Source organism: Martes martes (assembly GCF_963455335.1).
Source record: "Martes martes genome assembly, chromosome: 11".
NCBI lineage: Eukaryota > Metazoa > Chordata > Mammalia > Carnivora > Mustelidae > Martes > Martes martes.
Window position 1 is genome coordinate 42896613 of NC_137899.1, and position 60948 is coordinate 42957560.

General features: G+C 36.5%; 1 protein-coding gene across 4 annotated transcripts; it reads left to right on the forward strand.

The window, feature by feature from the left end:
• Positions 1 to 5831: 5831 nt before the first annotated feature.
• Positions 5832 to 42303, forward strand: C1GALT1 (core 1 synthase, glycoprotein-N-acetylgalactosamine 3-beta-galactosyltransferase 1). 4 transcript variants are annotated; one of them, XM_080818889.1, is made up of 4 exons: positions 5832 to 6026; positions 27246 to 27482; positions 31078 to 31745; positions 38365 to 42303. In XM_080818889.1, the coding sequence occupies exons 1-4, from the start codon at positions 6020 to 6022 to the stop codon at positions 38554 to 38556; spliced, it is 1104 nt and encodes a 367-aa protein (XP_080675015.1). In that variant the 5' UTR covers positions 5832 to 6019; the 3' UTR covers positions 38557 to 42303. The 4 variants fall into 4 exon arrangements, with proteins under 4 accessions (XP_080675015.1, XP_080675018.1, XP_080675017.1 ...); XM_080818892.1 differs by having other exon boundaries at positions 5868 to 6026; positions 38478 to 38565; XM_080818891.1 differs by lacking the exon at positions 38365 to 42303 and adding an exon at positions 37061 to 37185 and having other exon boundaries at positions 5897 to 6026.
• Positions 42304 to 60948: the final 18645 nt, after the last annotated feature.

The window sequence follows — 60948 nt, forward strand, 5'->3', positions numbered from 1 at the left end:
TGGAGGAAAAGTGATGAAGAGGGTGCTTCTCAATGGATTATGGCCAGAAACCCAAACAAGTATCTACCACAATCCATTTTTAGATATGCATACATTTAAATACAACTTAAAAGGAGTGAGAAAAAAAAGATGTCACAATATGCAGCTTAGATTTGTAAGTCAGTTAGTTCTGTAGAACAAAAGAAGTAGCATACACATTTATAATTTACTGCTTAGGGATTTTAAACTAAACCTAGCTTCACCTATTCTATTTAAAACAAACGCTTTCTCCTCTTGTTGAGCCATGAGGGAAAACAATTAAGGAATATTTTGATTCATATTCCAGGAAACTAGAGAAACTCGGGGTAAGTAATCCCAGAGAGCCCAATCTCGTAAGTTGAGAATCTTTCTCTAGATGACACAAGGTCCTCAGTGCAACCATGTCAGTCTCTGCTTTCAAGCTAATATGTTGTGAGTCATGCTGAGTCCTCTTCCCTTGAGGTTAAAAGTATTTCCTAAACTTTCTTTTTTTTTTTTTCCTTATCTTCTCCTTTCCTCTCTTCCCTACCTTTATCCCCTTTACATGTCAGTCAACTTAGAAAAATAACATTAGCATTTACAACTGTCTCATAATCTGGGTAGATTTTGTGAAGATGCAGCTGCAAGGAATAAAAACTCTTTGGAAACGCCCTTTTAGTTTCTGTAGGATGAAAAAACTTTATCTTGGCAGGTATTTTCAATACGGAATGAGAAGCCCTGCTGAAAAGCACATCATCACCAGAAAAGAATGCTCTTTTTTTCTCTAGAGTTTTTCTTCTTCCTATTCAAGTAAGTAAAGATGGTAGGAAGTAGGGGTCATCTACAATGACAAATACCTGATGTTTAGTTAAGTCAGTAGTTTCAACTGATGTGGAGTCATACTGGATACCAGAAAGCAAGAAAGAACAATACAATAAAACCAGGGAATTTGGATAATTCATCCACTACATAATCAGGGTTTGAATCCTACACCAAGGCTCTATCTTGCTCATCCTCACCTATTTACCTCTGAGGTCATCCATACCACCAAACTGTGCATTGTCAATAATTGCATAATCTCTGGTATTCCACTATATAAAGACTTCCCTGTGTGCCCAAGTCTTCCTCTCTGAAAGAGAAAGACATATATTCTATCACGTATTTTCTTGCTGTTGAGTGCAATTTTGCTTTAGGATAAACTCTTAGGCTCAGACCAAATTATTGGTTAAATGTATGTTTATTACTAAGTATGCTTAACTACCACTGTTACCACAAAGAGGGGCACACACCCAACTGCAATTACAAATTAATTCATGGAAAGGAAAAGGAGGCAGTCATAATTATGTATTCTTTTTAAAGTGCAATAAATTTTCAACAGGCTAATAAAATAAGATCTGACATATCATAACCTACTATCCTGCCATACTCTTAAATCTTAACTGCTCACTGTGAATGATGCTAATATTTTACGAAGGTACACAGTAAAATCAGTAATAAGTTATCATCTCTTGAAAGAAAACGCTTCATGGTGTACACTCTTAAAATATTTAACACTTAATTTCTTAAAAATAAAATAGATCTCATGAGCCTAATGTAATTAAAAGAATGTTCATGCTTTTCAATTACACTATCACATATAATCTGATTAACCACCTTTTGAGGCAGGTTGGAATTATTTTCCTCAATTTACAGATAGGGAAATTGAGATTTAGAAGGTTTAGATAACTTGCCATGGGCCACTCAGCTCATCAGTGACAAAACAGGGAGCACTATCCAGGTCTCAAGGGTTCCACTGCTGTATTCATTATATGTTTCCTCCAGGATTGTCAGTGTTCAGATCTCAGTAAGAGTCACAATTGATTTCTCTATGATCACATTAGAAAACCCTTATATAATACAGGGGTCAGGGAGCAAAGATAATTCCAGCACTTTATGCTACCCTTTAAAGTGAAAAAATATATATTCTACTTCACTTACTTATTTGTTCATTCAAACAAGAAATCATTAAACACCTACATATGTACCAGCCATTGTGCTAAGCTCTATTATACCCAGCTGTGTTAGTTATCTTTGCTGCATGACAAATTATCCCAAAATTTAAACATAAAACTGCAAACATGTATTCTCTTACAGTTTCTGTGGGCCAGGAATTTGGGAGTAGCTTAATGGGATGGTTCTGGCTCAAGATCTCTCCTAAAGTCAATAAGGATGTTGATGAGGGAGGTAGTCATCTGAAGGCTTGACTAGGACTGGAGCATCTGCTTCCAAGTTCACTCACATGGCTGTCAAGAATCCTTGGTTCCTTACTGGCTGTCGGTGGCAAGTCTTAATTACTCATAATGTGGCCTCTCTATAAAGTTGTCTGAGAGCCCTTATGACTTGAAAACCATCTTTTCCCAGCAAGCAGTCCCAGAGAGAGAAGAAGAAAAAAACTAGCATAGGTTTTCTTTTTTCTTTTTTGGCATATGTTTTATAATCTCCTCTAAGAAGTCACACAAGTCATTTATACATCCTATTCATGAGAACAAGTCACTAAACACAGCCCAAACTCAAGGAGAGAGGAATTAAGCCCCATTGCCACTGACTAAAGGAAAAACCATCAAAGAACTTGTGGACATATTTTAAAATCATTATATCAGTGAATATAATTTAATTTACAGAATTTAATCTAATTATATAAAATGATTTGTTAATATCATTGTAACATTTGGGTATTTAAAGGGAAACTAAGTGTATTAGAGAGGTTTTTTTTGTGGTTGTTGCTTATTTGTTTCCATTTTGTGTCCCCATTTTTATTTCACCCTATTAAAAAATTCTATATACAATGCTGAATAAATGCTGACTTGTCCTATCCTGTTGTATCATTAGGAATTGCATTCACTGCTTATAACAGAAAACCAAATAACAAAACCTTAAATAGGAGGGATTTATTTTCCCTTACATAACAACAAACCCAGAAATGGGTGGTCTAAAGCTAATAAGCTGGCCCTCTAAAGCAATCACAAAGCCTGGCACCTTTGGCTTCCTGCACTGTTAATACATTGTTAATACTTCCTACACTGTTATTATGGCTGAAATATGGCTGCTCCACCTCCAGCATTGTGTCACTGTTCCAGGTGAGGGAAAAAAAAATGGATATAGGCCCAGTGGCTAAAAGGACATTTCTTCCATAAAGCTTTGAGCCTCTCCTAGCAATATCCATTTTCATTTTATTGATTGGTCACACAGCCAGTCATGGCTTACAGAAATCTGGAGAAGCAAATATTTTTAATTAGACACACTGTCATCCTGAAAAAAAATCAGAGTTCTGCTGGTAAGGAAGAAAGGATTTTGGCTTAAACAACTAACAGTGTTGGCCACCCTGCTCCAAGGAGCTTCAACACTGCTCCAACAAGCTTTGACACACGTTACTGAAACACCACACCAGACAGACAAAAGTACTGTTCAAGATTTATCTGTTTCAAATGGGAGAATCTAGTCATTCTGCGTCCCATATATGAAGGATATTTTTCAAAGTAACCACAACTTTCTTTTTTCTAGTTGATAAATTGAAGAATTGGCTGACATTAATGTCACTTCTAAGAATCTGTCCAAGTAGATAATTATACAGTTGTGCAAAGGTATGTGCATAGGGCACTTCATCATAGAGTTGTTTATTATATTAAAAATTTGGGAAAAAACCAAACAGCAAAAGAATACTGGTTAGATAAATGATGGTACATTCATTTATCTTTTAAAAATGATGTCAATCATGATATATTGTTCAGTGAGAAAAGAACTATATACATAATAAAATCCAGTTTATGAAATATTGTATTTATGCCTTTATGTGTTTTTTTATTCTTTATATCTGGAAGAATGTAACACACACTTTAAAAAATGATTACCTGTGGATTATGGGATTTGGGTATTTTTTAAAATTTGTTTGAATAACTATGTACTGTTTTCATGAATATAAAAGTGATTTTCAGGGGCACCTGGGTGGCTCAGTGGGTTAAGCCTCTGCCTTCGGCTCAGGTCATAATCCCAGGGTCCTGGGATCGAGCCCCGCATCGGGCTCTCTGCTCAGCAGGGAGCCTGCTTCTCCCTTCCTATCTGCCTGCCTCTCTGCCTACTTGTGATTTCTCTCTCTGTCAAATAAAAAAATAAATAATCTTTAAAAAAAAAAAAGTGATTTTCAAATACCCAAAATGATGGAAGGGACTTACTTGATCTGGTTTTGTTCATATCAATAGTGTTTCCTGCCAGTAATTACCTGAGAACCTCTATGGCTGAACTTATAATTGGAAGGGTTTCTTATCTTTGCTCAATGGAAAAAGCAAAGTTATTCCTTATTCATTAAAAATTTCAATAAAATTAAAATGAGGTAAGGAATCTTGCATTTTTGTTTGTTTTGTTCTATTTGGAACACTGTGATCTCTGGAAGGGTCTCCTTTTGCTGTTTTGCAGTGGTTGTGGAAAGGAAGGGGATGAGGCTGGGCAATTAACTATACACAAATTGGAGAAGAAAGAAGAGGATACAGGTAAGTATGTAAGGGAGAGAAGTCTGGAGGCATCCGCCAGGAAAAGAGCACTAACCTGAACATCAGGATACTTGCACTTCTAGCTTGGGCCCATCAGCTTATTTTTCTAACCTCAGTTTTCTCATCTGAAAAAATAAAAGGTTTAAGTAAGAATCACTAGATGTGCTTAAATTCTTTTGGAAGATTGTCTTGGATCTATTAACGGCATATCATGGCAAACTATTAGAGCTGAAGCTAAACAAAGGAAAAAGAACAACAATAACATACACACATTGTTCATCATCTCACCCAGGCATGTTAAGTTACTTGCCAACGTTGGACAGGAAATAGGTGGAGGAACCAAGAGGCCAGAGCCCATGCTCCTAAAGGTTATGCTGAAGGGCACTACAGAACTGACAGAGACGGGCTTTAAAAAAAAAAAAAAAAAGGATAGTTTTCTCACCTTCAAGCTAAGGCCTTGTAGATGATTTTAAAGCTAAGAACTTATCCCCACCTCTTGGCTCTGTGGGGTTGCCTCAATGGCTCACAAGCTCCTCCCTCTATCCAAAAACACTTTCTGATTCAAAGTCCTTTAGCCGACTAAAAGGAAGATGAGTTTTGGAAAGCCCTAAGGAAGCTCTTCCTGTTATTGCCTGACAGAAGCGAAGTAATGACAAACGAAACCACGTGTGATACAGAAGGCTTTGTGGTATCACTGTTTCCAACCCTTTCAGGTTCACGTATATGGTTACCCAGCACCCGTCTGCATACCTCATCTTGCTGTATTTCCTTTCATTAAGGCCAGAGAGATACTGACTACAGAGAGTACGGGATGGGGAGGAGAGTGGGGGACAGGAGAAAAAAGAACAGGAAGCAGGGTAGAGGCCAAAAGACTTCTGCAGGCTTAGAGCCTATCCCTCACACAGAGGTCCTCAGGTACCTCTAGCCTCAGTCTCTGTAGTTTCACTGCTTTAGCTTCTCTCAAGGTCCGGAAGCTAATACAAAACCCTACAACAGAATCAGGAAGGTGAAGGCCGACAGCGAGAAGCCGCAAGGGAGCTGCTACTACTGCTGATAGAAGACCCGACTTCCCAGACCCCTTCGCAGAAGGGCGGGGCGTGAGCTTGGTGGCCAATCCCCACGTCCGCACGTCGCCATAGCCCCGCCCCACCCGGCTCCCTCTCGCTCCGCCCTTCCCTGGGGCTGGTGCGGCGGCGGCGACGTCAGCGCTAGGAGACCCCTGGGTGGCGGCTGCGCCGTCGGCGGGCCGCGGCCTGGACACGCTGCGGGGAGGAGCGGAGCGAGCGAGCGAGCGAACGGCGGGCGGGGGGTGGGGGGGAGGGAGCGAGAGCTGGGACCGCCTCAGCCGCCGCCGCCGCCTGGGAATGATCTGGGCGGCAGCGGGCGGCCCCAGCTAGCGGCCGCGAGCCACTTCTGCGGGTACCGGGAGGAGCTAAGGTTGCCGGTCTCGAGTCGTCCCCTCTCCGCCCCCCAGGAGGGGCGAGAGGGAGCCACGGCTGATGTCAGGTACGGCCGGCGGAGGCGCCCTCAGGCTGCGGGTCCAGGGTCTGCGCTCCCCTCGTCCTCACTGCTCGGTGTGTGTGTTGGGGGAGCCTAGAGGGTGGACCCAAACCCGGGCGCCGCCAAACAGGTGTCTCGGGGTCGCTGCCGGGGCTGGGGACTTGCGGGCTCCTGAGGGAGGTGTGGGGGCACTCCTGCTCCCGGCGCCTCTGTGAACTGCCATTGGGGCCGTCTGCCCGTCGGGCCGCTATTTGTTGACGAGTAGCCTCTTCGTGCTGGGTTCTTCCTTTCTGCCCGCGGGTGCTCCTCTCCTCTTCGCTCTCTGCCCGCCGTCGGGCGGCGGTAGTGAGCCGCGGGCTGTGCAGGGTCGTGGCCCGACTGCCCAGAGGTGCAGCCCGCCCGGCCTCCCCTCCCCCCGCGCCGTGTGACCTGTGGGTCAAGCGAGATCCAGGGTTCAGGTGTGGGCACCTTCCGCGAGAAACGCCTGGCTGCGGGGGAACCGAAGTGCCGGGCGAGTGGGCGTCTTTCACAAGTGCCGGGGGACTTCCTTGGGGCTTTCTTGGATCATCAGGTTTGTCTGTGGCTGATTTATTTTTTTTTAAATTTCACTGCCTCTGGCAGAGTAAGCGAGCTAGGTGTATTTGACTCACTTGCTGCGTGGAGGAGGAAAAGAGTTTTTTCTCCTCTCCCAACCCCCTGCCCTCCCACCGCGAGTGTGATGTGAGTAGTAAGTACTGATAAGTTGGCCACAGAGCTTTGAATTTGGAGAAATTGTATACTCTTAAAAGAAGAACGCAGTTCGGGAATGGGGATTTATTCTTCCCTAGCTCTTATTCTCTTACTTTTTAAAATAATAAACAAGGAAGCACCACATGCTCTGGAAAAGTTGATTGGCTTTATAATCTAGTTCCCTAAATTTGTTATAGATATTGTAGTATATCTTTTTAACGCTTTTCAGATTGGAAACGATTATGCTAACCATGAATTGACATCATTATGAATTAAAAAGTTGTAAAGGCAGAACTTTAACGCATTAAAGTGAATAACTAGGCCAATGTGATTGGGACAGAAATATGTTCATTTAGTAAAAGTTAGGCACAAAATATATATATAGCTCGGCCTGGGTGCCAGGAAGAAGCGTTGTGCATGATTTCAACTTGCTTGATTTTGGTGTAGGTTTAGACAGTGGAAACCTGAATTTTTAGGAGATACTTAGACAGCTTTCCATACCCTTAGCAGATAAGTGTCAAGTGAACCTTATGCACATGATGCTTTGTGTTCTAAGTATTTTATATAGTAAACTATACTATTATTTTCCACTAGCCTTAGTATATATTGATGTGCACTTTAAGTGAATATAAAGTTTCAAGTTACCAAACAGTTAACTCTTGTCACCATATGTTAAGTAAAACAGTGATTTAGTAAGGAAAGTATGACTCATTTAAAATTCTTCATAGGAAAAGAGTATGGTTTTTCAGTACTCATGGAGAACTATTAAATATCTCTCAAATTTGCCTGTGATTTGTGTTTTTCTCTATCTTTTTATTTAGGCTTCAGCATTTTAAAAATATTTTGTGGTTACTACTCATTGAAGGATAGATACGGTTTTTCTTAAATATGCTTTTTCTGGCTTAGGTTACACGAGTCTGTATTTCTGAGGAAATGTAATATCCAGAAATTCTTAGAATTTTGCCACAAATTTATTTAGTAGTACATACAATGGAATAATTTTCACCCAGTCATAGAAATAAAAACTGTGTCATTTAGACATATGCAGTTTACTATTTGTATATTGATTTGTGCCAAGATAAAAATTACATCTTACAGCTTATAAACCTTGTAAACCATGGTAATTTAAAATAGGGTGTCTGATGAAATTATTGATTGGAGTTCTTGTGACATTGCAGCTGTAAGCAAACCAAATGGAAAAGGGAGAACTTGATGAAATTAATTTCAGATTCATTTAAAATTTTAAGCTTCCCAATACAACCATGTTACTTTTAGAAGATTTGTTGAAATTTATAAAGACACTACTGTACAAACTGTAACAAGATGGAAAGAAAAGTACAAAAATTTTTTTACCCAAATTTTTTAGGATTAAGGTAATTACTTTAAAAGAAGGAAGAAAGAGAAAGAATTGTTCTCTAAAAGAGAAGATAGCATTTTATCTTAAATCTAAATGTATATCTAATGTGTACTTAAATTTTCACTTTGCAACTAATTCAAATAGCCAAGGGGAAAATATATACAAAAATGTATATAATGTGTGAAAATGAGAAGTATCCCTTGAAGAAAAAAAATAATAAATTGATATTTGTGAAATAGGGAAGCATGTAAGAAGATAGGAGAAACAAACAAAAAAAACCCCACAAAAATACTGAATAAACTATCTAAAACCTATAGTATGAGCTGCCTTGCACATTGAAGGCAGAGAAAGGCAAATTAAGTTGGGAGCTTCTGAAATGGGAAACCTGATTAGTTTACAACTAAAGCTGTATGTTAAAACATTTAAACTGGTGGAAATTAGATAATAGGCAGAATTTGAAATTATGTGTGGCTTGGTGTAGTCATTTGCATTCTTGGTCCTTCTATTGGTTTCCTAGGGCTGCCATAACAAAGTGTAGCAAACTGGGTAATTTAAAACAACAGAACTTTATCATCTCAGTTCTGGAGGCTGGAATTCTGAAATCAAGGTGTTGGCAGGGCTGTGGTCTCTAAGTTCTAGGGGAGAATCTGTTCATGTCTCTTAGCTTCTTGTGTCACTGGCAGTCCTTGATATTCCTTGACTTGGAGCTTTATCATTCCAGTCTGCTTCTTTCTGTGTCTCCTCCTATGGCATTCTCCCTTTTTTATAAGGATGCCAGTCATATTGGATTAGGGTCCACCCTGATGACTTCATCTTAACTTGATTACATCTGCAAAGACTCTATTTCCAAATAAGATCCCATTTCTAGGTACTGGGGTTAGGACTTCAACCTCAGCCTTTTGGCGAGGGATACAACTTAACCCATCACAACCATATAGTTTTTAGCACATATGGCAGGCCAAATCAGGGTGTGTGGTAGGAACAAAGAAGGGGTCATCTAAATTTATTTGTCATTTACTTACCTCAGTGCTTAGAACCAGGTTGCAGAGAGAAAACAAATAGGCAGACAAAAATCTCTGTCCTAGAGGAGCTTATGTTCTAAAGCACTGGTTCTCAAAATGTTGTCCCTGGATATGTAGCATCAGCATCATCTGGGAACTTGTTAGCAATCCAAGCCTCTTGATTCAGAAACTATTTTAACAAAACTTTTTTTTTTTATTTTAACAAAACTTTTAAGTGATTCTGATGCAGACTCGGGTTTAAGAACCAATGAACAAGATGGAGAAGAGAGACAATAAACAAGATGAAGAAGTAAAATAGGTAATATATTAGATGTTAATAGGTAGTAAGAATAGGGTGGGTAAGAATAGGGTGACCAGAGAAGACCCCCTGAGAAATAAAGGCCTAAAGAAGTTGGGGAGTAAGTCATGTGAGTATGTAGGTGAGTTGTGTTCCCAACAGAGAACAGCAGATGCACAGACCCTCATGTTTGAGGAACAGCAAGGAATCCAGAAGACACAGCAAGGGAAACAGTAATAGGTTCAGTTTATGAAATTTCTGTTTGTTCCTTTTTGACCTATAAAAACCAAATACTAGGAGAAGAGATCAGAAAAAGAAGAGATAGGATTGCAGACCATTGAGGTTCATCTTAAGGTTTTTGCTTTGTTTCTGAGGTTGGGAAGACATTGGAAGATTTTGAGCATATGAGTGATACAGTCTTTTTTAAAAGATCACTGGTGAAATGGGTAAAAATGGTTTGAAGAAAGAAGGATGCAAAGGGAAAAGTTGATTAGGAGTCAGTTAAAGTAGTTGAGGGAGGGAGAGGAGAAGGGAGAAAAGGAGGTGACTTGGACTAGGATGGTAGCAATGGAGAGGTTAGAAGAGAGGAATGAGATCAAAAGCATATGAGATGATAGTGAAAAATAAGGTTACCCCATTGCCTGCCTCAAAGAGGTTTACAATTAATCTTTATATATTCTTCCTGAGATATTTTATGTATATATGATAAACCCGGTTTTAACAGTTTAGTAGAGCACTTCTTAACTGGAGCTGATTTTGACCCTTAGGGGACATTTGGCAATGTCTCGAGACATTTTTGGTTGTCACAGTTGGTGGTGGGGGTGGGGGGTGGATACTGTTGGCATCTAGTGAGTAGAGGCCACAAATGCTACTAAGCATCTTATGGTGAACAGGACAGCCAATCACAAGAGAGAATCATCCAGCTCAAGAGGTCATTGGCTTAATGGGAATTACAGAGGTTGAGGCATAGATGGTGGAGAAAAGATAGTGTTATATAGACAGAGAACACAGGAATAGAAGAGCCTCAGCAGTGGGATGTTTAGTGAACAGATTAAATATTGCAGTTGCTTAGGTGAGAGATGGTCTAAAATAGTAGAAATGGAGAGGGGGGGATGGATTAAAAAAAATTTAGAAAATAAAATTGGCCAGATTTAGTGATTGGATATGGGGTGAGGATAAGGGGAGTGGGGAATGTTAAAAAATTAGAGACACTCTGATTTCTAGTTTAGGTAAACAGATGGCTTCTAGTAAAATAGGAAGCCATTGGTGAGTAATTTAGGTGATTGCCAGTAATTTTAGTTAAGATGAGCAGGTAGGAAGGGAATTAAGGAAGGTAAGGAGTCACTTTTGGGCGTGTTGAATTTAAGATGCCTATGGTCAAGATAGAACTGTTTAATGTGTATGTGAGTCAAACTTGGAGAAGTCTGAAAAGGATCAAGAGATCCTCTTGTGTAAGAAGTGTGGGGATTTTAGTGCAGTTTGGTTTTTTTTAGATTATCTCTATAGATGAAGTAGCCTACCTTTATTTAATTTTTGTCAAAAAAAAGTAATAGATGTTACTTGATAAAAGCATTAAAACATTAAAAGTTTATAAAATGAAAAAAAAAGCCCTTCTTGCTCATGCCAACTAGTCTTAGTTCTCAGAAGTAGATAACAAATTTATTAAATAACAAAATTTATTTTGTTATAATAAATTTATATTTATTATATAAATTTAAATAATAATTAACAAAATTTACTTTGTTAAATATCTTTGTTTTTTTATCTTTGTTAAATTTACTTTGTTAAATATCTTTGTTTTTTTATCTTTGTTAAATTTACTTTGTTAAATATCATATCTAATATGATAGGTTAAAAATAGTATTTCTGCATTTGAATTACTTTAATGTGAAATTTGAACATCCTTGACCATTGTATTTTCTTCTTCTGCAAATCCTTTATTTTCTTTATATGTTTTTATGTTAGATTGATCTTTTATCTTTTTCATTATGATACTTTTTGGCATTTTTTGCTGTACAGATTTTTTTTAACGTTTTATACAGAAACATCTCCAAACCAGCAATTTTACTGCCAGAAGTTTAACCAATGAGTAATTTCATACAATTTTCCTATAGTCGTGCCATCTGAGTTTTGAAAAGATATCAATTCATGTTATGAAAATGTAAAAAGATATTTTCTTCTAGTTTTGTTATAATTTCATTTTTTTGAATATTGAAATCTTAGAAACATTAGGAATTTGAAAGAGAAAGGTAGGAATCCAGCTGGCTGATTTTTATCTTTTTCCCAAAAGATTATTTCATTATCATTACTTGAATAAACCATATTTTTCTTGATTTGAAATGCTGTGTATATTATGTATTAAATTTCTGTATGTACTTGTTTTTTTCTAATAGACTCTTTATTTCAGTCTGGTAAGACCACCAGGGATATATATCTTTAAGCTGACAAAGGTTAATTAACTTGCTGCTGTGAGGGGACCACACACCAGACCAAACTGCCTGCATTTTACTAAATAAAGAAAGGACAGCGTTATTATAGGATTTTGAAGAAGGGTGGAGTTTAGACAAAATTTAAATGAAGCAATATTTAATAGGTTTGAAGTATAGCAAGGCTGTGTGTCAAGGGGTTAATTAACATCAGGCCTGGGCTGAGAAGCAAACTCAAAAGTCCTCTTACCTTAAAGACTACACAGTTAAGGTAAATGTGGAATGTTGTGTCTGGGAAACCCTATCTGAAACTCTGATTTGGAAATTAAGACTGCTGTTATTTGATGAATGATCCATCATCCATGTAAGAATGGGATGTTCCAGTCTCACTGATATACTTTCAGATCGCTTAGTTCTGATGGCACGGTTGTAGAGAAAAAAAAGTTTCTCAGCATTATGTCTGTAGTATTAATTAAAAGCATTAAAAAAAATTTTTTTTTACTGATTCATAGATAAATTGATATGTCTGTTTGGCCTGAACGTTGAATTGTTCTACCTATATACCACTGTTCATTGTAAGTAATATATTTTAATCTCTAGTAGCCTTAATCTGCCCTCCAACCTGCAGTGCTCCTTTAAGGAATTTCCAGTTATACTCATAATTATTTTCTAAACAACATTGTGAATAACTTTTTACTACATTACTTGATTTTTAAAAATCTTATATTTTAAGTGGATCCATTAGGCTTAGTCTACCCCGACACGCCTTTCCAGAATTTCCCAGGTATACTCACATACTTCTCTTTTACAAATCTTTTGAATGCTTTTACTGAGTTATTTAACTTTTAAAAATTTTCTTGTATTTAAAAATCAATAAAAAATAAAATCTTGGGGGCACCTGAGTGGCTCAGTGGGTTAAAGCCTCTGCCTTCAGCTCAGGTCGTGATCCCAGGGTTCTGGGATCGATCCCCCGCATTGGGCTCTCTGCTTAGCGGGGAGTCTGTTTCCTCCTCTCTCTCTCTCTGCCCTTGTGATCTCTGTCGGTCAAATAAATAAATAAAATCTTTAAAAAAAATAAAATAAAATAAAATCTTGTATTTTAGTTTGGATAATGTTACATACATAGATTATTTTGGAGAAAATCAACATTGTTATTCTTTTTTTCCAATTTTTTATTGTAAAATGCACATAAGATTTACCATTTTAATCATTTTAAGTGTACATTTCAGTGATATTAAATACATTTATATTGTTGTGCAACTATTACCACCATCTATCTCCAGAACTCTTCATCTTGCAAAACTGAAACTCTATACACATTAAACAGTAATTTCCCATACCTCTCTGGCAACCACCATTCTCTGTCACTATGATTTTAACTGGGTGTCTCCTATCTCAGGCAACCACTGGTGTCTGGCAACCACCATTCTACTTTCTGTTTCTATGGTTTTAACTGAGTATCTCTTGTAAGTGGAATTATATAGTATTTGTCTTTTTGTGACTGACTTATTTCATTTAGCATGATGTCAGAGTTCATCCATGTTACAGCACACATCAAAATGTCCTTTCTTGGGGCGCCTAGGTGGCTCAGTGGGTTAAGCCTCTGCCTTTGGCTCGGGTCATGATCCCAGGGTCCTGGGATCGAGCCCTGCATCGGGCTCTCTGCTCAGCAGGGAGCCTGCTTCCTCCCTCTCTCTCTGCCTGCCTCTCTGCCTACTTGTGATCTCTGTCTGTCAAATAAATAAATAAATAAATCTTTTAAAAAAAATGTCCTTTCTTTAAAGGCTGAGTAATATTCCATTGTATGCACGTAACACATTTTGCTTATCCATTCATCCATTGATGGACACTTGGATTAATTCTGCATTTTAGCTATCATGAATAATGCTGCTATAAACATGGGTATACAGATACCTCTTTGAGACCCTGCTTCCAATTCTTTTGGTCATATACCCAGAAGTGGAAGTACTGGATCCTGTGGTAACTCTAAATTTTTTATTTTTTGTGAACTACCATACTACTTTCCACAGTGGCTTTACATTTTACATTTCTATACATTTTACATTATAGTGCACAAGTGTTTGCTTCTCCACATCCTTGCCAACACTTACTATTCTGATAGTGGCCATCCTAATAGATGTGATGTGGTACCTCATTATAGATTTGATTAGCATTTCCCTGAGTATCATTGATGTTGAGCATCTTTTCATCATCAACATGCTCATAACTTATCAACAGTTGTATATCTTGTTTGGAAGAATGTCTTTTCAAGTCCTTCACCCATTTTATTGATTTTGTTGTTAAGTTTTGGGGGTTCTCTCTATATTCTGGACATTAATCCCCTATCAGATAGATGACTTGCAAATATTTCTTCCATTATGTAGGTAGCCTTTTTAATTTGTTGATAGTATCTTTTGATATATAAAATTTTAAAATTTTCATGAAGTCCAGTTTAACTAATTTTTCTTTTGTTGCTTGTGTCTTTGATGTCCTATCAAAGAAGTCATTCCCAGTTCCAGTATCAGGAAGTTTTTGTCTCTTGTTTTCTTCTAAGAGTTTTATAGTTTTATATTTAGGTCTTATATTTAGGTCTTTGATCTATTCTGAGTTGATTTCTGTATATGATGTTAGATAAGGGCCCAGTTTCATTCTTTAGTGTGTGGATATCGTATTTTCCCAGCATTTTTGTCAAAAGATTGTCCTCTGCTTATTGAATGCATGTGGCCTATTTGTTGAAAATATTTTGACCATAAATGCATGGGTTTATTTCTGAGCTCTCTATTCTGTTCCATTGGCCTATATGTCTATCTTTATCCCAGTGCCACTGTTTTGATTACTGTAGCCTTTGTAGTAAGTTTTAAAATTAGGAACGGTGAGTCCTTTGGTTTTATTCCCTTGACATTCCATATGAATTTTATGATGGATATTTCTATTTCTTCAGAAAACATCACTAGATTTTGATAGCAATTGGGTTAAGTTTATAGATAACTTTGGGCAGTATTGATCTCTTAATAATATTCTTCCAATCCATGAACATGGGATGTCTTTCCATTTATTTATGTCTTCTTTAATTTCTGTTGAGGGTGCAAAAAATATTTATGTTCTCATGGAATAGTAACAAGGTATTTTCACTTTTGATTTTCTGAAGCTGAAATTGTGCAAATATTTTTCAAACTATTTTATCATCTTTATAAATTAGAAATAGAAAATGCTTTTAGTGTGTCTCAATTAATATGTATTTGTATTATAGTTCATATGAGTTGAATACACACCAAAAGAAATAATATATATATATATAGTTCATATCTATTTTATGTTTTGGGGTTAAAGAAGTGTAAAAGCTTCAAATGATGGAACCATATATGATTTTTTATTTAATATATTAGGTGGTATAAATATAGATCTCTGCTTGCAAAACTCATTTCAACTGTGTTCCCCCCTTTAGTAAACAAACACACAAACATTTGAATGCATTTTATAAGCCAGGCAGTGTGTTAGGTGCTAGAGAGGTAGAGATAAGAGCCATAGCCACTTTTCCTGAGGAACTCATAGTCTAGTGGGAAAGAGATGCACTTACTATATTTCACAGTATGATATATACGTAGTAGGAGGTGGGAATAAAGGAACAAGGAAACATTCAAGGGAGAGTAGTTAATTTGATAAGGCAGTAGGGAAGAGTGGTCATGGAAAATACTGAAACTGAAGCAACCTTGAAAGAATTATGTATCTATATAGTAGACAAAATAGAGGAAGGCACATCAAGCAGAAAAGACTAGAATGGCCAAAGTCATCCAAATGAAAGGTCATGGCAAACTTGGAGAATGGCTGAATGTTCTTTGCAGATAAGGGAGTATGAGAAGTAAGAAAGCAGGAAGGTAAACTAGAGCCAGTCTTGTGTACCAAATAAGCAGTATGTTCTTGATCCTTGGATAGTTCACCTTTGTCCAAAATTCTAGGGTGGAAATAATTTTTCCTCCGAATTTTGAAGGATTTTATCTATTACCTCTAGCTTTTAGTGTTGCTGTTTAAAAGTCTAAAACTATTTAATTCCTGGGGCACCTAGGTGACTTAGTCGGGTCATGATCTCAAGGTCCTGGGATCAAGGCCAGTGTTGGGCTTCCTGCTCGGCAGGGAGTCTGCTTCTTCCTCTTCCTCTGCCCTTCCCCCTCTGCTCATGCTCTGTCTCTCGCTTTCTCTCTCTCTCAAGTAAATAAATAAATAATTTTTTAAAAATTAAAATAAAAAAAAAAACATTTAATTCTTATCTCTTTGCCTCATTCTCTTTTTCTGCAAGCTTGCAGAATGGATTCTTTCACCAAAATTACCTGATACCACATCTTTATGGGTCTGTTTTTGTTCAGAATATTAGCTATCCTTGGATGCTTTCAATCTGGAAATGTCCTTGAAATGTTTGATTGTTGGTTTCCTCCCCTCTTTTTTATCTGTACCTGTAAACTGATCTTTATTTTTTTTTAAGATTTTATTTATTTATTTGACAGACAGATCACAAGTAGGCAGAGAGTCAGGCAGAGAGAGAGGGGGAAGCAGGCTCCCCGCTGAGCAGAGAGCCCGATGCGGGGCTCGATCCCAGGACCCTGAGATCATGACCTGAGCCGAAGGCAGAGGCTTTAACCCACTGAGCCACCCAGGCGCCCCTGTAAACTGATCTTTAGTTATCAATTTTCTCTCTTATTTTTCATCACCTTATCTTTTTGTTTTGTTTGCTTTGAGGGTGATTTCCTTAACTTTATCCTATGGCTGTTCTATTCAGGATTTTTATTTTCTTATAGTTTAATTGTGGAGTTCTTTTTGTCCTCATAGTTTTTTTCTTAGTTGTACTCTTACTCTTTTTTCATGAATAGAATGGCATGACATTTCTTAATATCTCAGAATTCAATGATTAGATTTTTCTTAGTTTTCATCTCATTATATCCTCTCTTCCAAGTTGCTTTAAATTTGACTTTGTTGGTTTTTTTCTTTCGTATTAGAGGCTTTCCTTAAAATACCTGGTGGTTCTTAAGTGGCTATTGATATTTTAGAGTAGATAATAAAAGGCTGATTAAAATTTCTGTATGCATTGTTAGTGCTGTGCAGTACTGTTCACTATATGATGATTGCACTAGAATGATTGATTGCTGAATCTTTTGAGGATTCCATACAGCAAAATCAAACCAAGTGATTTTTAACTTTCCCAGTGACAAAGTTACCATAGCAGATAATGCTAATAATTTGTCCAAGTTTCTGTATCTCCTTTCTGTTCACAGGCTCCTAATGTATATTCATTCCCATTATCTGTCTCCTAAGGTTCTTTGTTGCTGGGCTGCCCTCACACTGCCAGAGCCAGTTTTGCCAATGTATAAGCTATGAGAGTGTCTGGGAAGTTTATTTCCTAAGGCCAGCCATTAACCAATTATTAATTATATGAATACAACTCTGAGGTGCAGCTGGCATTGCCTCCAGAACTACCCTAGGGTATGGAGCTAAAATTACCTCCCATGGAACTTTGCATGACCTCCTTTCCCTCCCTGGCCTACTTACCTGAAGTTTTTCCAGGGAAGACTTTTTATGAAATTTCTTTTTTTTTGTTTGTTTGTTTGTTTTAAGATTTCTTTAATAAATAATTTATTTGTTTATTGCCAGAGGTGGAGAGAGAGAAAGAGCACGTGTGCCAATGAGCATACAAGCAGGGCAAGTAGCAGACGGAGGGAGAAGCAGGTTCTCCGCTGAGCAGGGAGCCTGATGTGGGACTTGATCCCGGGACCCTGGGACCGTGACCTGAGCCGAGGGCAGATGATTAACTGACGGAGCCACTCAGGCATCCCCAGGGAATATTCTCTAATAAACCACTTTTACACAAAGGCCTTATTTCATGGTTTCCTTTCTGAGGACCCAATTTAAGATAGCCATTAACATTTGGGGGTGCATTCCCTTTGGTGAGGTATTATTTTGGAGTGAAAGTAGACTGATTTTTTTTTTTTTTTAAATTCTGTCTGTATTTTGGGCCCTCTTGTCAGAGATTGGTATCAAACTTTTGTATAAAAGAAGAATTGGTTAAGTTCTACTTAACTTCCTGACTGATTCTTGTGTACAGGCATACCTCAGAAATACTGCGAGCTCAGTTCCAAACCACTGCAATAAAACAAATATCATAATAAAGCAAGTCAGATGAATTTTTGGTTTCCCCATGCATATAAAAGTTATGTTTATGCTGTAGTGTAGTGTGTTAAGGATGCAATAGCATTATGTCTTTAAAAAATGTACATACCTTAATTTACCTTATTAAAATATACTTTATTGCTAAAAAAAAAAAAAAAAACGCTAACCATCATCTGAGCTTTCAGTGAGTCATAATTTTTTTGCCAGTAAAGGGTCTTTATGTTGATAGCTGCTGACTGATCAGGGTGGTGGTTCCTGCGGGTTGGAGTGGCTGTAACAATTTCTTAAAATAAGACAACAATGAAGTTTGCCACATCTTTTTACTCTTCCTTTCATTAATGATTTCTCTCTGGCATAGATACTGTTTGATAGATTTTACGCACAGTAGAACTTCTTTCAAAACTGGAGTCAGTCCTCTCAAACCCTACTCATGTTTTATTAACTAAGTTTATGTAAAATTCTAAACCTTGTTGCCATTTCAACAATCTTCACAGCATCTTCACCAGGAGTAGATTTCATCCCAAAATCACTTTCTTTGCTCATCTCTAAGAAGCAACTCCTCAACCATTCAAGTTTTTTCATAAGATTGCAGCAATTCAGTCACATCTTTAGGCTCCATTTCTAATTCTAGTTATCTTGCTGTTTCTCCCATACCTGCAGTTACTTCCTCCCCTGAAGTCTTAAACCCCTTCAGAGGCATCCATGAAGGTTAGAATCAACTTCTTCTAAACTCCTGTTCATGTTGGTATTTTGACCTCTTCCCATGAATCATGAATGTTCTTAATGCCATCTAGAATATTGAATTCTCTCCAGAACGTTTTTAATTTATCCTGCCCAGCTGCATCAGAGGATTCAGTATCTATGGCAGCTATGGCTTTACAAAATGTATTTCTTTTTTTTTTTCCTCCAAGATTTTATTTCTTGGAGAGTACACGTGTACACAAGTAGTGGGGAGGAGCAGAGGGAGAGGGAGAAGCAGATTCCCTACTCAGGAGGGAGCCTGATGTGGGGCTGCATCCCAGGACCCCAGGATTATGACCTGAGTCAAAGGCGCTTAACCAGTTGAGCCACCCAGGTGCCCCACAAAATGTATTTCTTAAATAATAAGACTTGAAAGTTGAAAATTACTCCTTGATCTATGGGCTGCAGAATGGATGTTGTGTTAGGAGACATGAAAACAACTTTAATCTTGTTGTCCATCTCTGTTAGAGTTCTGGGGTAACCAGTTGCATTGTCAAGGAGCAGTAGTATTTTGAAAGCAATCTTTTTTTCTGAGCAGCATGTCTCAACAATAGGCTTAAAATATTAAACAATGTTAAAATATTAAACAGATAGGATGTCATCCAGGCTTTGTTGTTCCCTTTCCAGAGCGCAGGCAAACTAGATGCAGCATAATTATTAAGGGTTGTAACATTTTCAGAATGGTAAATGAGCAGTGGCTTCAAGTTAAAGTTACCAGCTGCATTAGCCCCTAACGAGAAAGTCAGCCTGTCCTGATGTCAATGCTGGGCATTGACTTCTCCCATCTAGTTCTCAAAGTCCTAAATGGCATCTTTTCCCGGCAATTGGCTCTTTCATCTACATTGAAAATCTATTGTTTAGTGAAGCCGCTTTCAGTAATTATTCTTATATGGATTTCTCTGGATAACTTGGAGCTTCTACGTCAGCATGTGCTGCTTCACTTTACATTGTGGTCTTATGGAGAAGGCTTCTTTCCCTTAGACCTCATGAACCAAGTTTTGCTAGCTTCAAACTTTTCTTGTATACTCATTCACCTCTCTCAACCTTCATTGAATCGAAGAGTTAGGACCTTGCTTTAGATTAGGCTTTGGCTTAAGGGAATGTCGTGGCTGGTTTGACATTCTATCTGAACTACTAAAGTACTCTCCAAATTAGCAATATCAAAATCAGCTATTTTGGTTTCTTATTATTTGTGAGTTGACTGGGGTAACACTTTTAGTTTCTTATAAGAACTTTGCATTCACAACTTGGCTGTTTGGCACAAGAAGCCTAGTTTTTGGCCTGTCTTGGCTTTCAAACATGCTTTCCTCCCTAAGCTTAATCATTTCTAGCTTTTCATTTAAAATGAGAGACATGTGATTCTTCCTTTCACTTGAACATGAAGAGCCCATTGAGTTACTGATTGGCTTAATTTCAATATTCTTGTGTCTCAGGGAATAGGGAGGTCTTAGGAGAGGGAGAAAGAGGAATGGCCGATCGGTGGAGCAGACAGAACACACACAACATTTATCGATTAAGTTTGCCATCTTATATGTCTGCAGTTTGTGACACCCCAGACGATTATAATAGTAGCACCAAAGATCAGCAATTAGAGTTCACTGTAAAAAATATAACAATGAAGAAGTTTGAAATATCCTGAGAACTGCCAAAATGTGACACAGAGAAATGAAGTCACATGGTATTGGAAAAGTAGTGCCGATAGACTTACTGGACAAAGAGTTACTACAGACCTTCAATTTGTAAAACAACAACAACAAAAAACTAGTATCTGCAAAGCACAGTAAAGGAAAGCATGGTGAAAATAAAGTATGCCTATATAAAAATTATGTTTTTTGAAAGATTTAAGTATTTTATCCAAGAAAAGCCTATAGACCTTTTTGAAGTCTGGCTCTTTGACAACATTCTTTATTTCCTTTGTGGTTATTTATTCATTTAGTTTTTATACCTTGAATCAGCTTTGATAATTTGCTTTTTTAGAGAAATGTGTTTCATTTAGGTTTTTGTGTTTAATAGCTATTATATAAAATGTTCTTTTGGATTACTTTTAATTTTATCTGTGAATGTGGATATAGTTTAAATCTGAATCAGAACAAACCAACTGTAAAAAGACATTTGTGAACTAACTGAGGCAATTTGATTATAGAAGACAGGGAAATTTGATTACACCCTTGGATTGGATGAGTCCAAAGAATTATTGTTAATTTTTTAAGGCACTGATAATTCTGTTAGACATTTGATTATGGCTTTTTATTTCATTAATCTTATCTATTTTTCTATTTTGAATTTTATTGATTTCTGTTATTTCATTCATTATGCTTGCTTTAGGCTTATTTTGCCCTTTTTCTTGATTTTTGAAGTGGGAATTTGAGTTGATTGGAGACTTTTTCTCTTTTCTAATGTAAGCATTTAGTGCTGTAAGTTTTCCTGAGAACAGCTTTAGTTGTGTCCCTATCTTTTTAAACTCTTTCATCACTTTTTGTGTAATTAACAATACCATAAATTCCACGAGGGCAGGGAAAGATATTTTATTTTAGCTTTTCCCAGTGTTTAGCACAGTGCCATATAATTGTAATGAATTTTGAACTTTAAAACTTGCATGTAGTATCTCAGCAGCTTAGCTCAATAATCTGGAACTGTAAAGAAACAAAATTAGTAGGAATATTCTCAAAGAGAATATTGCAAATAAAATTTTATTTTCTATAATAGAGTTTTATTTAGCTTAGAAATGTATTGAAAATGAGATATGGATTAAGTTTTTAGGAATAAGCTTTTTTTTTTTTAAAGATTTTATTTATTTATCTGACAGGGATCACAAGTAGGCAGAGAGGCAGGCAGAGAGAGGAAGGGAAGCAGGCCCCCCACTGAGCAGAGAGCCCGATGTGGGGCTCGATCCCAGGACCCCGGATCACAACCTGAGCTGAAGACAGTGACTTTAACCCACTGAGCCACCCAGGCGCCCCAAGCCTTTTTAATATAAAGAAACATTTGAATTATTATTAGGAAGAATACTGTAGGAAAGCAGAGGCATGAAAATTTAGTCTAAAAACATTTCTGATCTCTCTGCATTCTTTTCACAGTCTTTCTTGGAGCCCATGGACTTTTCATTTTTTATATCTTTACATCTCAATATTTGTCAATAGAACAAAACCGTTTTTTTTTTTCCTTGAATCTGCTCGTAACAATGTCTTCTAATCTTCCATTTAAAGGTCATTTTAGAAAGAAAGGGCAAAGGATGTGGAAAGTTGATGGGTTTCTATACATGCAAATGTGATATAACAGGAAAAAAACCTATAAACTTTAAGTGAAATGTGAGTTAGAATTCCAGTTTACCATGTTGGCTGTGTGGTTCAGGTCAATTTAATTTCTCTGAAACTCAGCTTCCTCATTTGTAATATGGAGATACTACTGTCAGGTTTTACAGTTGTGAGGATCAGAGAAAACAGAAGTTTTAAACATAAAGCCTCATATAGTATATTTGTAAGCATTTATATGCTGTATCACTATATAAAATTCACTCAGTTTTGTAAGGAAAGTCTTTTAGGGAAAACCATCAAAAATCACCTTAATGTGGTTTGAAATACATGTTGAATATGTAAATATAGTGAATGAATAGTATAATACAGAAAAAATTTCGAATAGTAGACTGACATCTCTGGCAGGAGTACCAAAATTTAAAAACAACAAAAAACGAACACTGAAAAGTCTCAGGTTTTAGGGACTTTTATTGTGAATTCCATTGACTCCCTAAAAGCCTAAAAATTGGAGGAAGACATGATCTCATGTAAAGGGTATTAAAGTCTTATTCAGAGGATATTAGTGACTAGTGGCTTGACTAAAAATGAAGCATAAAAGAAGTGGAACATTTATCTATGAGGATAAAAGATCAATCTGTCCTCAGACTTTTCTGGCACCCATGTGAGAGGACCATGGATCAACATTTACAGAGTTTATACTTGGTCAAGTTTTGCTTCATATATAAAGACAGTAGTAGACAGTCTCAAGCCTGCAAGAATTTAGAATATAGCACCAATGAGCCCTATTACAAAAATTACATGCTGAAATTCAGCCAAAAATATGGCATTAATGAAGAACTCACATATAAAGGAACTGTGATGAAAGGACTATTAACGAGCTTAGAATCCAATTTAATACATGCTCAAGATTAAGCAGTCATGGGAATTATAGTATAATTTATAGAATGTAAACTATGCAAAATTTACAGAATAAAAATAGTTCACAAAAATTGTGTGGGGGAGAGTATATATGTTCTGATTTCCACATTTCCCATAACAAGAAATTAATAGGAACTATCTAAAATTTTAAAAGGTAGTTTTAAAAAAGGGCCTACTATTGCTATATATTTTTCATAGTCTTTTTCTTGTCTTTTGAAGGATCATTTAGAAGAGAGGAGTCATATTATAAATGTTTAGCTGACTTTCAATTCATTTAGATTCACTTCATTTCCCTTTTTTCCTATACATTCAAGTAAATCTAACTTAATACGTTAAATCTTTAAAATAGCATGACTAACATTCATTCTGAAAAACTATACATGCAAGTGTATATGTAAAATGGTTAAGTAAAATGGTTAAGAATCTGACTTCTTGAATCATATTGCTAGTGTGACCCTTGAGAAGGTTACTTACCTTTCTGTGAGTTTGCCTGTAAAATGAGATTCATGGTCCCACGTTTATTGTTTACAGTTAACTCACATAAAGCTCTTGATACAGGGCTCAACTGGTAGCCACAATTATCTCTTCTTCCATCTCTTTTATTTGCAAAGATGTTATTCATTGTTTCTGAGTGGTGGGATTTGGGGTGATTTTTATCTTTTTCATATTGTTCTATATTGCTTGATTCCTTTTTTACAATGAATAACACAAAGCTGTCCCTTAAAAAAAAAAGTAAAAATTACAAATTTTAGTTGTCCCAGCACTTCTTTTGCAACTGAAATCTCAATTGTGGAGCCTGACAATCTTTATTTTTATTTTTATTTTTATTTTATTTTATTTTTTTAAAGATCTTTATTTTTAAAATGCTCCTCAAATGATTCTGATTTTATATCGGGTTTGGAAAATAGTTAATATTGAGAACTTTCCTCCACTTAATTTTAATTAATATATTAGAAGCCCCCAGAATGTGCAACTTAGTCATACAGTTCTCCAATCTGATCTACTTCAGCATTCTTGTTAAGAATCTGAAGAGTTGAGGATGCTGATTTTTGTCAAAACTCAGAGTAAGATTTGGGGTGCATTGTACCCATATGAGTTGGCTGTTTTATACCAGGAACAAGAAAGAAAAATCAGAGTAAATGGAAATTTAGTCATAAGGCAAGAGTCTTTGAAATTGGAAGGCGATGAGGTAAAAGCAAAAAGGATAAGCCAGCACATGTTGGTTGATAATGCTCTGGAGGAGGAGGGTGAGGGGATGGTAGCCATCCAACAGCATCACAACATATTTCTTAACGGAAAACAAGTTGTTTAAACATCAGGAAGTCAGTTTTCTTCCACTCACCCCAGAACAGGTGTGTTGCTAAAAAAGTGCCACCTCAGCTAAGAAAACCATAAAATGTCACTGGTTTCCTACAAACACTAAAGCCTCCAGGCTGCAGAAGTAGACTTGTTCTGAAACTCAATGTCTTAGAAAATGGTGGGGTAAGAGGTTAGTTTTCATAGTTACCGGAGCTGGATCACTACTTACTTGATAGTCACTGTCTTATAGTCCTTCCCCTTCTCAGTCATCGTGCTTTCTGTGACTGTGCTTTCTCCTCTAATACCAGGAGTAGTAGAGTCTGTAGCAGTGGAGAATTCATTTGGACTGCCCTTCTGAGACTGTGAAGTGATTGTATCTGGTACTAAGGTGAGGAAAGTCACAGCAAGAAGAAAATACAGTACAAAAAGAAAATAAGTGTGCTAGAAGGCAGACTGTCAGAGAATCAGAAGATGTGGGAAATTACTTGCAATGTGGCTCCTAGATGATATCTCAGTTTAAGTGTCTGCTAATATTACCTTAATAGCCTCCCTTCAGGTTTATTGCTTCAGTCTTATTCTGTTAATCTTTTTACATTTACCATAAGAAAATTGGTGTTACGTTACTTTTCATTCACTTCTCTTGGCTTCATGTTTGCAGTTTATGGGATTTTCAAATTACCTCTATTGTGGGTAAATTCTTAATATACATTGTTATTTTAAAGAATTCTCTTTCCCTGAGTTATTTCATTTAGCATTATAACCTCTAGATCTACAGATCTACCCATGTTTTTGGAAAGTTCTCATTCTTTTTTATGGCTGAGTAATATTCCTGTGTGTGTGTGTGTATGTGTGTGTGTGTGTGTGTGTGTGTCCCACATCTTTATCCATTCACGTACGAATGGATACTTGGGTTGCTTTCATATCTTGGCTGTTGTAAATAATGCTGCAATGTACATAGGGGTGCACATATCTTTTAGTATTAGTGTTTTTTATTTTCTTCAAATAAATATCCAGTAGTGGAATTACTGGATCATATAGTAATTCTACTTTAAATTCCTTGAGAACCCTCCATACTGTTTCCCACAGTGGCTGTACCAACAGGTTCCTTTTTCTCCATATTCTTGCCAACACTTGTTATTTATTTCTTGCCTTTTTGATTCTGGTCATTCTGACAGGGGTGAGGTGATATCTCATTGTGGTTTTGACTTGCATTTCCCTGATGATTAATGATATTTAGCATCTTATCATGTATCTGTGGACTATTTGTATGTCTTCTTTGGAAAAATATCTCTTTAGGTCCTCTGCCCATTTTTAACCAGATTATATGGGGTTTTTTTGATGTGGAGTTGTACAAGTTATTTCTGTATTTCAGATATTAAAAACTCTTTATCAGATTATATCATTTGCAAATGATCTTCAGGGTCTTTAGAGTTTCAAAAGAATCACTTAAACCAAGAGGGATATTTTCCCTGCGATTACAGATTACACCTTTTGGGTGTAAGGATTTCACTAAAAACCAACCTAAATGGGTAAAAGATGACACAGCAAAGGAGAATTTGAGACCCCCTGTCAGGGAAAATAGCAACAAGACTGGGTAATCTTATTTCTGCTTTTCCTCTGGGTAATTTTATAGGGGAGTTCAGTGGGACATATATGCTCTTCACCCATGAAGGCCCACCCTTCTGAACCTTAGAATGTAAGTTAAGATAGAGCAAAGGAAGTAAGTAAACAGGTGCCCGCCAGTTTCATGTGGGTAATTTACATCTCCCATATCACTGAGCAACTTTGCTCACACTCTCTTTCCTTTACTTCAGCTTCCCCCTGGGGTCATCCTTCTCAAACTTGAAGAGAGGGCCTGAGATCTGAGATATAAGATGAGCATGGTGTAGTTCCATGGCATGACAATTTTACTTATAGATTTGAGGATAAATATATTTTCATTAAACAGACATATATTAAACATGTATTAAAAGAGATAAAGTGAAAGGTCACATGATGGGTTTTTTAATATAAATTTTTTACTCTAGCAAATATTAATACAAAAAAGTATGTAAATAAAAAATTTAGAGCTTGGTGAATGTCAGTAAAGTTAACTATGTTAAACCACTAATTTATTCTGATAATTGCTTACTTCCTTTTTTCCATCCTTTTGCTCCTAACTTTCTAATATATTTAATGTGTGTCTCCTATAAGCAACATGTAGTTGGGTTTATTTTTTTCTCTAGTCTGGTTGGCAATCTTTATCTTTTAATTAGAGTTTTCAGTCTTTTACATTAATGTCATTGGTGATTTATTTACATTAAAATCAATCACATTACTATTTGTTTTCTGTTTATTTCATCTATTCTTTATCCACTGCTTTTTTCCTTATCTTGCTTTTGATTATCTTACTCATATTTTCTGTTTTAGTTATATATTCGTTTACTGTTTATTTTAATGATTATACTAGCAATTACATTATATATCATTAGTCTTTTAAAGTCTAGCATTAGTACTTTAACCACATCTGGACAACAAAATGATTTTAGAACACAAACTCTCTGTGTCCTCCTCACGATTTTTGTACCGCTTATGTCATTTGTTTTAATGATAATAGTAATAATACCTTGTGGGATATTATGTCATACATATTAATTTATATGTGATATATACCATGTAATATAAAAAAGAAAAAAAGGTAAATTTAAGTATTTTGACAGCAAAAAAGAAAAAACATGGCAAGCAGGATTCTGGTGGGAAATTTTTTTTTTTCTTTACCCTATTTACCCATGCCCCACTGTAACAATGATTTTCTAACTTATTACTCATCTGTTTTATTGAACTGTCCACAGGGTGTGTTTTAGCGGCAACTAAAAGGATGAAAGTTTTAAATACTCTCAGAAATGTTCTTTTATATGGAAGGAAGTAAATTTCCCATATGGTTAAAAGTAATCAACTCTTTGTGCGTGTGTTTTTTGTGTTTTTTTTTTTTAAGTTACCAAGTTTTTTACTCATGATATTATATTGCTTTCTAATTTATAACATCCTGCTAATTTTTTTCTTACAGAAATACACTTTGGGGAAATGGCCTCTAAATCTTGGCTGAATTTTTTAACCTTCCTTTGTGGATCAGCAATTGGATTTGTTTTATGTTCTCAGCTATTTAGTATTTTGTTGGGAGAACAGCGTGATACCCAGCCTAATATTCTTCATAATGATCCTCATGCTAGGCACGCAGATGATAATGGACAAAATCATCTAGAAGGACAGATGAACTTCAATGCAGATTCTAGCCAACATAAAGGTATGGTTCACTTTATTAAGAAGTAAACAGAAACCATATTTTTCAGTCTGTGTAAGTGTTATGAGAATTGGAAAAAGCTATTTATGTGAATTTTGTTATACACAATATTTTTTTATTAAAATGAGCTTAATTCCCAATATTTAATGACCTTGCTTGGTTTGCCTCAGGAAGGAAATTGCTAACACCCAGATTTATTTAGGGAATAAGATATTAATTTTGAATTTATTTTTAAATAGAGACAGTTCAGAAAATGTAATTTGGGGGAGGACAAAACTTTTCAGATTAGATTTTTTAAAATTATTTATTTAGTCTGATTTTGTTTTCATGGTTTATGTGTTTTTAGTGTTTTTGCTATTGTTTTGGTCTTAGTTTTTGCTTAGTCTTATTTTAGAGAAACTCAAGAGGTATATATAAATCCCAATTTATATATATTTTTTCCACTTATTTTTCTATTAGTAACTAATATAACTAATCTTTTCACCTTTTAAGAGGCATAAAAAACTAGGGAGGTAGAAACTAAGGCTGTGTTATAATGACTTCATTTTCTCTTACCTTATACCTGTTACCTACCTCTATACCTGATGTTCTCAATTGTGTCCTCTAGGAGCCAACATTTAAAATGTTGGTTTTCTTCAAGTTTCTGTCCCTTAGCTATTTCATTGTATGTGTGATATCATCAATTCCCATAATTTTGATTTCATCTCTTCTTTATTGTCTTTATCTTAGCCCAGTTCCAAACATTGTGAAAAAAAAAATTAAAGTAATTCAAAGATTTCTGCAAATGTGATTTATTTGATGATAAAGAATACAGCAGCTTGGAAACAATTGGAATTCTGGGTTACAGAATTGCTTCTTTTATCTTTTGGTAGTAAATTACTTCTTTCTGACCTCTCAAGAAGAGGCTGAGGGATGAAGTGTACCACATACATCCTGGTTGAGTTGTATGAACTAGCAAGCATGTGCATACTATTACAAATTATGTCATGTTATGTTTAAGTGTTTATATAACTGATCCAGTTCTGAGTAGGTGCTCTGTATTCTTATCAAGAGCAGCTTGATCACTGGACACTTGCTCTGTAGCCTTGCTCTGGATTGTTAAAGGGCTGGTTGGCACATGCTTCTCTGCTAGTAGGCTGTATCAGGTCAGTATAAGCACATATTTTAGGTACCTACTTGTCCGGCTTGATGGTCCACATCTGTTTAAGCTGGAGACTATGAAGTCATGGTAGGTGTTTTCCTTCATTTACCAATCAATCCCATTTATCATAAGTTCCAGCATCCTACTTCTTTACCATTTTTCAGATTTCCTCTCTCAGTTCATTTCCCCTAGTTGAGGCCTTCAGTTATACCCACGTACCAGCATTCAACCATTCACCATACCTTTTGTCCTTTCTTATTGTGATCATCTACTCATTTAAAGACCTCTATTTTCTGCATCATCTCTATTTTCCCTGATTTTGCATTATCTCCCCTTCTCTGTTCCAGCCAAGTTCCCATTCCACACTCTATAGGATTTATCAGCCACTGCTTTCTTTTTCTGCAGCACATTGAACCCTTTTACATACCTCTGTTATAGTTATCTCTCTTAGTGTGTGTCAAGTGCTGGTTTGTGTGCCAAGGTCCACTCTAAGACTGAGTTCTTCTGTAGCAGGACATATGGTGTACTCACCTTTTCATCTCTTGTGCCAGCATATGCCTTCAACAAAGTAATTAATCAATGAATAATTACAAAATGAGAAACAATGTTTACCAGATCCCAGCAGTGGGGAGAAAGTTGTCTTGTTCAAAGTGAAACATTGAGAATTCCTGCATCTACCATTTCCCCTATGCATCCAGTATTTAGTTTATCTGTAGCCAAAAGATTGGGCTCCTAAAGTATATGAAATGTGAATGTTCTCTGTCTGAAGGGTGATTCTGTTTTTGAGTTGTGAATTATTGATTTTTCAGGGGGACGTGAGAATATTTTTGAAAATTCCATGCCCAAACCTCACCCAACCTTGTATTAGCTCTCTATTAGTGGACTAGAAATGTATGTCTCCAGTTGCTTATTTTTCACAGGACAAAGCTTTTGTAACTCACTGGTTGACCTTAACTTTAAGGATATGCTTCCTTAGGATTCTGCCTAGAACATTACTATAAAAAGTGTGGTTTTGCAGACTTATGCTGGTCCACAGCTACATAGGGATTGAAATTGGGACTACGCAGTTAGAAACTTTCAGGGTAATTTAACAAGAGTAATTTTGCCTAAATCAAAAACTAAGAATTAGAATTTGTATTTTATATTTCTTTTATTAATTTTTCTAGTAATTCATTTTTAGCATATTTACAAAAAGTATAGGTCTCTAACTTTTGAAAATAAGAATTGATTCTTCACCAAGCAATGATCTAGGATCTTAAAATTGAACTCTTCCTTTAAACCAGTGGTACTCAGTATATGATCTGGTCTTACAATCTGAATTGTTTATTACCAGTCTGCACCCAGATAAGGAGATTGCACCAGGATGTAACTGATTTAAGCTCACTGCTTAGTTAAGTGGACTTTCTTGGAAATATAGCAAGACTTCCCTAATGAAAGAAGTAATATGGTGTTTTATATTCTGGCATGGCTCCCTATTTCTTTACAGAGGAGTACTTTGAAAAGCACTGCTCTAGACAGTCTTGGAAACACTACTGTTACCTGTTCTGTTCTGTTTCTGACTGATGGATTTGCATTTTGGAATGAAATATGTTACTATCAAAAGTAACCTCAACTCTGCATTAACTCCTCTTCTTCAAACTGGGGTCATCATGAAAGCCTTTTTTTAAATTCTTTTTTTTTTTTTAAGATTTTGTTTATTTATTTGACAGACAGAGATCACAAGTAGGCAGAGAGGCAGGCAGAGAGAGAGGAGGGGAAGCAGGCTCCCTGCCAAGCAGAGAACCCAACACGGGGCTCAATCCCAGGACCCTGGGACCGTGACCTGAGCTGAAGGCAGAGGCTTAACCCACTGAGCCACCCAGACACCCCATGAAAGCCTTTTTTAAAGCCACCTTAGGGTGCTTGTATAAATTCCTAACAGTGAACTCTGGTGGAGTCCAAAATGAACTGTTTTTTCAGCAGCATGTCTTTCCTGTCCTGCAGAAGTTTATTTAGAGCTGCAAGAAATTCCTGTCAATGTTCTGTTGAGAACCCTTTGTAGAATGAAATGAAAAGCAGAGACTAAGACTATGCTTCATATGTATACCAATCTCCAAGACAACTTGTTAAAATGCAGATTCAAATTGAGTAGGTCTGGGGTGGGGCCTGAGATGCCACATTTCCAACAAGCTCCCAAGTGATGTTGATCCTGTTTGGTCAACCACAGTTCAATAGTAAGATTTTAAGTTATAGTGGCGATTCTTTTTACTGCAATGGATAAGACTGACATGAAACCAGTAAATCAGAATGTCAGTTCATGTTAGGTTGAGTTTTTGCTTTCTTTCAGCTAAATTACTAATGGTAGAAAGGTAAATAGAAGGAGGGTTTTGAAATTGTTGAAGAAAATTTTTCGTCAATATAATTTATTTGAATTTTACATCTGTGCAAATACAACTCTAAAAATTTTTTGTTTAATAGATGAGAACACAGACATCGCTGAAAACCTCTATCAGAAGGTTAAAATTCTTTGCTGGGTTATGACAGGGCCTCAAAATCTAGAGAAAAAGGCCAAACACGTCAAAGCTACATGGGCCCAGCGTTGTAATAAAGTATTGTTTATGAGTTCAGAAGAAGATAAAGACTTCCCTGCAGTGGGATTAAAAACCAGAGAAGGCAGAGACCAACTATACTGGAAAACAATTAAAGCTTTTCAGTATGTTCATGATCATTATTTAGAAGACGCTGATTGGTTTATGAAAGCAGATGATGATACATATGTTATCCTGGAAAATTTGAGATGGCTTCTCTCAAAATACAACCCTGAAGAACCCATTTACTTTGGGAGAAGATTTAAGCCCTATGTAAAGCAGGGCTACATGAGTGGAGGAGCCGGATATGTTCTGAGCAAAGAAGCCTTGAAGAGATTTGTTGATGCATTTAAAACAGACAAATGTACACATAGTTCCTCCATTGAAGACTTAGCATTGGGCAGATGCATGGAAATTATAAATGTAGAAGCGGGAGATTCCAGAGATACCATTGGAAAAGAAACTTTTCATCCCTTTGTACCAGAACACCACTTAATCAGGGGTTATCTACCTAGAACCTTTTGGTACTGGAATTACAACTATTATCCTCCTGTAGAGGTAAGTTTAGAAATGTTATTACTGTATAAATACTTAGACTGGCTTTTGTTTACTTAAAAACTAGCAAATAATGTTTCTTTAGCATCGATAACTAAGAATCCTCTTTACTCTTTTTATATAGAGTGGTAATGTATAACAAAATAGATGAGAACATGAGTGTCAGCAGGAGTAATTCAGTAAATATTGCTACTATTACCTACTATTTATTGCCTGTGTCAGGCACTAAAAATACAGCAGTAAATATGGCCAAGTTCCAGTTCTTGTGAACCTTGTAATAGTATATTATGGACCTTACATTCTGGCTATAGAGACATACAATAAACAGGTAGACTAGTAAAGATAAAATATGATTTCAGGTTGTGATAAGTGCCCTAAAGTAAAATAAGGCCAAGTGAGGAGATAGAGAATGAGTGGAGTGGGGCATCCCAGTTTAGATGATTAAGGAAGATGTCTCAGGTGACTTCTGAACAGAAATCTGAGTGAGGTTAGAGAGCAGGCTGTGTGAAGAGCCTTCTGGGCTTCAGGAATGATGTGTGAAAAGACTTTGAGGTTTAGAATTCTAGGCTTCCAGAATTCAAGTCTTCGCCTACTTAATAGTTAATTGACCTTGGATGGACAGAATTTGCCCAATTTCTGAGCCTGATTTGCCTGATTTGTAAAATGGACATGATCTACCTGTTTGATTCAGTTGTGATTAGAATATAGTACAGTGCCTGTCACAGTGTAAGCATGTAAGAAGCCTTAGCTCTAATTTGATACCATAACCTTCATTCCTGAGGATTTTATCTAAAATACATTATTTTATTAAATTCCTCAGCTAAATGTTTAAGAAGAATTAGTATCTTGTACCCACCAACTAGCTTTACCATATATTAATCTTTTTTGTTTGTTTTTTGGTTGTTTTTTTTTTTAAAGATTTTATTTATTTATTTGACAGACAGAGATCACAAGTAGGCAGAGAGGCAGGCAGAGAGAGGGGGGAAAGCAAGCTCCCCGCTGAGCAGAGAGCCTGATGCGGGGCTCGATCCCAGGACCCCGGGATCATGACCTAAGCTGAAGGCAGAGGCTTTAACCCGCTGAGCCACCCAGACGCCCCTACCATATATTAATCTTTCGCCATATTTGCTTCCTTTTTTAAAAGAAAAAGGTATAGATACAATTGAGGCCTGTGTACCCTCCCCAACCAAGTTTTCTTATGTCCTTCCTCAGTGTTAACCACTATCATGAATTTAATGTTAGTCATTACCATGTACGTTTATATTTTTTTTCCTACATGTTTGTGTATCCATAAATAAAATATAGTATTGTTCTGTAGATTTTTAAATAAATGGACTTACTTATTTATTTATTTATTATATAATAATAAATATATAAATTTTAAATTTATATATATATTTATATATATTAATATATAAATAATAAATATATAAATAAATATTATATATTTATTTATATATATATTTATATATATAAATATATAATATTTATTTATATATTTATTATTTATATACTCCATATATATCCTTGAACATTTGCCCTTTTAATACATTAAAATTTATCCACATTAATATATGTATGTGCTTCATTAATTTAGGCTTCTGTATAATCTAACATGAGCATCTGTAATTTATCAATTCACCTACTGATACATATTTAGTAGGTTGTTTCCAGTTCATCACTGTTATGAGCATTGCAGCAGTGAGTGACGGACTGAAGGACATCAGGAGTCATGAAACCTAGCTTTTAGATTCAGATCTGTTATTGATTAATAATGCATGTAGGCAAGTCATTAGTACTCTATGCCTTCTTTTTTCTGGCCCTAACATACAAATAGTACACTCATGCTAGCATTCTCATCTTCATAAGCCAGTGTTTGCAAATCATTATCTAGGACAGTGGTTCTCAACTGTGGACTTTTTGCCTCCTAGAGGACATTTGGCAAAATCTGGAGACATTTTTGGTTGTTAACTGGGAGACTGGCATTGGGTAGAGGTTGCTACTGGCATCTAGTGGATAGAAATCCTCAAGATTGTAAACCCACTAGATGCTAAACATCTCACAATGCACAGGATGGCTTCCCACAATAAAGAATTATCTGGCCTAAAATGTCGGTAACACTGAGGTTAAGAAACATTGACCTAGAACTTTTGACCCAATATTTAGACACTCAGCTTTAAAAGGAAATGTTGAAGCACATCACAACTGCTTCTGATATCAATCACCGGTATGTTCTTGGTACTTACTCAGACATAATAATTCCTTACAGTAATTCTGCATTTAATAGATGACAAAACTGAGGCTCAGAAAATTCAAGTAATTTGTCCTGATAAATATTCTAGGCAATTTTACAAACCATGCTGATTATAAACTCTTGTGATTTCTATGATGGGTTCCCTTCCCCTCCATGATTAATGTGATATGTGTCCCAAAGGGTTGGGGGTTGAACTGAGGGATGTTACAATAAATATTCTGCTGTTGGGATAAAATTCCACTTTAATAAATAAACAGTTTAAAGTTCAGTTCTATGTAATGTCTCCGTTTGAAACCTTATGCTAGGATTTTATTGCTCTTGTGGATGCAACAATTTCCTAGACTATAAAACAGATGTATTCCTAAGTCTACTTTGTGATAGTCTGTTTTTGTTTTGTTCTCGTGAGGTACTACTCTGAAACTTTTTTAAATGATTTTATTTATTTATTAGACTGCACAAGCTAAGGGGAGCACCAGAGGGAGAGGGAGAAGCAGACTCCCCGCTGAGCAGGGAGCACAGTGCGGGGCTCGATTCTAGAACTCTGGGGTCATGACCAGAGCCAACAGCAGAGTAACGGACGGAGCTACCCAGGCACCCCTGAATTTTTTTTTTATGTAAACTTTTCTTTGTATAATCTGACCATTCCTAGATTACTTGACCCCTTCCCTTCTTAATGCTGTACATTCCCATATAAAAATATATCTAAACTTAAGAACATTACAAATACATATAACAAAGACACCTAAATGCATGTAAGATTTTAATAAGAGTATCTGCTACAGACGGTAATAGCAAAGGGACATCATGATTGTCACTATTTTGTAACCAGTAAAATACCCTTCTTTCCTTTAAGAGTGCTACTACCCACAATTCCCACCTACAGATAGGGTGTACCTAACAGTATACTTTATATGAACAAAATAAATATTTCTGTGATATATCAAATTGTGGTAGTTTTTAAAATGGTTGCAAGATTTATGTTCTTTCTATAAAAATTTATTCAGTTATATTGAAGACAATAAAATAGACTTGGAAGAACCAAAATTGACCGAGCTTCCTAATATTGCTGCTTCTCTCCCAGGAGGGTTCGATACAAACACATGTGAAATCCAACTTCTATTATTACTCATACATCATTTAATAAATTTTCTTCTCCGTAAGTGAGTTACTATTTTCAGAGTTATCCTAAATCTCCTACATATACTTTTGCTCTGTAGTGATCACTGAAAACACAGTGTGGAAAATGTTTATTTTAGCAAGTCAATGTGTAAGATATACAGCTGATCAGAGAGTTATGTTCTTAAGTTGGGTTTAGAACTTAATCTTCATGCATTTCCCTTTTCACACCGCCTTCTCACATCCCTCAAAGTGATTTATTCCCTAGGACTAAAAGTCTCTTCCCTAGGAATAGACTTTTCACCAGAGAATTTGTAATCGGTCTTAATACAGAGGATTTAAAATAGTGTATATATGTGTAACAGTCTGTATGTAATAGTGTATATACATACACATGCATACATATGTACAGATATATACACATATATACACACACATCTACACATATATACATGTGCCCCTATATGTGAAATTGCCTTTTTTGTAGGTCAGAAATGATCAAATAGGATTTATTCTGTTTTTCAATTCTGATTACATTAACTATAACCCATCTGAAACTTACTGATACATGGTCAAAATTGAGAGCTCCAGATTTTTCCAAATTGTTAACTGATCTTTCCAGTACCATTTTTTAACTAAGTCTTATTTTCAGTAGTGATTTAAAATAATCTCCTTTATCATATACTGTAGCATTACTTACAGTAGGGTTAGTATCTGGTATTTCAGTTCTGTTCCATCATCCTATTTGGTTTTGCCTCAGCACCATATTGTCTTGAACCCTGTAGCTTTACTGAATTTTGAAATTATTACTCTAAGAGTGTATATTCCTCAAATTTATATCTCTTTTTTTCAAGTTGTTTTGGTAACACTAATGCCTTTATGTTTATGTATTTATCCATTTAGGGACAATAGATATCTTTACCTGGGATTTTTACATTTTATTTTAGGTCCCTTAGTAAAGCTTTATAGTTTTCTCCAGATTTTATTTCTTCTTAAGTATCTCCCTATGTTTTTAATATTTTTGTTACTATTTTACTTGGACTTTTTTTTAAAGCTTTTTAACTGGTATATATGAAAGCTGTTGTTTCTTAAAAGCATCTTTAAAATCTGCCTCTGTTCCTGGATTCTCTATATCTGATGATTTTTTACTTGACTTTCTTGAGTTTAGGTAATAGCCATTATTACATGCAAAGAGCCATTTTGTTTCTAATAGTTATAGCTGTTTTAGTTTTATTGCTTATAAATCTTAATAACAGCATCCTGGTCATCTAGTAAAAAAACAGCAATGCCATAGAGTGAAACATAATGTAGTAAATCTTATTAAAAATATTATTACAGTATTTCAGGGTCATATGAAGTTGCTTTCAGAGAGGATCAGCAATTGAAAATTCACAGCTATTGGTCTAGTCTTTTAGTTTAACATGTATTGCCCAGTATAGTAGCCACTAGCTAGGTACAACTATTGAGTACTTGAAATATGGCTAGACCAAATTGAGATGTGCTGTCAGTATAAAATTCATTCCTGATTTTAAGAACTTACCACAAATAAAAAGAATGATTTCATTAATAATTTTTAAAATATTGATTTCATATTGAAAAAGAATAATATGGACTTATTCATTTGAAATATATTCAAATTAATTCCTTTTTTTCTTTTAACTTTTTAAATGTGGCTCCTAGATTTTATTTTTTTTTTTTTAAGATTTTATTTATTTATTTGACAGACAGATCACAAGTAGGCAGAGAGACAGGCAGAGAGAGAAGGGAGGAAGCAGGCTCCCTGCTGAGCAGAGAGCCCGATGCGGGGCTCGATCCCAGGATGCTGGGATCATGACCTGAGCCGAAGGCAGTGGCTCCTAGATTTTAAATGGCATCATGTGGCTCACATGTATCTATTGGTTGGAGCTGGTTTGATGATCACAAGTTGACTTATCATTTTACTTTTCAGATTTGTTCCTATCCTTACATTGCCAAAGGTGCTAAGAAGTAGACACCAAATAATTTCCCAGTGCCTACACAGTTATCCAGAAACTCCAGATATCTGGTGTTTGTTTCAAGGAAAGTTCAGAGAGAAGGCCAGAGAAGATGCAGTGGGTAATTTCCTGATAATTTTTACTGCATTGTAAGCTACTTACTTCCAAACATGAATTATTAAATGTTCAGTATGAACATTTAATAATTCACGTTTGGAAGTAAGTAGCTTACAATGGGACATTGTCTCTGGGACCTTGTCAGAATATCTTTCTTCTTGGGTCCTTGCAAAGATACTAGATAGAATCTGAAGTTTTGCTGGAGTCACCTGGGTGAAACATTCTCTAAATCCCAAAATAACGTTATAACTGTTTAGTTCTGGGGCCAGTTTTGTGTTTCTTCTTCTTTTTTTTAAATGTTCTTGCTTTTTTTTTTTTCTGTTGTGTTTTTTTTTATTATCTTGTTTTTGTCTTTTTAAAAACCTATTCTCATACCGGCTCTGTTAGGAATCTGAGAATTATATTTCTGGACAAATGTTTAACTCTGACTTACTTACTGAGGACCACCTAAATGTGACTATTTTGTCAATAATAATGTCGGCATTTATTGAGCGTTTACTATAGGCCACGCTGGTTCCAAGCATTTTATATACATTATCTCCTTTAAGTAACCATCTTTTGCAGATCGGGAAATTGAAGCTTATAGAGGTTAAGTAACTTGCCAAAGGTCATACACTAGTAGGTAGAATTTGACGCTAGTAGACAAACTTTGGATTCAAACTTAGAGTTGACTCAGCACTTCCTCTCGTAAATACTATATTGTTTGGGTTGATGTGCAGATGAAGTATTTGGTTGCACATAATGGGCAAGGATTTTGTAGTCATTGAATGCTTCAGAGTTGTCTTTCTGAGGTTGAGCCAAGCAAAAAGAGTGAGAGCTTAGGAAGTTTAAAAGCAAAACTCGGAAATAGAGCATCATTCTTTGTATAGCCGCCCCTTTCATTTGAAGAAGTCTCAAGAATTTTTTCGGTGAAAACATTATAGACTATGAGAGAATATGATTTCAGGTAGATATATTTTAGCAGTTTTCATGTTTAAGTCATGAAAAACTCTACAAACTCTTGGTTTCTTCCACAAATCTAGTAAATAGGTGCCTCTGCTTTACCTTGCCAACTTTGGTGCTTGGAATCTGTTAAAATTAATGTTTCCTTTATCAGTATGTGAATATTGTGTGTTAACTATGTACTGTTTCTTAATGATGCCTGTTTCTGCTACTTTTTTAGGGTCCTGGTTGCTGTTCTGATCTTGCAGTTTCTTTTCACTATGTTGATCCTACAACTATGTATGAGTTAGAATACCTCGTTTATCATCTTCGTCCATATGGTTATTTATACAGATATCAACCTGCCTTACCTGAAAATATACGAAAAGAAGTAAGTCGAGATGACAAAAATGAAGATCCAAAAGTAAAATGAGAACCCTTGAAAGAAAAACACAAATGAAGAGGTAAAATGTTTAGCATTGCACTGAAGAACTTCTACATTTCTGATACAGAACACTGGAATCCCAGTGAGGAATTCTTTCTAAGTGAACATTCCATATTAGAAATCTTTCAGATGAATGACTGTAAACTGAAGCTTTAAATGAGCTGTGAAGTCTGTTAAAATGTGTTTTGATACAGTAATATATATATGTAATATATATATATTATATATATATATATATGAAAAACTTGTGTTTTTAAAATGGTGACCAGGTAGAGGGACTAGAAACGAGATTTTTGTTTTCTATTCTTGACCACATTTATTATTTTCACTGAGAAACTAGGACACTTAAATTTTCTAAAACTACACTGCACATATTAATAACACACATGATGCTAAATAGATCTGCCTTAAAGAAAATTTTAGGAGGAAATAGTGTTGCTTAATGTTATTCATAAACTCAAGACATGAGTTTATATTTGTAGATGATATAAATGAACCAAACCCTTCCCCCCAACACACACTCACACATTCAGTTTTTGTCTAATGGAAATTTCCTGTGATTGTAATTGGCAGTATTTCTTCCAGACAAAGTAAAGTAAGAATGGCACTTGTCCTAAAGTGCATTAATAAAACCACATTTTGAAATTATATGGGCCTTGACTGTATTCTATCCTTGGTTCTAATTAGTAATTAATGTTTTACTGAGTCCCTGTTGTCTCTTTTCTATATATGTTTATCCTTGAATACAGTCTTAATTATTAATATTTATTTACTCAAGGCATTAATAGCATTCTATAAACATGCATTTTAAAATATTTTGTTCCCAAATTTACCCATTGTTAATTGTGGGTAACCAATAAACAGTAAATTTAATGCTATTTGGGGATGCCTTTCTTAGATCAGTGCCACTCTCAGGAATTAATGTCATTTTAAGTTGATTATTTAAAACTCTTTCCAACTACATAATTATAGTTCCTTTTGTTATCATCCTGTTGAGAGATGAGAATTTGTTTGTGCCTTTCATAACTTGTTTAAAGCAAAGTTTAGACATTCATTTTTAGGCTCTGAGGTGGCTATTAGTTGCACTGGCAAATTAATTTGAATGTACAATTTTCACCAGAGTTGATTAAAAATATTAGAGAAACAGAGTGCTTAAACAAAGTGAACTATGCCAGATATTAAAAGACCAAATACTTAATTCATGAATATCAGCCTGAATTTTGATGCTGACTTACTATTTTGGGGTGGTTTTTTTGTTTGGTTGGTTATTGGTTGGTTGGTTTTGGTTTTTGGTTTGCCAGTAGATAATTCTAACAGAGCAGAACACCCAATTCAACACTGTCATCAAAAATATGTTTGTAAATATTTCATTCTGATTTTAGTGACCTATTTAAAGAATTTCTGGAAGGAAAGAAAATTTTAAGCTTTGTTGTCTTTAGTAGTATTATCTGAGTGTATCATAAAAGAATATTTTGCAGACTTTCTGTAAGATTACCTTAAATGTTACAAATGATTTACATTTTTTATGTTTATCATTATGCTAATTTTACATGGCTATCATGCCATTGAATCTGCTGTTTAGCTGAAGAGTTTATATTTATTGTGCCAAAACATGTCAAAATTATGATCTTTTTGGATGGTATATATTGAGAGGATGTTCTTTGTGACGATTAGTGGTAATTATGGATTACTCTGTCCTGTCCACACATTGAAAAGTCCCACCAGTTTTTAACTTAAATTGTCTTTTGTTGTTTTCATGACACTGTTACCTGCCAGAATTTCAAGGCATTCATTCTTTTCTTTAAACAACTCTTCATCTTGGTGTGAATATGAATTTATTTGCAGTCCATATATGCTACTTTCTAAAAAACCTTAAAATTTACTCATAGGAAATTGACATTTTGATGAATCCTGGGGTCTGGAGTCAGACTGCCTGGGTTTAAATTCTTGATCTATCACTTACAAAGTTTTGTAACCTTGAGAAATTTACTTAATCTCCCTGTGCCTCAATTTTCTCATCTATAAGTTAGGGATGGTAATACTATCTACCTCACAGGATTTTTATGAGGATTAAATGAGTGAATATATGTACAACTTTTAGAATACTTGTCTGGCCCAAGTTACGGAGCAATAGTGTAAGGTTTTATAGAATGTAAATATTTGTTCTAAGTGAATGAAAATATCTGCTTTATTCAATTAGATATTGAAGGAAATATTTCATACATTTCTTATAATAAGTAATAGCTAATTTTTATCTAATGCCTACTATATGCCACATGGTGTGCTTTAGATATTCTATGTACATTAGTGTTAATCTTCACAAATTGGGTATTCTTCCTATACTGTAGATGAGAAAACTGAGGCTCAGAGAATTAAAGTAATTTTTTCACTGTCATAGAGCAAGTAACGGAGCCAGGATTTATGCTCCAAGTCTTTGTGTTCTTTGTACCATGTCAGCCTGGAGGTTAGTCATTTAGCACTATTTCTTTCCATTTTTACTTATTAACATGTGTGATATGATACATCAGTCAGTAACAGATATTGTCATAGGCTCTCAAATTGTCATTCTTCTATACTTGCCCGGGAGCTTGTTAAAATATGGATTTCAAGACTCTGGTCCCAGAAATTCTGATTCTAGCATGGGCTCAGTACTGTGCTTTCTTACTAGATTCCCTAGGTCAGTGGTTCTCTTATGTGTTGTTGTCCCCAACTAGCAGTATTTGCATCATCTGGGAACTTGAAATGCAACCTCTCTGGGGCCCCCACCCTAGACCTCCTGGGGAGTCAGAAACTCCAAGAGGAGAGGCTAGCAGCTGTGTTTAAACAAGCCCTCCAGGTGAGTGAGTCCTATTCATTCTAGTTTGGGAACCAAGACTTGGGTGATTCTGATGCCAATAATCCTTGAAATGCGCTGAAGATTTATTGCTCCTTAAGTAGGGTATCTTTCAAAGATTTAGATGAAGCATGTTTTAAATCTGTGTCATCCAAGATCATACTATATTAAATGTGAGAGACTTTAAAGATAACTTTAAAGGGTCCATGGATCATTCATTTTTTGACAAAATTCTTTAGCTTCTTCAAATTGACTAATACCAGGGCCCACAATAACATATGTCATTCTCCAAGTTTAGTAATTTCACAGTTGGGGCAGGAAGAGTTTATTAAGTACTAGTAAATACATAATAATTCATTAAAAGCATAACTAAATGAGTGTCCTCACTTGTTAGTAAAAAAAAAAAAATTCCAGTTGTAAGCAAAAAACTTTAAATGGGGGTAGCAAAATACTACTTTATAATACACAGATGTTTTTCTGCTAATTTGTGCTATCAAAATTTCATCACTTTCAAGAATCAGTTGACTGTCCTATATGACCTAGTACAGCAAAAAATTCTCCAAGTATTCAGTAGAGCACATATAAGCAGATTTCATGATGATCACTTACCATCTTTTAAATTACCATCTTTGTCATTTGGATAAATGATTTTAGTGTGGTCTCAAAACATAAGGCTTTTGCTATCTTTGTGTTTCCCAGTAACAGTATACTTATATTTCAAATGGGAAGTTCATGGGTGATACAAAGCAGATTTTTGTCCCAGAGTTCAATTATTTGTTTTATCTTAAATTTCAGAGGAATTTTTGTTACTGTAAGATGATTCAAAATAAAGTACTGGCCAGTTTTTAATATTTTTTGAAATATGGTAGTTGTATTTGAGCATTAAATTTGTTAACTGATAATTTTCATAAATGTTTCTTGAGTATTAATTTTTCACTTCCTTGAGCCTATCAAACTATAGTATTTCTGGATTGAGACTTGAAAAAAATGCCTCACTTTATTGATTAGATCAAGTCTGTCCTTTTGTTCCTCACTTAAATTTTCAGTTCATTAGAGTATTTCGTCTTTGACAATTTCTTCTTCTTTGTATTTGTTGCCCTCTATTTTCTTTATGACTAATTTCCATTTCTTAACTACTTTAATGCTGCCTTTGCAATGTTAATTTGGCTGTAATTAGTGATTAGAATTTGTATCACTTACTAATAATTTTATACCTATTAACTTTAGATTTCCCTAGGAGATTGGAAGAAAAAAAATCTAAGAATACCTGCTGGCTCTCAGGATACTTGCCCTAGTTAAAAGTCTACAGTTTTAGACTAGTTCTATATATACAATTACTAAATGAACTAAAGTTATTTGGATTCCATTCCCTCAACCCCCTTTTCTCAAAAACAAACCAAAAAACTCATTTGCCTCATTTCTCTACTTTACTGTAGGCCTAACAGAAACATTCTTAAGCAATCTGAGGGACAGCCTGTTGTTTATTTTATGCTAAATGTAACCTCTATTGATTTAAAAATATGACTTACGTTTATATATTAGAGTTGAAATAGAAGTTTTAATACAGATTAGAGCAAAAACTTCACAAATTCTCCCTAGAGAAATCAACTCTAAAACTAGCTTCAGAAGTGAACAGTGCTCTGTTTCAACCCCTTTTACCTCTAGTTTTTATCAGTTCAGCTTAAATAACTTTGCAGGGCCCTACCAATTAATAATCCATATAAAGTATATATTAGAGGGAAACTAATCTTACTGCTAAGCAGTGTGTTATATTACACAGTGAATATTTGTGTTTTGGAATTTTGAAATTATGTAAGGTTATAGTATTATGAATGGTTTTAAAATGTGTGGTGACTTGCTTATTTTAAGTGATCCACCAATAAGTCAAAAAAATGTATTTTTAAATATGTTTTTTAAAGTGCCTTTTGAACATTTTTAAACAATGGATTTAAACAACTGCATAAAATAAATTACCATGTTTAAAGCTGTTTTATCTGATTATTTTTAACTGTTGTAAGAGTTGTGGGAAACACTAAAGGGGCAGTTTTGGGGTTACTTTACCAAAAATACTAATTTAAATTATTTTCTCATCAAAGTTATTCAATTTGAATAGGCTTGAGTAATTTTTGCAGCAATGTATATTACTTGTCTTTAAAGCAGCAAAATATTCTACCTCTGATTTAGAATAATAACCTTAAAAAAATTAGGTCATCCAGGTAAGTGTATGTATGTGTATATGGGTGGGGGAGATGCTTTTCTATTTCTTGGTATATTTTGATCTATCATGTACACTGGAATTCATTTATTCAATTAATTATTCAAGTAATATTCAAATAATGCCTAGCATCTCCTAGAAATACAGTGGTGAGCAATACCTATAGGATCTCTGTTCTCATAGAGCTTTAACTCTGTAGCTAGACAATAAACAAGTTAATAGATGAATTAACAAGATCTCAGAGAATGGTGTTAGGAAAGGAAAACAAGGATTCGATAGAGCAATTTTCTGGGTAGAGTGTCAAGGAAGACCCCTGAGGAGGTAGTATTTGAACTGAGACCTGATGACAGACATTTTGTATACTTCAGAAGTTATTTATGAGATTCTTTGCTCCTATTATGTAAAAAATAATAATAATAATTTTCTACCTTTGCTTAATTATGCTCTGGGCATATGTAAAGACTCAGTGAAATGCAATTTATAGGCCATAAACTTTGTAGTTTTAGGTATATTTCATCCAGAGCTCAGGTCTATCTATTGATATTAGATTGGTCTGGTGCTTTTAAGATATGAATAAAAATTGACCTACCTCTTCCTTAAGCAGATGATTCCAGATGTTCATAAGTTCTTTCAGTCTAACCTGTCTACCTCAATTTTCAGTCACATGTCACCCATATATTCCTTATTAGTTCATATGTACATGTATGCATGTATATGTATATATACACACATACATATACACACTGTCGTTTGGATTCACCAGTTTTAGAAAAGTTGAGGAAATGAATGCCACTTCATATTGTTTTAGTAGTAGAGTTGTACAATTTAATATATTCAGATAGCCCCATGTTATCCAATTAATTGTATTTAGTTGCACTGCTAATTGGTAAGTCATTTGAGAAGAGACTGATTTACCTAAATACATACAGATTTACTAGTACCTATTTTAAGTTTTCTAAAAGTATAATCCTGGAAAGAATATAGAATTATTGCTTAATTTATAGTCACTTTTCTCCCAATAATGAAATACTTGTCTTTTTTATGAAATTCAGCCCTAGAACTTAAGCTATTTGGGTTTTCTAATGAATGTCTAGTGACTGGTTAACAGTACTTGGTCATTTGTAGAATTGCTAGATGATGTGCCATTATAAAACTAATTTGAGTGGCAATGTCTTAGTCTTATACAAGTCATCAGGTTTTGACTTTTGTCATCTTCAAATCTTTTTTCATAGAACTCACTCCAAACCACATTGTCTTTCCTCTTTCTATTTCTAGAATACCAGAATTATACTCCTGGTAGCATTTAGGTTGAATTTCACTTTCTTTTCATTTTGTTCCTGGACTGTTGAAAGTTGGTGATAAAATCTAGAAAGTAGTTTGAAAGAGAATAATGATTCACTCCTTCCTTTAGTTCTATACAAGACTGTCTTCCATGTATTTGTACTGTTCAGTGCTGTGTGTGTCAGAGATATGGGAATGGGAAGGTATGGTTATTTTAATAGTTGGATTTTTCTTTAATCAAAATACTAAATCTTAATTTTTCATGCTATTTAGGTATATAAAAAGTAATTTTATTCAACAAAGTAATTTTATTCTCTGAGGTGAAGGTAGCTATGTGCTTAGAATAATAAGACATAAAAATGATTTACTATTTTTAAAAAGTAATTTTTACAGGGATGGCTGGGTGGCTCAATCAGTTAAGCCTATGACTCTTGGTTTGGGCTCAGGTTATGATCTCAGGGTTGTGGGATCGAGTGCCACCTTGACTCCCTGCTCACCTGGGAGTCTGTTTGAGATTCTCACCCTCTCCCTCTGCCCCTCTCCTCACTCATGCACCTCTCTCTCGAATAAATAAATCTTTTTAAAAAAAGTTTTAAAAATAATTTTTTACTGACCTATTTGCCTGGTTACAGAAGCAGAAAAGAAAAGGGAAATAATTGAATCACCTATATTTTCTTAATGACCCTAAATTAGATATGTAGCTAGCTATCTGAAATCCTAAAGTAATCATGCTCTTTGGTGCTTTTTCTCACCTGAAAGTTTCAATATCTACCAGGTTAGACCTTCATTTTATGTTTTATTGTCTTTAGACCCTCTCAGACTACTAAATCTTCAGATTTACCAAATGGAAAACTGGTGTTCAGAAGTCAAATGACTCAGAACAAGTGAAGCAGAACTGAGTGGTGAGGGTGAACCTGAATCTGAAGTTTGAAAACATGTCAAGATCCAGTCTTCTTTATAATATACTGACTTAGAAGGTAGAAAGACAAAAAACTGCTGGGTGAACATAGTTTTAATTTAAGATCACCAATGACTTCATTTAGGGCTAATCAGTTACCTCATAATGTAAAATAGCGCTTATTAAAGAATATTAATAGAATTTTTGCTGTATATTAAATAGAAGAAATTTGTCTTACAATTCAGTAGTCATTTCAAATCCTAAACTTACAGTGTATTTTCTAAATTTACTCTTTGGTAACTCTAGATAACTGCATAGAATTACTTAAAACTCACTTGTCAGGGTATCTTTAAAAGGTTTTTCTTTTTTCCCCTTTGCATCTAAAACTTTTGATGTAAAATTACCCAAACTTCCTGTTACTACTAAAACTGAAATAAATGAAGCAAGAGAAATAGAAGCTGTGAAAATGTGAAGCAGGTACTTTACCCAAAAGCACAGTTATTTACCTCAGTGAGATTATTTTTTTAAAGAAGTTAGAGTAGGTTGGTTTCCTTTAACACCCATTTTTCTCCAGACTCCACCTTATGTGACAGGATGGTAGTGGTTTCCTCCCTAAGTTACTGTTCCTCTTAAACCAAAGAATTTAACATGACATATCATGTTAAAATTAGAAGTTGTCTTGTTTACTACTTCTTTCACCTCTCCCACAGGTAATTCTTCCTAAGATTCAACCCACGCTCTGTACACAAAAGGTCAGCAAATAGTTGATTTATTTAATTGACTTAAATATATCAAATCCCACCCAGAATCCCAGGGTGTGGTAATACAGACGTCAAATCTCTTATTACCCTAATTTAAAACCAGTCAGTGTACACCCTTTTTCATATGAGAAATAATGACAGAAACAATCTGACAAGTAATAATGAGACTTCTAGAGCCAAGGGTGATTGCAGTTAAATCTTCACTTTTCCTGACACTTTAGAGCGATCTTCTAGGAATGCTTGCCCTCCCCTGTTAACAAAACACAGAACAAAATTCCTTCTTCAGGAACCTCACTCTTTATTTAGTTCAACAGTTTGGATAGAAAAGGGAGCTCTGTACCTTGAGGCAACACAAGTATTTGAATGACCCTGTTTCCTACCACAGGAAAAGGTCAGTAATTTTTATTCACAGCTCTTTTTCTGCTTCAGTATTTTAGCCTTGAGTACAGGTAATTAAAGAGTAATTTTACTTCACTTATGTATTGTGATCCTGGAATTTTCTTCCCACTGAATAAAATTTAGCTCTCTGCTAAACATGTAAGATGGGTGAAGGTTACCATTAGACAAGTGGGAACAGATCAGCCCCCTGCTCTGTACCACCAGTGAGGATTTTGGCACACTTCCTACTTTTTGACTCTCAACAGAAGGAACAAAACCTTCACTAATGAGAGGAGGATTGTGCTGTCAATCACTGTGAAGGGAGGATTGGCCTGGTACAGGGAAGCTTGAGCCAGACTACTGTCTTGAGAGGAGAAGGAGTGGTGTATAGTTAAGCCCTTTTCCAAGCCTCTCAGTAGCCCTTCCTTCATTTTCTTTCTCTTCAAGTCCAATTCTTGGATTCATAGGAATGACTATTTTTACCCCCAGGTACCATGCTGACCCTAGGGTTGCAGAGAGGAAAAGATACAGTCTTGCCACTGGGGAATTCAGTGTTTAGGGAACACTCCTCTAACTTAACTGTAACAGAACTGATGACAGTCTTCAAATATATCAAACCAAAATGGGCAGTGAAGGCTAAGGGCTTAAGGAGCAAAACTCAGACAACAGATGCCCGTTTACTGAGATAAAGCCCTGCCAGGGGCACTATCCAGGGCAAAGAAAGTTGCCTTTTGGAGGCTTTTTATGAGATTAGAATTTGAGAAAGGTCTCCTAGTAACTTCTGTAGTGAAAAGTTTTGTTGGTAGTACTTGCTCACTCTTAAGCCCATCTATTGAGTTTTTGGTTTCATTTATCAAATATTTCAGTTCTAGAATTTCCATTTGGTTATACTGTATAATTTCAAGGTCTCTGCAAATGTTCCCAGTCTTATTTCTTTACGTCTTAAATATAGTAAGCATAGATGTTATAGAATCTGTCTTCTCTCCCCATTATCTGGACTACCACCACTACCACCGTGGCTCTATTTCTGTCAGTCACTTCTTTGGGTATTCAGTTACATTTTCTTCTTATTTTTTTCGTACCATCTTTGGCAGAAACATCACACTTCTTTGTAGTCTTTTGAATAGGACAGATGAATCTGTGTCTCACCTTGCAGAAACCATAAAAATCTATGCTATCCTGAAGTCCTCCATTCAATAGAGTCTGTGTAACTGTCAACCCAAGAACCCCACTCACCTGCTGACTGGCCTCCTACTGAAGTGAAGAAGTTACACAGAGAAGTCAGCCAATGATTGCCCTCAGAGAACAAAACGAGAGAGGAGCCCACTCTGATTCCTGTGATGTATAATATCCACCTTGTACTGACTAGGATTCAGCCTAATCAAATCTCTTCATTTTAGAAAATCAAGGATGAGCAAAACCCACATGGTCTTAAAAGAATAAACTTGTGTTTAATTCCTTAATGGTCATACTTCAGTGAGGGCTCCATGAACTCATTGTAGAGAACAAGTACTAAGGCAGTAGCTTGCATTTTTTGAGGATTTTTGAGTCTTAGAAGCAAGCCAGGCACTGTATGCTTAGCTGACCTAAATTCATGAAAAGCCAGATTTGAAGAAACTTCCACGTTTTCATCTAGATAGTAAAAGCTAAGGGTTGGGCCCTGTGCACTTCTGAACAGATACTATCTCAGCTCTAAAGGAGTTTCTAAAGTTAAGTAGAAGTCTGCAAGTTCTCAAATTTTAAAGTCAAGTCTTAAAATACAGAATAAGCTCCAAATCTGGTCTTTTCTTGCTGAAGTTAGAACCTTGATGTTGTATCTCTAAGAATACCCTCAAACAGTTAATGGGCTGAGACAACCTCACACCAACAAATCAGTAGTAGTGTGACCTGGGGAATATTGCACCTGGGGAATAAGCACAGACACTTTGACTATACTAACTTTGATTTTGTATGTTAAAGTCACATGCCTAATAGCATTTCTGTCTGATAGCAGGGTAGGTTGGAATTAACTGCTATTCTCCAACTCATCTGTTCGCCATCCTGGTCTTGATCCTAGAGTAGGGAGATAAATTGAGAGCAAAAAGTGAAGTTAGTAGTTCAATTTTATGAGCATTATATTGTGACATCCAAGAGAAAATCTTACGTGAAGAAATGTTAAGAATAAAAACAGATTTGGGGAAAGGTCTAATTACATATTTAGTTGAAAATTAAATGACATTTTAGATTCACAGAGAGCAAGAATTATGTCTCATTTATCTTTGTATCTTCCACAGAGATTTGCAGAGAGTAGGTCATTCATAAATATTTGTTCAACTGAGAGGATCTCAGACTTTCATTACTTAAGCCTTATATCGTAGCATATCCGTTTGCCTTGGTCACAATCCAGGGGGTTTGGGCTAGATTTATCTTTGAAGACTTCTCTAGCCCTAAAGCTAATCATTCTGTTATGCCAGTTTTTCTTGCATTTCAGTGTGCTCAGGAATCACCTAGTGTGCTAGTTCTAGCACAGAATCCTAGGCCAAGTAGGTCAGGAGTGGGGCCCAGGAATCTGAATTTTCAAAATCATTCCAGATAATTCTAATGCAAGCAATGTAAAGACTCACTTTAGAAGCATTGAATTATACTGTATACTCTCTTGTTTCCAGTGTTTGCTTAAAATGTAGCAATTTATTGTTATCACTCTAAAGAATACAATATTTTAACCTAGGGTGATTCACTCTCAAAATGTACATTTTCTATTTTTAAGTATCTTTTGAAGCCAAATTTTTAACCCAGGATGAATAGCGCAGGAAACTAGAATCTTTCCCATACCTCTTATCCAGAGATAGCCACCTCGATTTCCCACCACACTTAACACTTTGTGCCCTCACTCTTTAAGGTTGGGTTAAGAAGTGCTCTTTTCAAATCCTCCCAATTTCCACAAAAACCAAAGACATCAGAAGACCTAGAAAATGCTTATAGAAGTGTCTACTTTGGGGCATGAAATAGACATTTATATACATGAATCTGACCTATGTCTTAACATCCAGACTGATTCTACCTTATGCTATTCTTAGGCAACTATCTATTATTCTCTCTAAGGATGTTTTCAGATACTAGCTCAGCATCAGTGACAGTTCCAGCCAAATTAACTCTTTAAAAGATGCGAATCGTAGTCAATGGGTCAGGGCTCTCTTGCTGCTCTCCAGAAGAGCCCATCCTTGTCCTAAGGAGTAGCACTTCCAGCAAGGCTGCCTCTCAAGGCCATGTTCCCACCTCTCATTGCAGACCACTCTGCAGAACAACTAAGAGATGAATTTTGGGAGAATAATTTCCTTGAGTCATTTTTCAAAAGATGATGGGACGTTCTTAAATGTTGTTAATTTGAACTTTGAAATGACTCCGTTATTTTGTAAGTACCATATCCTGGTTAGCTAACTATGGCTGACAGTCCACCCTTTGTCTTGACTGCACCCAAATCGTGTCTAGTGCATCAGAGAAGGAAATAAATTTGACTCACTTATTGCCCCTGAATTTTTTTTACTTTTCTGCCATCAGCTTTTTTTTTTTTTTAAGATTTTATTTAATTATTTGACAGAGAGAGATCACAGGTAAGCAGAGAGGCAGACAGAGGGGGAAGCAGACTCCCTGCTGAGCAGAGAGCCCGACTCGGGGCTCGATCCCAGGACCCCGGGATCATGACCTGAGCTGAAGGCAGAGGCTTAACCCACTGAGCCACCCAGGCACCCCTCTGCCATCAGCTTTTATAACTCTTTTCAGCAGATGAAATTGAGACTTGAAAAGAAGAAAATTAAAGCCCTTGATGAAATTTAAAAATCCAGTAAATTTCTTTTCTGGTCATATTTTAAACTGCCAGATCATTTGCTCATTCATTCTTTCTCAAGCTAAACACCAGAACACATGCATACACACTACGCAGGCATGAAGACAGACACATCCTCAAGGTCGATCAGACTTGTTAGAATCTTCTGGTGGCTTGAGATGAACATGCAGGAAAGTGGTTGGGAAGTGACTGTGGAATTCATGCCTCTGGGGAGGTAGAGGGAACAGCTTTGTGCTGAGGCAGGCGTTGAACTGTAAGGCGGCCTTAACAGAGGCCTATGCCGATATCAGGGAAACTCTGGAACAGGGATGGCGCTTCTTTCTTGTTCTACTTGGGGCAAGGCTGCCTGGCCTTCATATACCAATATCTACCTGTCACTGGATGAGAACTGCCCAGGGAGGAGGCATGACCTTACACAAGGTAGCTCTTAAGCCCAGGGTGATTCCCTAAGAGGAACTTGGCTGAGAGCCATCAGTTGCCAGCCCTCCCAGCAGCTGGGGAATGGGTGCCTCAGACTTGAAGGACTGGACCACACCCCACAGTGTCCACTATGGAACTCCAGTAAAAATGTGGACATGAAAACTCCCCAGTGGCTTCTGCTTCAGGCCTTTATTTTTTGTTCTGTTTTGGCTTTTTAAGATCATCCAGACTTTTCCTCCTCTCTCCACTCTTTACACTTTAATTTTGAGTATTTTTAAGCTTTCCCAAGCTAAAGATTAAAAATCAAGCTAAAACAGTACTTGGCCTAAGACTCCTAAAAAATACTCTGGGTAAGTACCAGGTGGTAGGCTTTGCTCTAAAGGAGTCATTTTCTGAATCAATTTGGGCTTCTGAAAAAAGACAATTGAGTTTAGGAGGCAGGGAAGTTGGGGGCTGCCTGTGCTGTGTGATTGGAATGGTCATGGAAAGATTGCCCAGGCCCTGCAGCTCTGAAATAGTCTCCATTTATAACTAGCTCTGAACCCTCATGGTGCTTATGGTCAGCGTCACTGACCTGGCCCTTGGAATGAACTGTCTCCTCTTGTTTATCACTTTGTGTCTAATTGGAATTCTCAGGCTTGACTGCCTGGAGCCTCCAACCCCTCGAGGTCAGGCCAGACTCCTGATTCTCCACATCCATGACCAGGGCATACATGACATGTGAAGCTGACATCACTCATGTCCCAGTTTTTGCCTAATATGGGAAATAAGTTATACCTAATCGAGCTTCAGTAAAAGACATAACAGGTACTCACACTTCGCCTGGATATTGCTGAATATGGGCTGATAACAAGATTGAAAGATGGGTGAGAGCCATTGGGATGCAGGGGTGCTTGAAACAGGGAAGTAGATGGGCAGCTGTGGTAGGCAGAATTGCTAAAGTAGTTCCCCCTCCCCATTCTTTTCTTTCTTTTTTTTTTTTTTTTTTTAATTTATTTATTTGAGAGAGAGAGAGATCACAAGTAGGCAGAGAGGCAGGCAGAGAGAGAGTGGGAAGCAGGCTCCCTGCTAAGCAGAAAGTCCGATATGGGGCTCGATCCCAGGACCCTGAGATCATGACCTGGGTCAAAGGCAGAGGCTTTAACCCACTGAGCCACCGAGGCACCCCCCCTTCCCCATTCTAAAGGTGTCCCATCCTAATCCCAGAACCTGTGAGGATGTTGAAGTATCACTTCCATGATTCCGTGGTCATAAACACAGTTTACATTGCAATAAAGGGATCATCCTACATTATCCAGATATGCCCAGTGAGATCACAGAAGCCTTGACAAATGGAGAACGTTCTTCAACTGGAGCAGAAAAGGAGGGCAGAGAGCATGGAAGAATGTGACACACTGTCGTTGCTCTGAAGATGGAGAGACCATGTGAGAAAAAATGTGAATGGCTTCTAAGAGCAGAGAGAGAACCCCAACTGACATCCACCAAGAAAACTGGGCCTCAGTCCTACAGCTGCAAGGGACTGAATTTTGCCAACCCCCTCAATGAGCTTGGAAGTGTGTTCTTTACCCAAGCCTCCAGACAGGAGCCCAGCCCAGGCAGCTCCCTAATTTTGGCCTGAGACCCTGGGCATTGGATGCAGCCTAGCCTGCTGGGACTTCTAACCCACAGAACTGTGAAATAATACATTGGTGTTTTAAGCTACTAAATTTGTGGTAATTGGTTACTACGGCAGTAGAGAACTAGTACAGTATCCAAGATAACAAGTCTACTCAGTATTTTGCAAAGTACTGTTTCTCTGGGGAAAACGAGAATTTTTTTTTTCCTTTTTTTAAAGATTCCACGTGTAAGTGATGCCATTCAACATGTTTCCTTGGCTTATTTCACTCAGCATAATGCCCTCCAGATTTATTCAGGTTGTTGCAAGTGGCAAGATGTTCTTTTTTTTAATGGAGGAATAATATTCTTATATATGTTATATGTATTTTCTCTCTGTGTATATTCCTATATAGAGACATTTATATATATGTGTGTGTGTGTGTGTGTATATATATATATATATATTCCTATATATATAATAGTTACACATACTCATACACACACACGCACACACTCCACATTTTCTTTATCCATTCATCTGTTGACGGATTCTTCCGGTTGTGTCTATGTCTTGGCTGAGGTAAATAATGCTTCTGTGAACAGGGGTGTGCAGATATCTCTTCAAGATAGTGATTTCAATTACTTTGCATATATACCCAGGAGTGGGAATGCTAGATCATATGGTAGTTTAATTTTTAACGTTTTGAAGAACTGCCACATTATTTTCCATAATAGCTGTACTATTTTACATTCTCCCTGGAAAAAAAGAGAGAGAAAAAGACCAACTGTGTTAACTCCGATGATGGTGAGGTAAAGTGAGGGGATGGATGCCTTCATTATCTCAACTTTGGTAATCATTCTACAATGTATATGTATACCAAATCGGCACATTGTACACTTCAAATATATATTAGTCAATTATTCCTCAGTAAAGTTATAAATAAATAAATATTTTAGAAAACGAAAAGAAAAAGGAAACTAGAATCTGCCTCTGAAACAAATCTGGTGGAAGAGGGGAAGGGGTAAACTTAGATCCAAAGTTTACATACGTGCACATATTATGTGCTGGCTTGAACTTCGACTTTATAGATGCCACCTATTTATTTCTAATACTTATACTATGTGGCAAATACTATTATCCTAATATTATCTCCATGGGCTGCCCATTGGTGTTCAGAGAAATTAACTGATTTGTCCAATGAGTTCTTAGTCCTAGCTGCACCCCAGAATCACTTAATGAGCTTTAAAAAAAAAATCCAGATGTTCAAGACTTACTGCTGACCCACTCAGTCAGTGAAATCTAGGCCTCTGGCCCTTTTTAAAGTTCTTTGGATGCTTCTGATGTAACCCAGATGATGTTCTGGAACCATCCGTTTAAAGTGTGGTCCATGGAATCCCTTCAGGGCAAGGGAACACACCAGTGGTGGTCTCCCGACAGCCGTCCCCTTCTTCCTTTACAACAGAACCCCAGTTATGGTCAGGTGGCAAAGTGCCTAGCCTTAAGGGATACACCACAGTCATCTGAATTTTACACTTTAGTCAATTTTCTCACATTTCACTTTCCCAAATACCTTCCCATCTCTTGTAGCTAGAAGCAACCAGTAACTGTCTGACCAAAAACATCTAAGGAGACCCTGCCAGGAATGAGGAATTTCTGGGAAAGATTTTACTCCTGAAAAAAGATAAAAGTACTCAGAGAGAGCTGTCTGGTACTATTCCTTGGGCATGGTAGTGAGAGGATCTGCTACTGGGAGCAGCAGTCCTCTGTGGCCACGAGGTAAAAGGTCTGAGATGAAAAGCTAACATGCTGAGAAGTTAGAACAGAAAGAAAGCCCGGGACTCTGAGGACACCATTGAGCCACACCAACTCTGAAACAACTATTAGGAGACTTTTTTTACTATGTGAGATAGTTAGATTATGGAGTATTTTGCTACATACAGTGAAAAGTATTTCTAACTACACACAGGACTAATTTAGAATACAAATCAATTTTTGGTAATGGGGCCTAGATTACTTACATTCTGCACAACCGCCCAATTCACTGCACTGACGTAAACACACTGATTCAGGATCATCTATCCAGAAAATGAAGCTTCTTCGAACTGGCCTATGTTTTTTCCACTTTATTGTGCCGCAAGTGGATGGAAAGACGTCTGTATCCTTTTCTTGTTACTTGTCTGTATCCTTTACTTGTTACTGGGAATGTTGGTATTAGTTATATCAAAAAATAAAAGTAAGGAAATAACCTGAAGAAAACACATCTACAAGTTTTTTGTTAAAGAAAAAGTCTATAAAACCCATATTTGCATATGAACTGGAAAGTAATGGGTATGTGGGGAGGGGTGGTAGAAGTGGGGGGGGGGGGCAGAGCCTGAACAGGGCTCACTTTTCACACTAATTACAAAGGACTGCTGAAGGATCATAGCTCCCAGGATCTCTGAAAATGCTCACCATAATCAGTTTATACAATTTTTTAAAAGAGTTTTATTTGTTTGAGAGAGAGCAAGAGAGAACATGAGCAAGGGGTAGGGGCAGAGGCAGAGGGAGAAGCAGATTCTCTGCTGAGTGCAGAGCCTAAAGCAAGGCTCCATCCCAGGACCCTGGGATCATGACCCAAGCTGAAGGCAGACACTTAATTGACTGAGCCATCCAGGCGCCCCCATACAACTTTTCATAAATATGTTAACTCTGCATATTAAAGTACCCCTTAATAACCTAGATATATAGAAAGGCACAATCTCCTTCTCTAAAAAAGCTCCCACGCTTTTTTTTTTTAAGATTTTATTTATTTATTTGACAGAGATCACAAGTAGGCAGAGAGGCAGGCAGAGAGAGGGGGAAGGAGGCTCCCCACTGAGCAAAGAGCCCGATGCAGGGCTCGATGCGGGGCTCGATGCGGGGCTCGATGCGGGGCTCGATCCCAGGACCCTGAGATCATGACCTGAGCTGAAAGCAGAGGCTTAGCCCACTGAGCCACCCAGGTGCCCCAAAGCTCCCACACTTCTTATTTAGAGTGTCTTTGTATCTTCATCATGACCCCTAGAGTTGTCTCTGATATTTCCATTTGGAAATGATTTCCTGTGTAGTGAGTTGTATGTGTGCTCCTGAAGTGAGTAGCCATCTCCCTTTTGTTCCTTGTCCTATCTGTAGTCTAAAGCACAATGCTTTGAACATAGTAGGAGGTATTCAGCCAGTGTCAACTGCAAGATCCCAAAAGACCCAGCAGGTGACATCTTTTTAAGAACTGCTATTAAGAACTTCTTAAGAACTGCTGATCTTAAGAACTGCTATTTTGTGAGGCACCTGAACATATCATTAGATCATTCTCTCAGATGGGGCCCCAAACACAGAAAAGCAAAGCATTCTCCTAAACGTCAGAACTAAGAAGCAGAGCCAACTATCTGAATTTATTCCTGCGCCCTTTCTCCAGGCTCATTCCTCACAATGCCCAAGTCACTCTTCTTTAAAATCAATCTCAAATATATGTCCCCTGTGGAGATTACATAGAATAGCAAGGTAACTATTTACCCTCAACAAATAACATTCTGACATTTAACAGAAAAAAACTCAATTGTGGGTTTCTCATAAAATTATAACTTAATGTCCTTGATGTAGAGACACATAACTCTTATACATTAGATAAGGCATGATGACTAGTACATGGAAATTTAATATCCACTCACCGTGGTAATGCATCAAAGCACAAGCTTTTAGACTTTTTTCTTTCATTTCACAGTCTTCCTATCCCAGTTCAGTGTTTGCAGCAAGAATCAGGATCTCACTAAATGTACATAGTAAGTCTGGCCACTTCCTGTCTCACACTGGGCGCATCAAAGATTTTAGTCCAGAGTGGCTAACAGTCAATTGAAAGACTTGCAGAAATGTCCTTAAAATGTGGATAAAATCAAACCTGGCCAAAAGGAGCTGCCATTTCCCCATCACCAATGAGCCTAGATGTTCCTTGGAGGACATCGGTCAAAAGTCCCATTGATCAATCTGGGATCCCTTCTGTTTTAGAACAAGAAGACCCCCTTCCCCAACAAGGCCTTGGACCTAAGATGTAGTGAATAAATGTTTGTGTGAATGCTTGTGGCTTGAATTTGTCAGAATGGCTTTCTCCCTATAGGAAGGGGGTCCTTCCCACATGGCCCCAGGAGAAACAAAGTGAACCGGGATTGCAATAGGTTTGGCAAAACTGTCTTCAGGCACCTGCCTTGCCTAGACTAGTCCTGAGCAACTTTCTGACACTCCAACTGCCTCCTGCCACCCAGGACCTTATTACTTACTAGTTTCCTTTTCTGAAAGGTCAGTACAATGAGAAATGGCTGAAGTTGGGTTTCATCCATTATTTGAACTTTAAATTTTATTTGCAATGAGCAAGACTCTAGCTACCTGAAATCAGGAGATTAAATCATTTGTTGAATGAATAACCTTACGAGGTACTGATCATAGGCCAACAAGGCGTGGAGATTGAGCCATCAGGAAGCTTACAGAGAATTAAGGGCATATAAACAGAAGGGTGACATGAGATCTGATTCTATATCAGATTAAAAGTATCCTTTTGTGTGTCGGGGGAGAAGGATGTGCTCTTTAAATCCGAACTCTCAACAAACCTGGATCTACACTGTTGACTTAGCCAGGAAGAACACTTTGAGGCACACACAGAACAGGCTTACTCAGATGGCAGGAAACCTTACCAGCCAAAGCCCAAGAAATGCCAAGAATCTAGAAAGAGACACTGAAAGTATTTCAAATAAGAGTTCCTAAAATGATGGTGTTAGCTTTTTTTTTTTTTTTTTTTTGATGGTGTTAGCTTTTGTTGGACAAGTATGAAAGTTTTGTTTAAATAGAAATCAACTATGCCTTGATACAGGAAAGAAGTTTAGAGGTTTATCTTGATGCCTGCAAGTCTTTTCAGGTCTGCATGTCTACTCTGGACTTTTTGGGGGTGCCAGTCAGTGTTTCCAGAGATATTTATGTGTTGGTGATACTCTATTTCATAAATACTTTCTGGATAAAAATATAACTTCTTAAGTACTAGGTACGTTAAAACATAAGCCCAACTGAAAGGAACTTACCAACCCTACATTTAAATTCCAGGATAGCATTTTGGTTAGAAATGTGACATGAAAATCACTTAATTGATGAGGTATGATAGTTGTGTATGTTCCAACATGGCTTTCTTATGTAATTTTTTAAATGTTTTTACCTTTTGAAGAGTTAATACATATGCATGGTGCAAAATTCTAGAAGAAAAGAAAATGCAGGAAAAATACACATCTCCCTTAACTTGCTTTGATTTTAAAAATTATGTGATGGGAAGAGGTACAGGACAGTGGAGAAAACACTCTCTTAAAAGGAGAATAAAAATAAATGGAGAGAGAATATTAAATGAGTTTTAATCCATAGTTTGGAAAAGAAATGGAAAGAAGCCATAACTCAGTCTACCGAGAAGATATTGTAGGAAAAAGTAAGTAATAGATTCTATATGTTTCTTTATGTGGTTCAGCACCTAGTACTAGATGTCAGTTGCCTGCCATGTATTTATTTACCTATGGTACAATCACTCTGCAAGTTAGGTGTAATTGTCCCAATTTACTAATGAGGTCGAGAGTAAGTCATTTTCTTGGATATGAATCCCAGCTCTGCCTCTTTCCAGCAGGGAAAGTTTAAGTTTAAGCTTAACTTTATGGAAAGTTTTGAACGTCACTTTTCTCATCTATAAAATAGGAATAAGTAATATCATGAGCATGTGTGTAAGTTGCTTAGCACAGTGTCTTGGACATATGAAAACTTAATTCTTTTATCACTAAGTTGTATACTTGAACCAATCAGATCTATGCTGGAACACAGCAAATTAGAATGAACCCCACTCTAGTTTCTAGTTTCTTTTATTTTCATTCTCAAGATCTAACCCTAAGCTAAGTCATCTCAACCCTCATCCATGTGACTGGAGTTTTATTTCTTCAGAAAATGGGGCCCAAGAATCTTACTTGCCATTGTAAGGGATTATATTATAACATTTTGCTCAGTCTCTGTGAATCATCAAATTGCAAAGACATCTACTTACATTAGAAAGAAAGAGAAAGAGGGAAGGAGGGATGAAGGAATGAAGGAAGGAAGGGAGGGAGGGAAGAAAGGAGGAAGGGGAAGAAAGAAAGGAAGGAAGAAAAGAAAAGAGAAAGGAATGGAATGGAATGGAATGGAATGGAATGGAATGGAATGGAATGGAATGGAATGGAGGGAGATAGAAGAAGGAAGAAGAAAAGAAAAAGGAAGGGAAAGAAGGAAAGAAAGAAAAGGAAAGGAAAGGGAGAGAGGGTGGGAGGGAGGGAACAGGAGAGGAGAAGAGAAAGAAGGAAAGATGTAGGCCCTCTATCTCCATTTCTTACCTATGAGTCCCTGATTCTATGGTAGTATGAGCCTCACATCTCCTTTATGCTCTCCATAGTCCCATGGACTATCAGTTATAAGGGGTTCTAGCCTTTTGTAGGGTGATAAACTACATTTTTTTTTTCTCAATAAACTCCACTAACACGTGGCCACCCAGAGAGAGGAGAAAACTTTTCTAGGGTCTGTCTTCAGAGCCAGATTAAGAAGGCCAAATGGGCATTTGGCAGGGACACCAATCTGTAAGGGGCACCAAAACATTTCTGGACATAATAAGATTCATAAAACCGTGTTAACCAAAACTCACCTCAGGGAGAGTATGTATATGTATGGAATACTTTGTTAGACTGTTGAACATAAGAGCCAAGGTCTCCAGGACCATTCTGGAGTAACACTAGATGTTCATTGAAATACCAAGTATTGGTTCACTTAACTGAATGCTTACTGTTTTGCTCTTGGGGTGTAAAGGATTGAGACTTGAGCTGGGTACTGCTCACCAGCCTCCCACCTCCTCCACCCTTTCTCCATGCAAAACTCAGCCTCACCCAAAACCACTGTTGAAAAGTAGTTGGAGATAAAATTTAAGAGGGTAACCACGTACTCATAGATCTTTATTTATATTTCCAACTATTACCTGGGATGTCACATACAGAACCTATACCATGTCTTGATATTAGGTGTTACATTTCAATCCTCTACACTAGAGGCTGTTTGTTGGAGCTCTTCCCTTCCTGGAAGAGGGAGACATGCCTGATTTCACCAAGAATACAGATTGATCCATCGCAGTAGAATTTGTTGGCCCCACATTTTGCTAATGGTCAATTCACCACTACACATAACTAAGTCAAGCATTACTCCCTGCTATTATTTAGAATACAAAAAAACAATTGCCAGTAATAATGTGTGTGTCAGTGAGTTGATCCTATTACATAGAGCTGTTGGGTTATGGCTCCATCTGTCTTGCGACATTTTGGGGTCTTTCTTGATGCATGTGTAGATAATGACATGACAGCAGCATAGATAAGTTTGCCCAAGTAGTTGGCCATTAACTGTTAATATGTTGATGGTGGTTTATTCCATAGTCAAATTCCATATCTTTGTTGGGTTTTTGTGCCATGTTATATAGACACACACACACACACACACACAACAAACCCAGAAATCTCATTCATCTTTACTTGTAGACTAAAGAGGAATGATCTGAATAACCACCATGTTACTATGTACCTTGCTACTTCAAACATTGAAAATGAAGTGTTTTTTTTTTAATGTGAGAAGATACACTTTGTTATCATGCATATACAAGGGAATGATATGATCATAGCACAACCTTGAGGACATGTGAGTCTGTGTGACTTGAGGAGTTCTGGACACAGACAAACATCCTAATAAGTATCGAATTCATATGCCAAGGAAAAGATGCTCTTGTAGTGGGTGAATTTCTGTGCATTAGAAATGTCGTTAAAAAGTGGTATTGAGAGGAGATGCACCAAAGAAGCTTCAGGATGTTCCACTGTCCAATGATAAGATTTGTTTTAAAATTTATGTGAATATCTGGAAGTAAGTTATAGAAAATGCAAAATCTATCCTCCTGCTTAAAACAGATATTAGTTGACAAGCCATGTGGTAATAATGGTTGTAGTCAGCTGTTGCTATCTTTGCAGTATTTAAGGGACAATATAAATGAAATCTTTTGTGTCCTGCTTCAGTTAACTATGAAAGGAATCAATATGTCCAATCTCATCCAAGATTTCTTTTTGAACTATAAGCTAACCTTTCATGTG

What these genes read in the sequence shown, in the direction of transcription:
- C1GALT1 (XM_080818889.1), top strand. An exon ending in AGATTCTAGCCAACATAAAG is followed by an intron (nt 27,483 to 31,077) that starts GTATGGTTCACT and finishes TTTGTTTAATAG; the next exon opens with ATGAGAACACAGACATCGCT. An exon ending in ACTATTATCCTCCTGTAGAG is followed by an intron (nt 31,746 to 38,364) that starts GTAAGTTTAGAA and finishes CTACTTTTTTAG; the next exon opens with GGTCCTGGTTGCTGTTCTGA.